Consider the following 72,089-nt stretch of genomic DNA (forward strand, 5'->3'; position numbering starts at 1 on the left):
CTCCACTTGTGTTACATTCTCCTTCCTACATCTTCCCCTTTTTTGGAAATGACACCAGTAATGGCAGTAAAGAGTCGAGTACACCATAAGGCAGATGGATATGCCCAATATGGATGTCTCGTGTACTTGGAGGAGGTTGTAGCTTCATGTTCACTAATGAAGTATGGACCTCGGTAATAAGTGAAGAATTTGGTACCTTTCCCTCTGGGGTGTAATAGCTTGTTAACATACCAGCTGTCCTACATGGTATTCAGGTAACTTAGCATTTCATTACCCCATCCACTGAAGATGTTCTGGGGCCTTTGTATTTGCTCTTTGCACTTCTGTAAGGTTGAGCCAGATAGTAGGGGATTCTATCTTTATTTTATTTCAAAAGGTTTATTTCATTCTCTTGTTATGGTCAAGCATTAGCCAGTAGATCCAGCTGCCTGTAATTTTCTCGTCCCATGGTCTGGCAGCAGCAAGTCACCACCGAGGTGGGCAATCTCAATCACGCACCTCCCTCATGTGCTGATGAGGTAATACCACTTAGGCAAAGCTGACCAAGTCATGCTTCGGAACTTTCCATGGTGCTGCTGTGGTTTTCTCGGCTCCTGGCCAATCAGGGTGGAGGAAATCGCATGGCTGCGCTGGAGGTACCCTGCTGCCCATCAGCTGAAAACGCTCTCTGCCACGCGCCCTGTGGCTGTGAACATCATCTTCTCTTCCCGGTGCTGCGGCACCGAGGACTTTGTTTCTGTAGCTGCCATGGCATTCAGACTTGTCCGAATGGCAGCCACCACTTTTCTTTAACTTCACCTAAGTTTGCTGCAAATTATGTTTTGCCCACCACTACATCTTGGCTCACCCTTGCCTTCCCAGGCCTGACTCATGTTGTCCATTTGAATTCGCATCTGTTGGTTTTTCTGCCAATAAATGGCCTCATTTCAAGAAAAGGTGTCAGAACAATTTCTTTCAACAAATTCGCCCACCGCCTTAGCCCCTCCTAGCAGAGCCGTTCCTGCACACTTCATTCCATACCTTCTGTAAAGCTCTTGTGGAATTCCATACCTATTCTCCATTCCTCCCTACTTTAGCCTTCACTACCTCAAATAGTGAAGGCATTTTCTGGCCATATACTACCTCACAGTGTGACAGACTTGTACTCTCAGAAACCTTAGAAGAGCCTAAGATCTCCATATCAATCATTGCAAATGATTTACTAGCCTCTGTTAATCTTTGCAGTGGAATATGCTGATGGCTTAATTCAACCCACTGTGCACATGATACATGTACAGTCTTACATCTTCTTCAAGTGTCCACTGCCAATATTGTTTTGCTATATGCTGCTCCATGGTTCTTCGACCCCCATGGCTGGCTAACAAATGATCATGTACCTGTCTCAACATTTCCTTCCACAGTGTGGCTGGAATCACAAGATGGGGGTCCTTGTTTTCTTTTCTTACATAACACTCCACCATGCTGAATGAACTGTAGCTGCATAACTTGCAGTCTTCATCGGATCTTGTGCTTTCTATCACTCTGCAGCTGTGTGACCCACTCACCATAATACACAAACCTTGAGACTGAGGCCGTCTGCGTTCCCTTGTGTTCTGTCTGGTCCATGGATTACCTCAAAATTGAACTCGCTAAGCTTCAGTATCCAGTGCATCAATCTGCTTGATGGATCCTTCAAACTTAATATCCGTGTCAACACCACATACCTGTTATTACTTTTAGTATACTACAATGTGAGTAACATCAAAAGTATGTTATGCCACATATGAGGCTTAAGCATTTCCTTTTTTGTTTTAGAGTAAATTCTTTACAATGTATTCAATCAATGTGAGGAATAGGCAACTGCATGCTCTGCTCTGTCCACTTCCTAACTCAATAAACAGCTAAGCAAATTATTGCTTGCATCATATGACAATACAAATTCATAGTTTGAAAAAATCAACACTGTACAAGATCTTAACAATTCTTTTAATTTACTGACTGCATCCCTGCACTCTGATGTACAATGACACGTCATTCCTATTCTCAGTTGGTGAGTAAGTGGCCATGCTACCTCTGCAAATTTCACATTGAACTTTCTATAACAATTCAATAAAACCAAAAACTACTATAGCTCTTCCTCAGAACACAGTGCAGAAAATCTTGCATGGCCCTTACCAACTAGCATCAGTCCAGACCTCTTCATGATTAATCACATGTTTCAATACTCAGTCTTAGATGTGCTGTGCGCAACTGTCAGACACCTTCATTAACAGTAGCACTTGTTCTTCCATATCCTGAGCAAAGTCAGCAACGTCATCCAAATGTACCGTACACTTCCTTGCTTTCAAACCTTGCTAAAATCCATGTGGCAAATGCTGAAATGTGGCTGCCACATTCTTTAATCCAAATGGCATATACCAGTATTGGTAGTTACCCATAGGAACAATAAATGCATTTTTGGCTGGTCTTCCAGTATTGCTTCTAGCTGGTGATAACCACTCTTTAAGTCCATGGTGGAGTCTATCCAAAATTATCCATAGTTTCTGCTACATTTGAGATCAGATAAGCACCTGTAATCATGCGACTACTGAGTTATCTGTAACTAAAACAAAACTGATATGATTTTGAGCTATCCATACACACTCTTTTTTGGGGATGATCACCACAGGTGCTCCACCGGATTGATACTTTCCTCAATAATGCCCGCAACTGCTGATTAATGAATTCTTCAGTAGTTGGGCTAGACCAGTTTCAGGATAGTCTGCATTTTTGCTAGATTTCCCCCTCATCTACATCATCGTTAATGATGCCATGCAACTCTGACAGATTTTGTCCCCTCCCCCATCCTTCTGACATAGATAAACTGCTATAAGTGCAAAATGGTGCGAAAATCAAAAGGTGGTGGGAAACTCAAAAGAGCCAAATTTTGCTACACAGTTTTCCCCCACCCCTTTGACATCACTGTGGAAGTAGGACAGTTCTCCTAAGTGCAAAATAATGGGAAAAAAATATTGTGACTCGTCCATTTGGTTCTGACTGAGACAATTCAAAATGGTTTCACAATAATTTATCGATGTCTTTCAGGAGATGACTTTGTGTTTTAGATTGCTTTTATGCCTGATGTGCTTTGTTGAGTTCTTGCATTCACTTCCAAAGTGCTTCTTTTTTCACTCAATTTTCTTTGATGATCTCCCCAAGGTACTTAAATTTGTGTACTTTGTTATCTTTGTATTTTATACAAATTTGTGGTGCATCACCAATTGTACTGGTCATTACTTAAGATTTCTACAACATATTTTTAAGCTAATATGTTCTATAATTTCTTGTACTTTATCAATTTTGGTCCTAGTAATGTGTATGTCATTTACATTTGTACTCCACTAGGCACCACGCAGTGTGTGACACCATCATTAGCCAACCTAATGTGTATTTCTTTGGATTTGGTTCATTTTGATTTATGTACAGATTTGGGTGTTAGCACAGTGCATTTGTATACAAACTGCATGGCTGGCTCAATAACTTAACATATATGCATGAAGTTCAACAAGACTGGAACAGGAAAGGGAGGTAATGACAGTGGCATGTAAAATGCCCTCCGCCACACACCTTTGGGTGGCTTGCAGAGTATAAATGTAGATGTAGATGTAGATGTAGACATGTAAACTACATGTTTTTGGGGTACTCATCCATTTCACATAAATATTTCTGGTATTTATGATGCTAATATATCATTTATCCCATATCTCTTATATTGTATACCATAGGTTGGTTAGGAACAACAATTTAAAAAAGTTTAGAATATGCAACAATGAAAAATGATTAAGTTAAAAAATAATGTATGAAAAGGGATAAGGAAAAAATATATTATCCATTCTAAAGCTCCTTGGGCTCATTCTGATACCAGAAAACTGCCCATATAAAGTACATAGGACTAACGCTGACAGCCAAACGCTACAATAAGAATTCTTTCTTCTTAATGAGAATGAGGCAAAACAATTTTCATATCTTTGTTCGATTCTATAGAACACACCACAGTAAATCTTAACAAATAGTCCAGACACAATTAGTAAATATTTTGTTTCAAAAAATGAGCAAATCAGTAATAATGGTTAGTGAGTATGGGAAAGATTAGTTTAAGAATACCATACATGGATTATCTTTATTTCAGTCTGAACATGCTAGAAAATTATATCACATGTCATTTTACACTTCATAAAAAATAATCATCACTTCAAGGAATCTAGCAAGATCCAAATTCTTCCATCCAAACTTCATATTTTGCAATGTCTCCTGCTGATACACTTTTTTTACATCTTGTTAATGCTTCATCAAAATCCTGCATAGTTACTGGTAGATCAACATCTTCTTTCTTGATTTTCTTAATTTCTTCTGGACTCCTGCCACATATTTTATGCCTCATTGCCATAAGGGCAGCATCCCTGAGAAGAGCACACAAAACATGAATAATTACACAAAGGTCTAATTTACTGTTTCAGGATCAAGTGGGGTGGTTTTTTTAGTAACATTTCATGCATTTTATACTGAGCTCTGGAATCTATAACACATTAGAATCCATAACTCAGTACCACAACATAGGTGACCTTCTGCCATTTGTGTTTGAATCCTCAGCATCAATTTGCATCTGAGTCAATACTCTAATGTCTGGTACAACTAAACTGAGCAAGCATTATTTTCTCTGATCTTGCCCGCTTCAAGTTTCTATACCATTCTGACAAGAGCAATGATTGTCACTGCAAAGCACAACAGGTAATTAGTACTGGTTCATAAGCATCATGTGTCAGAAATATCAAGTGCTACAGTCTGATGTGACACAAGTTACTGTTTGTTATCACTTATTGTGTTCACTAGAGGCTGTGAGATAGACAGTGATATATTACAACTGTCCAACTGTACCATTTATTGCTATTTCATTGCATGATATACACTGCAATTTTTCACCATTTTAAATCCAATGTTTACTTAACACACAGCTTGTTGAAAAGCTATGATCTCTATCCATTGGCCTGCAATGTCGTCTAAGTTGTAACCCATTGAGAATACTTATTATGTGATGAGGAAAAATTCCTTTCACTGTAGATAGAAACTGAAATTGCCAGAGAAATAGTGGAATGTGTTTTTATTTATTTATTCTGATACACATTCCATTTATCCATTATTGTGTGATCACACATGCTTGTGGAATGACTTGAAACTGTTAACTCATTTTGTATGTTTATGTCAATACAGAGTTTAAAATGTAAATTTCAGATATTACCTAAACACAGCCTTTGATTTATAAAATACAGTAACCATCTTTATAACTTACAGGACACAATGTGATTTATAAGATCTAATTAAAGAAGAAAGAGACAATAAAACAGCAAAACACAGGTAGATATGGAAAATGCTCTTACCTGTGTCTGTTAAAGAATTTGTCTAGAGAACAGAAACTTTTTCAAGATGAAACTGCTCCAGCTTACTTTTAAACATTCAGTTACTGCCTTGTAGGGATTTAATATGACTTGGAGGTGAGTTCAAGATTTTTGTGCTAGTGCATTTTACACATTTTTGCACTAGAGAAAATTCTTCAAGTTTTATTGTATGCCACATTTCCTTCTTGTGTTATGGCGATGGCAGTACTCATTCATTTATTTCATATTGAGAAGTATTGTGACGCATGAATGGCACGATCAAAAAGAGATTTTGAGAGGTAGTAATTAATATCTCTATTTGCTTCAAAAGATTAGGACATGAAATTTTTAGAGGCAGTCCACACACCACTCTGACAATCTTTCTCTGGATGATAAAGACTTTTTTCAGTATCAGTGAACTGCCGCACAAGATGAGCGACTGGAAGTAACCAAAATAAGCAGATTTTGAGACGTTGATGTCTCAGAGTTGGGAGATTATCCTTTTCAAGATTTGAAGGATGTGATGTTCACAGTTAAACCTGTTATTCATTAGTATGCCTAATTATTTCAAACAATATGCCCACTGTATCTGATGGCTCTCAAGTGCAGTGTTAATTTCTTATGGGCTTTCCTGATTAGAATGGAGGTAAATATAATTGGTTTTGATGAGGTTTATTGTCAGGGAATTTACTGTGAACCAGTTCAGAACATCTGCAAGTAATAATATGGCATTAAACTCTACATCTGTGGATGTTTTATAGTGTATCACAATGCTTGTGGATAAGAAATAGCAGGTGACTGAGGACAGAGTCTTGTAGGGCTCCATAATTTACCATTCCCCATTTGGACTCCAGCCCTCTTACCTACATGTTGATCCCATCTGAGATTATTTTCTCTTGTCTGTCATGTAGGTAGGATTTTAGCCTGTGGCTCAATTGTCCTCTGATTCCATACTGGCATCCATAATTCATGCTTCATACTGCGCAGAATTTTTCCTCTTTGAAAGTTAAACAAGGCTGCTTGTTGTCTGTCGGACTTATTAACTCTAATTTGTTATATGATATATGAGAGAATGATGGTTTCATGAAGTAGCTTAAATCATAACAGTGAGCAGTGATTTATTCATATAATGGTCTATTATGTAACAGAGATAAGTGTGACCTGTTGTTATTTATGAAATGAAATTACTGTGTCAACCATTAGCAGTTGGGTCACTGTTACATAAGCTGCCATGCAGCATGACTGACAGTAGTACAGAATATTCAAAGTCTTTCAGTTAATACTATTACTAATATGTTTAACTACTTTATTTAGTATTTTATTAGTGACAGTCTACATTTATAAGCAAGAATATACTGATCATTCATGTAATTTTCTGTGAGTCAACCACTGGCATAAAAACTTGATCATAACAGGGATATTACTAATTGCCTTGTGTAATGCTGAGGTAAACACAGATGGATGCCACTCATAACATGGTATTGTGATCACTGGCCTATTTATTTATGTCTCATGATGTGTGTGTTGTTCAGGTGATCTCCAAGATGCCAGTATGTTCTGGTGCATCATTTAACATAATGAAACAAGAAGCCTGATTTATTAGAGAAGATAACACATTTCTCTTACACTATTTTCTAAGGTGAATCCTGTAATGCTGAATGACATAATATGTATTGGTGTCAATGGATAAATTAGTGCACACACATGGGTGCAGAAAGACATGAGCAATCATGAATCATGAATTGTGTGCTCTCAAGCACTATTATCTCCTCCAGCACTGTTTCATTTTTCAAGCCATGTCACATCTGTGATATTCACTGGAAAATCATGTTTGTCAAGTTGCTTTGGTTATCAGCTTCCCTCATTTAAATGGAAGAAAGATGGTCATAATGTTCTGCCTTATTAGTGTACTTTGATTTTCAACAAATTGTATTTTACTTACCTACATACATTACTTATGTCTGATCCTGTGTAGCCCTTAAGGCTGTCAGCAACTTTGTTAGTATCTAGAGGAGGATCAACATTTACTCCTTCTAGGCATAGTTTCACCAAGGCAGATCTTGTTTCATCTGAAACAACATGAAACATCCTGATATCAGTAATGACAATCTGTGTAAAAAAGGGTCCATTACACAAAGTCTGTGAAAGAGAAATTGGAAAGGAAGAAACTGCCACATACAAATAATATAGGATTTATTCTGTGTAATGAAGGCGAATTAATTCTCATCAGTAACACAGACTGTGTGGATACACCAAACTCTTTACGACATCCACTGTCTCTAAGTCAGTTTACGGAATGTGCTCAAATGATGCAGTGGGTTTAAGATACATAACATAGTCTTCACTTGTCCAGTAGAACAAACTCTGCATATACTCTGTGTAGAGTAATTTGTTTTCAAAATTATTTTATACGCATAACATCCTCAAGATCACTACACAAATCTTGGAAGAGAGCCAACAGGTGGATAATTTACTCCTTCCTGTGCATTGCTAGGTTTGTATAAATGTTAGGAAATGTCATTTTTCACTGTTGTATTATATTTATGAAAGATACTGCTGTTTCTGTTTCAACTGCTATTGATTAATGTCAACAAACTTCCTTTCACTGTCATTTCCTGTTGCATTTTTCACTATGAACGTACTATTTTTTGCTCCATTAAAATTTTTCTTTATTGTGGTAATGGAGGATGTCCGTGAAGAACTGTGAGACATACTCCAACTGCCAGTATTGGTGTGGCGTACACGTGGTATTATTGTACTGAAATACGTGAGTTAGGGGCTTGTGGTTGGTGAAAATTACAAAGGGATGAGCTTCTACTGATAGGCGGCAGAATTTTACTGCCTTGAACAATGCAAGCAACTCACAATCCTTAGCACTCCATGTGTGTTGCCACTCTGAAAGCTTCCATGAGAAGAAACTGAGCATCTGCCAGCTGCTGCCAATGCGCTGTTGAAGCACTGCACCTATAGCTGTCTGGTTAGCATTCATGACCACAGCCAGTTGAGCGTCGTGCACCAGGTGAGAGAGCAGTGTCACTTCTGCAAGGCTTCGTTTGGAGTTAATAGATCCTCTCTCCATTGCATACTACCAGTTAACAAGGGTCTCTCCCTTCAAGGTAGGAAAAAATGGTTCAAATGGCTCTGAGCACTATGGGACTTAACATCTGTGGTCATCAGTCCCCTAGAACTTGGAACTACTTAAACCTAACTAACCTAAGGACATCACATACATCCATGCCCGAGGTAGGATTCGAACCTGCGACCGTAGCGGTCACGCAGTTCCAGACTGAAGTGCCTAGAACCGTACTGCCACACTGGCCGGCTTCAAGGTAGGACCACGTAGCACCACAGTCAGAGGTTCCAGCAATGTGGTGGCATTAGGCAGATGGCACCGATAAAAATTTATCATGTCAAGATAGTGGCTTAAGCCTTTCTGTGTCTGTGGGTGCACCTTGTTCAACATCCCCTGCACCTTACCCAGTAGTGGCTCTGAGTAAATGCCCTTGAAACTCAATTTGTGTGACCCCAAACATAATTTTTGAGGGATTAATGACTATCCCGGCCTCGCTCAGCCACTGAAAGATGGTCGTTATGTGGCAGTGATGGCATTCAGATGACTTTGAATAGATGAGGATATCAGTGAGGTACATAAAATACCACAAATATGCCTCGTAAAATGCCATCCAGTAAATGCTGCTATGTCTGGGCAATATTCTGTAGACCGAATGACAAGTATAAGCTTTCAAAAAGAATGAAGGGCATTATAATTACTGTTTTCTGAATATCTTCAGGTACCACAGGGATCTGCATGAACACCTTCGTGCAGTTAATTTTGCTAAGTATAACAGAGCCCACCAAGGCGTGGCTACAATTCTATAGGCGTGGTTTGAGGTATCGGTCTGGCACCGTTTGTGCATTTAAGGTAGGTAGTCTCCTCATGGGCATGGCACGGCCGACTTCCTTCCCCGTCCTTCCCTAATCCGATGAGACCGATGACCTCGCTGTCTGGTCTCCTTCCCCAAAACCAACCAACCAACCACTCTCCTCATGGGCACCAAAAATTATCTATCTTTGGCACAAATTGCAAGGCAGAGGACCATTGGCTACATGGTGGACGAACAATGCACTGTCACAACACGGCCTCGAACTCAGCCTTTACTACAGCAAGTCACTCGGGTGCAAGTTGATGTGGCCAGCATGAGGTTGGTGGTCCACATGTAGTCATAATGTGGTGGACTGCTGAATGTTCGACATGCCTCAGTGCACAAGGCAGACAAGTGCGCTCTGGAAATTTGTCCAGTATATCTGCATATGGTCTGGGGAACTTCACTAGTTTAACACTGAACGAGGCAGCCAGCTGTTACTGTAACTCTATTTTCAAATTTGTTGTCAAATCAGAAGGGCACTTGTAATGTCAGCTAATATGTTGTTGTGACCAAGGAAATTCGCACCCCGGATTGGTTTGTTGACATCAGCCACAACAAACTTACAAGGAAAGGTGCGACACAGTCCAGGATCCAAATTTCTGTGACAAGTGCTGTACATTTTTATTGTTGAGTTGTTTGCCACCATAAGAGATTGTCTAGGCCTTCCAGCAAGCTCTTAGCATAAATCAAGGGGAAAGAGACAGATTGGAACCCATGCAGATGAAGTACTTCATGCTGCTAGGCCATTCCATTTTGAGGAGATGCCTGGATATTGCACTGCAGCTGGGTGAACCTAGGCCCATTTGCAGCTGGCATTTGGGTGCAAGCAGAGAGGCCGACACTTTGTCGCTTTATAGCTAAAGCAGGAATGATACCAGCAGTGCCCACTCAGCTGATGCTCTAATGTTGTCGGCTTACCACCAGAATGGCTGGTAACACGCTGATGGTGGTGGGAGCCAGATCGGTGGTATCGAAATCTGTGCCACTATGGGGACTGCTGCCCTCTGTTTGTGAGTGTGCCAACTGGTCGACCTGTGTACTGCCACCTTTGCGGCCAGGTCTCGAACTAGGTAGGGCAGGTTGGCATCTGTACTGGTAACTACGGGAGACACATATCACAACAAAGCCAAATTTGCAGGCACGGCAACAGCATTGTAGGCTGCCACGGCGGTGGTATTGGGTGTTGTTGCCGGTGCGTCACACACCCTATCAGCCAAGTTCATGACAGTGTCCAGCTGCATTTCTGTTTGTGCAGCAATGGCTGCTTGCACTTGTGCTGGAAGGCTGCGCATCCAGACAGCACGCAATAGCAAGTCTAGGACCATGTCGGACTGTGCGAGGCTCTGAAAATGGCGCAGGAACTGCGATGGCCTCCTGTCATTGCACATTGAAATAAGCAGTTCTCATAATATGCAAAGATCAGCACATTCCTCAAACTGGGGAACTATCAAGAATGGGGTTCCACAAGGGTCAGTCTTGGGTCTGTTGTTGTTCTTAATATATATTAATAACTTGCCATTCTATATTCATGAAGAGGCAAAGTTAGTTCTCTTTGCTGATGATACAAGTATAGTAATCACACCTGACAAACAAGAATTAACTGATGAAATTGTCAATAATGTCTTTCAGAAAATTACTAAGTGGTTCCTTGTAAACGGACTCTCACTGAATTTTGATAAGACACAGTAGATACACTTCCGTACAGTAAATGGTATGACGCCATTAATAAATATAGACCTTAATCAGAAGCATATAGCTAAGGTAGAATATTGAAAATTTTTAGGTGTGTCCATTGATGTGAAATTAAATTGGAAGAAACACATTGATGATCTGCTGAAACTTTTGAGTTCAGCTACTTATGCAATAAGGGTCATTACAAATTTTGGTGATAAACATCTTAGTAAATTAGCTTACTACGTCTATTTTCACTCATTGCTTGCATATGGCATCATATTTTGAGGTAATTCATCACTGAGGAATAAAATATTTATTGCACAAAAGCGTGTAGTCAGAATAATAGCTGGAGTCCACCCAAGATCATCCTGCAGACATTTATTTAAGGATCTAGAGATATTCACAGTAGCTTCTCAGTATATATACTCTCTTATGAAATTTGTTATTAACAACCAAACCCAATTGAAAAGTAATAGTAGTGTGCATAACTACAATACTAGGAGAAAGGATGATCTTCACTATTCAATATTAAATCTAATTTTGGCACAGAAAGGGGTGAATTATACTGCCACTAAAGTCTTTGGTCACTTACCAAATAGTATCAAAAGTCTGACAGATAACCAACAAGTATTTAAGAAGAAATTAAAAGAATTTCTGAATGACAACTCCTTCTACTCCATAGAGGAATTTTTAGATATAAATTAAGAAAAAAAGAAAAAAACCAAACAAAAAAATTATTAAAAAAATTAAAAAAAAACAAAAAATAAAAAAGTTGTTATATTAACTTAATTATGTTGTTAAATTAACTTAATTATGTCATGTATTGGAAAATTTGACTCGTTCCACATCATTACAAAATATCGTATTCATGATCCATGGAACTAGTATTAATCTAATCTAATCTAATCTAATCTAATCTCTCCTGTTGTCGCAGCAACTGATTCACCTGTTGTTCCCGCAGTGATGCAATTCACCTTATTAACTCCTCTGATAGTCACTTATATGAAGACTATGTCGGCGTGGTGGTGATATCCCACACTTTGGCTGCATAGTCTTGATCTAGCTGGCTCATGACATGTCCAAATTTGGCGAGGTCACAGGTGATGTTGCTCATGAAAACTGCCTCCACTTGGCTGAACCACATGATTGGGCCACGGGGCCAAATGGAGGGCAGCCTAACCAAAACACACATCCTGTGCTTTCTGCCACTCCCGTAAACTTGTTCTCCAGTCTCTGGTTGCGCACTAGTAGCTCAAGTATTGTCTGTTGTACACTGTCTATTGTCTTTTGCAGTTCTTCCAAAGCTGTCACCTTGCTTTAGCGCCTAGTTCACGAAGTTTTGTTCGTGAACTCACTCTTCATACGCGAGGACGAAAGCGTTAGATCACTTGTGGTTCTGCATCACTCACACTGATGAAAGTTCATCACCGCGTATTTAGCGTAGCGATCGTGTTGGGGTCACCAGTGAAGCGGGAACGTGTGGGTATCGCCGCTTACATGTCAGTTGTAGAGTGATCCGACTTTACTGACACCCACGCACTTTGTTCGACGGTGTGGTAACAGGAAATTGATAAGTACACTTTCCGAAAATTATTTTGTCAAATGAGTAAATGAACAAGTGACAAAAATGAAATTGATTCGCAATGTCCATTAACCGTCGATCGCGATAATTGTCTTTGCATAACAGTTCCGCTCGAACACCGACCCCAGACGGTGTACCCTCCTCGGTGACGAGCGTGTCGTCTGGTTGTGTGAGGGCAGGAGAACAGTGGAAGCATGTCCGGAACAAAACGAATCTTTTTCTCGTGATCGTGGGGGTGCTGTGTGTTTCGCAGACATGATGAAGCAAAGGGAGAATGAAAAACAAAGATCCTTATGAGTCTGTGGGGAGCTCGCGTTAAGCTCGACCCTCCTGATCCGCGGACTGAAATTACAGAATCTCGAAATTCGCGTCTGTACTATACGACAGCTCAGTTCGCACTGCCGTTGCTTCTTCTGCTGACTCGCATGTGTGCGTGCCACGTGGGACCGTCGTGACAGCTCTGGTCCTTTCACGCATTTTTGCGGCACCCCTTCCACAGACGCACCTGGAGCGATATTAGTTTGTTTTATTCACAGTGCATAGTTTAATTTTTGTTCCCACGTATTTCTTCGAAAAAGTGAATTGTACCTTTGTATTTTACTTTCTAGACTAGTGTTTACTATCTTAAGGTTTTTTGTATACGTCTTAGTGCATTATCTTTGTGGGAGCCAACATTCTAGTGCAGTTTTGCCCCGTCATAAGCACTACAGTTATGTGATTCAATTTGGATCTCGTGAACACTGGAGACAGTTCTCGTATAGTCAATGTCCGGTAGTCTCAGCAGAGCGATGTGTGTGTAGTGGGGGGGGGGGGGGGGGTTTAAATTCACATTAGGGGGACTTCCGGTAACATGACCTCGATTCTCTGCCATGACATTTGGAGCACTGCAAAATTATCAGTACATCATCTCGCTTTCTTATCGAGTGATTTAATGTCTTCCGTATTTGATTTCGTTTCGCAGTAAACAGAACTGGGTTTCATCGCATTGTGTTCCTGATATATGACTTCCCGTGTGTATTGCACTCTTTGAACTGCACTGTGAATAAGCTGATTGTATTCTGCTCGATTTTTGCTTGCATCTGTATTGATTGTTGGAGTAAATAATTCCATATTTGTTTTGGTTTCATATAAAACAGAAATTGGTTTTGCTGCATAGTGTTCTGTTGACATTTGTTCCTGCCTACGAATACGAATGTGAACTGCCCAGTTTAAGTGCATTTTAAGTATATTTCTCATATCCTACTTTATTTTAGTTCACATCCATTCTTCATCTTTCTCCCATTTCACCCAGTGACTTACTAATATTTTTCCCACAGTTGACCATACATTTACTATTTAAATTTACGAAAATCATCATATGTTGTCTTACAAACTTTCCTCAAAGTTATATATATTTTTGATTACAGTTCTTTATAAATCTATCCTCATTATTTATTGAATTGTTGAGGAATGAAGATAACACTGTTTTAGAAGTTTTTGTTGGTGTGATATACCCGAAAAATGCAGGCATGTTCAACGCCACTAGAGTTTCTCACATTCATATCGTGTATCACTTTTCTTCTTCCTTGCTTTACACACTGCACAACTTCTGGGGGGTGTTTTCTTGATGGGATTGGGGAGAATAAACCAAACAAAACCTGAAAGTGTTTGCTTAAAACTCGTAAAATATCGAGAGAAATCGTGTGTGGTACTCACCACCAAACAGACCGATTTCTCAACTTTCCAATGGTATATTACATTCATGCCATCTAGTAACAGCGAAGAAGAAACACTAAGGAGGCGCTATAGCTGCTCGGTCCGTCTCACAGCTAGCAATGTAATGACGGACTTGAAACCTGTGGCTGGCTGTGACACAGCTGTATAAGCTGTATAATCCAATGGGTTTATGGGGACCTCCATTTAGCAGCTTTTGACAGTAATGTTATTCAACTTTATTACATCTTTTCACGCAATGTGTATGTATTTCTGCATTCAACTGTGTTGCTTCTTGCCACTGACCAGGAAAGTACTTGGGCTCGAACAAACACAAATACACCAAAATAGTGTGAGAAATAATGTAAAGGTCTCTTATTGCACTATTGATACTCCCGCATCTGCAAAACTCTGCAGTCGTCCGTTAGAGGCACTGCGTATGCCATGCCGCATTGCACTCTGACCTGCCGGTACGCCAGTCGGGACCAGTAGGGACGGTGCAGCGTGCCTCTGAAGTTGCGTTTTGTGACATTATTTGTGTATTGAAGCGTCAGATGGCTCGGCGATTGATAATCAATCCTGCTAATGTATTGCGATTGGTTGAGAAGAAGTTACGAAGAACCCTTCTTCGCGAAGATGGTATTGGTGTAGAAGACGAATGATTCGCATGTTTTCTGGTGTCTATTATAGCGCAGAAATATGAGCATAAGTTAGAAACAGATACTGTTTTTACACTAACACATAATGATGATGATAGGGATGATAATGACGAACAACTCATTGCAAACGGTAGTGCTACGGCAAGTGCGGGAAGAGGCGATGGAAGCAGTGACAGTGAATACCAACCGTCTCCTAAGAAGAAGGTTAAAGTTGCAAGTATCATCACGGCGTTTGAGGACAACACACTCGAGAACATGTACGATGATTATTACGTAAGAGGTTTCGACACATACGACAAGCTTCTGAAAAGATATCCTAAACTGAAGTCTAAAAGCAATATTAAAAACATACTGGATTACGTGGCAAAGAAAAGAGAAGGAAATACAGTTTTCAAAGGAAATCGTACACTGCTGTTCAAGACCATCAAGGAGCGTGTAATGGCGAAATTCGATGAAGCGCGAGAATCCGGTTCCACCGTTCATTATTGGCATTTATAACATTGGGCATAGGACGTAGCCAGAAATCTCGGGTGTACAAACTTTACAGCTTCACTAGGATTTATTACTAATTTGAAAAAGGAGTATAGGATAACATCACGCCGTATCACTATGCTCCAAGCACAAAAAGATAAGGATGACGAAGAAGAGCTGATTGAAAGAGCTCAAACGTTTGTTGCTGACGTCAATGAGCATGTCACGAGAGAAAACATCGATATTAGTTCTGTATGGAACTGTGATCAGTCAGTTCAACTATGAACTTTCTTGTGACAGAACACTATCCACGAAAGGGGAGAGAAACACTGTCGCGGTGTTGCAATCAGTTAACTGTGCAACACATACACTGCTGGCCACCGTAAATGCAACACCAAGAAAGACAAGAGGTAGCACAACAAAATTTATTTTGTAGATAACATGTTGACCAAGTATCAAATGATTACGTTTACAGACGTCTGTGACATGTGGTTCCTGCCAGAATCAGTAGCCAGAGTAGCCGCCATTGTTGGAGATCACCGCTGCCACACGTCTCGGCATTGAGTCAAAGAGACGTTGGATGTGTTCCTGGGGTACAGCAGCCCAAGCAGCTTCCACGCGTTGCCAAAGATCATCTGGTGTGGCAGCTAGGGATGTAATCTGGGTCACTCGTTGAGCAACCATGGACCACATGTTTTCTATCGGCGAAAGATCCGGAGAGCGAGCCGGCCAGGGAAGCACTTCAATCTGGTTATTGACGAAGAACCTTTGGACAATGCGTGCCACGTGTGGTCGCGCATTATCCTGTTGAAATACGGCTGTGGCCGAGCCCTGAAGGTAAGGAAGGACAACTGGCTCCAGCACCTCGGATATGTAGCGCCGACTATTTAAAGTACCGGCAATGCGTACTAGAGGCGTGCGAGAGTAATTTCCAATACCGCCCCATACCATAATACCCGGTGCAAGACCAGTGTGGCGGTGCATAATGCAGCTGTCCAGCATCCTCTCTCCACGGTGTCTCCACACTGGAATTCGACCATCGTGGTGCTGCAGACAGAAGCGTGCCTCGTCAGTAAAGACAACGTCATTCCATTCTGCCGTCCACATCCGTCTGTCATCACACCATTGGCGACGGAGACGTCTGTGGTTCTGCGTCAATGGTAGACGAAGCAATGGACGTCTTGCGGACAGACCACTCTGCTGTAAACGGCGTCGAATGGTACACGCAGACACTGGATGATGCGTTACAGACGCAATGTGCTGTACTATGGTTCGGGATGTCACTGAGCAATCCGTCACTGCCATGCGCACAGTTTGCCTATCAGCACGTGCAGTGGTGCACCGAGGTGAATGCGATCGACCACGTCGGTCCGTCGTACCCTCCTGCACCCAACGGTCACATATCCGCATTACAGTTGTTTGGTTTCGTCCAACATGACTAGCGATTTCTCTGTATGATAATCCACAATCTCGGTAAGCCACTATCCTTCATCTGTCGAACTCGGATACTTGATCAAACGATGTTCGCTGTTGTCTACGAGGCATAACTGATCGTCTTGTGAAACAACCACAAGGTAAACACACGTGCCGAACGTACACTCGTCGAAATCGCCAAGCCTTAAATGGCGCTATGAGGTGGCGCCACAGGCGCGCATGATGTGCGTCTGCGCTGAAATTCTAATCAGTTGCATATCTCATCACTGCAATTCCACGGTGTAAATTTCACTTGATTCGGATGCTTCCTTCAGGGTGTTGCATTTACGGTGGCCAGCAGTGTAGTTACACGAGCGATGTTGCTATATCAATGGACGATTCCACGAATCCAGTGGAAAGTTTGGACCCCGCGTGTCAAGGGAAATAGAAACGCGGTGCCCCACAAATGTCGTCGTCGATGCAAGTGTGAATGGGAAGATGACGAAACAACATCTGAAGACGTTTTTTCTGTCAGTTTTGAATCCACATTTGTCGAGAAAGTCATTAGTACTTTGTGACTCCAGGTCTGGACATAAGGATGAACGAGTACTACTGGAAGCACCTGGTGGAAAACATGTAGATTTAAAAATCATTCCGCCTAAAACTACAAAATATGCACAACCTCTGGATGTGTATTTCTTCAGGCAATATAAAATATATGCCGAGAAAATAAAACACTTCATTAAACTACGCTCCAGTAATATGCAGCCGAAATTGCACGACAGGTTCTTTATCATGAATATGCATTCTGTCATTTACAATCAGTTATCTGCGGGAGTGTACAGACCAATGTTTCGTTACGCGTGGCAGAACGCTGGCTACGATATTGGTGAATCATCCAACAACTTCAAAAGTGTCATTGACGTGGCGTTCAACACTGATATAGAATATGCAAATACGCCATGCGATCAACTTGCATTTCTTCACTGTGCGTTTTGCAGTCATTCGTATTGCTCGGAGCATTTTAATGACATTCCGCATTTACATTTATAGTTAAGATTGCTGCATTGCGTATGGCGTCTACAATTACATCTACAGTGATATCTAGAGCATTACTGCAGAGTTTTGCAGAAAAACGACACCCACCAGCACATTCAGAGGAACATAATGGTCCTGTAACCAAACGTTCATACAGATCTGTTTGTTCGAGCCCAAGTACTTTACTGGTTAGTATGTTTTGTAATATTAGTGACAGAGTTCTTAGTTATTGTGCCATATATTATAACTAGAAAAATTATTCTACGTCGAAGTACATATTTGTACATCGGATTGTGTGCTATAGTTTGAAAACACTTTCACTGAACTGAATACTACTGCATCTAGCAAACTCTAGTTATAGAGGATTCACTAGTAGATCCAATTATGAAAGCTTGTGTGCGTGTGTGTGTGTGTGTGTGTTTGTGTGTGTGTGTGTGTGTATGTGTGTGTGTGTGTGTGTGTGTGTGTGTGTGTTTGTGTGTGTGTTATTTCCTATCAAATTTTCACTGGTGTGGAAGGATGATTGTAGTGCATTGTATTGTCAGTAGTCCCTGTTACAGGTGTCCGTTACTACGTCCACAAAGGATACTTAATGGCAAGAAGCAACACTATACAAAGCAGAAATACATACTTACTTCATGACCAGATGTAATAAAGCTGACTACCAATTATGTCAAAAGCTGGTAACATGGAGTATTCCATTAAATGTGAGAAGTATAAAAATGGATGCAATCTAAAGTAAAGCAGAATACTAGCAACAAACTTGTAATACCTTTAAACTGAGCAGTGCACACACAGATTAGTAAGCAGGAACAAATTTACATGAGTACATACTACACTATCCAATGAAACAGTTTCTATTTTAGTCCTACATGAAACAAAAATAAACATGAAATCAAATACTCCACATAATATTATGGATGCATGCAAAAATAAAGAAGAATATGAGCACATATTCACAATGCAATTCAAAGAGTGAAATATACACAAGAAGTATAATCAGGAACACAGTGTGATGAAATCATCCTCTCTGTATTGTCATGTCAGATGATTTTTTTTAGATTTTGCCATATGCTAAGGTACAATCATTAACACGTGTAATGTATCACGAAGCAAATACCGTCCGCACTGGCGGAATGTTACGTGATACCACGTTCTTATACGTTTGTGACTATTACAGCGCCATCTATCACACAGCGAAAAAAGTGGTCCAACTAAAATATTCATATTTATTTATGTACTACACGAATACGTAATAAAAATGGGGGTTCCTATTTTTAAAAAAAAAACGCCGTTGATATCCGTTTGACCTATGGCAGCGCCATCTAGCGGGCCAACCATAGCGCCATCTGGTTTCCGCCTTCAAGCTAGACAAGTTTCGTTCTTTGTAGTTTTTTCGTTTGACGCTTATTTCGTGAGATATTTGGCCCGATCACGATCAATGGACCACCCTGTATATTAAAGGTTCTTTTTTTACCTTAGTATTACTTAGCATCTGGAGCTTCTATTTTTCAGCGCTGAATTGAATGTCTGGCTTTTCTGGGAGCCTGCAATTGAATGTCCAAAGTTTCTACAAGTGCGACATGCCTCTTGGGAAATTTCTTAATATTAAGTTACTCTGTACCTCTCCAGAGTTCTTTTTACACCGTCTACCATCTCATAGCAAAAGTTAAAGGTCTAATGTAACAGCCTAAAGTTGGCGTGAAAGCGAAACAGTAATCTCAAATACAGGGGTTGTTACCGTCAAAGGTAAGCCATCGTCGAATAGAAACCAGAAGACTTGCACTTTCCGATTGTGGAGAAGGTCCGTCAATTACTTAAAAAAAAAAAAAAAAAAAAAAAAAAAGAAAGCTGTACACTATAGTGAAAGAGCTCTTTGAATTGGAGTGCATCAGACTTTGAAGCCAGCGTGTATCATTAAGATTTTGAAACCATTTTTGCCTTCGGATGATTTCAAGGACAGTTCGCTTGATAAGTTCCAACCCTTTTGCTGACTCACTCACTTACAAAACTGCTAATACTACTTACATCTTTCATCATACTGCGAACACTAGGCAAGCTGCAGGCCTCCACGGTAGCTAGGTTTAGTTTATGTTATGCAGAATGCATAAAAGTCGCTAGAAGCAGGAGTTACTTTAATCGAAATTGTACACCACTTAACTTTCAAGACATGTTGGCATCTCCGTCATAACCTTCACATCTCAAATTGTGAACTTGAATGATTTGATCGCTTAATGCAGCACCAGTCAAGTCAATTGCAGACAGGAAGCTTATGAAATCTCCATGCACTGTGCTGTTAGTACATCGAAATACCTGATACATACACTAAATTGTCCTGCACCACTGGTATCCTATTTCGTCGCCAAGGGTAGCATAATATTTCGCTTCGTCGACTTTGGTTCAAATGGATCTGAGCACTATGGGACTCAACTGCTGAGGTCATTAGTCCCCTAGAACTTAGAACTGGTTAAACCTAAGTAACCTAAGGACACCACAAACATCCATGCCTGAGGCAGAATTCGAACCTGCGACCGTAGCGGTCTTGCGGTTCCAGACTGCAGCGCCTTTAACCGCACGGCCACTTCGGCCGGCTTCGTCGACTTTGTTGAGTACCTTTCTTATTATGACAGAATGGTAACAATCAATCATCTAATTATGAGCTTTTTTGCTCAGATATGTAGCATTTTGCAGCGCTGTCTCTAATTTTTTTTTGGAGAGATGAATCAACTGAGTCAACGCGAAATTTTAAAACGGCTTGAGATTTTCCTTGGCCGATTTCATCACTTCATCTCGGCGGCCTCTTAACGGTATATTTTGTCGATAACATAGTATAATAGTATTTACTATAGGAATCAGCCACACTCTCTTTGATTTAATCATTTTCAGTTTCTCTCCGTTTCGATTAAAATATTGGCAGCCTTTTCAGGGTTTTCATATGAACTTTCGAAATGTGTACCAGACAAAGAAACGACGCACCAAGTAGGAGTTATGTAAATTGCTCACAAATTGGTATTCATCAATGTATCGAAGGAAAATGCAAAACTGTAAACTTTGACTGCTGGTGGATGAATGTGTGACACTGCAGCACGGTTTTACTGCGCAGCTGGCAAGGAGAATAAACAGGGGACACGTCAATACTAGGACATAAAATCTTTGCGAGTTTCATTCTGTGGATTCAATTAGACAGCAACTGTACCTCGTAAATGGGCGCGCGAACAGTATACGTAGATATCAGCATTTGAGAAAGGACGTGTAGTTGTTCTGAAAGAAGCTGGTTGGAGTAATCGATGAATTGCTCGACGTTCGGATAGGAGCGATGCTACTATTCGATGATGTTGGCAGGAATGGATTAACCATGGCAGAACACGATGTCAAGAAGGAACAGACGACAGAACATGAGGACCGAGCAATCATCAGAACCACGCATTCATCATTATCATAGAAGCAACGTGCAACTGGTGCTTCATTGACCACAAGGACCATCAATAGGCGGCTCACAGAAAGGGGGCTGAGCTCACGGAGCTCCTTGCACCGACTACCATTAACCTCTGTACACCAACAAGCCTGTCTGCAGTGGTGTCAGCCACTTTCTGCCTGGAGTAGAATTGTCTTCAGTGATGAGTCGCGCTTCAAACTAAGCCTTGATGATCAGCAAAGACGTGTCTGGAAACGCCGCGGACAGAGTGGGATATCAACCTGACTCTCACCCGCCATACAGCCCGACAGTTAGGGGTGATGGTCTTGTGTGCCATTTCATTTCATAGCAGGACCCCTTTGGCAGTCATCGCGGCACCCTTACAGCAAAGCTGTAGGCCGACGATATTCTAGGCCTCGTTTTGTTATCCTTCACGGGAAGCCATGCTGGGCTTACATTTCACCAAGACAATTACCTTCCGCATATAGCGAGAGTTTCAGCTGCTTATCTTCGTGCTTGCTAAACCCTACCTTGACCAGCAAGGTCGCCGGATCTCTCCCTACTTGAGAATGTTTGGAGCATTACGGGCAGGGCCCTCCAAGCACCTCGGGATTTTGACGATCTATCGCGCCAATTAGACAGAATTTGGCATGATATCGCTGAGGAGGACATATATCAACTCTTATCAATCAGTGCTAAGCTGTGTAACTGCTTGCTTAAAGGGCCAAAGGTGGACCAATGCGTTGTTGACTTGCTAAATCTGTGAAGCGCTTTCTCTTGAATAAATCGTCCAAATGTTCTGAAACTGTAATGGTTTGTTTGTCTGTAGATGCACAGAACATCTACCGATTTCTGTCATATTCAGGATTCTTTTTCATTTTATATTAGAGTGTATTTGCAAAGTGGACGAGTGGCTAAAGATCCTAGCGCTACAGAATGCTTTCCCCTACCACCTGGACCAGAAAATAGTACGCAAGACAAACATTATGCACCATTCTGTTTTTGGCTACAGACAGTATTTCTTTAGCCAATCCAATTGAAACTTTCTTTCTTGTCTACTCTGGATATTCATAATTCGAGGTGGTTCTGAAGACTGTGTCAGATGTTAATACTTTTCCTCATCGCTAAGTGCTTTTCCTGTTACATAAGAAATATCGAAACGATTTTCAGGTCAGGTAATGTATGTACTAGCCACTCCCTATAGCACTGGGTCGGGCTCTGTTAACAGCAGCCAACAAACTGATGCTTGTACACGAAGTAGAGAATCGTGCACGATGATTCACATGGTTCAAATGGCTCTGAGCATTATGGGACTTAACTTCTGAGGTCATCAGTGTCCTAGAACTTAGAACTACTTAAACCTAACTAACCTAAGGACATCACACACATCCATGCCCGAGGCAGGATTCGAACCTGTGACCGTAGCGGTCGCGCGGTTCCAGAATGAGGCGCCTAGAAACACTCGGCCACCAGCGGCCTGCGCGCACGATGAAATCAACAACTTACCAACTAAACTAACTCTGCGGAGCTACTCTACAGGGTTATTTAAAAATAGTCAAAATTCCTTTTAATGGGTTAGACTAATACTCAGCAGCTTCGAAATCCCGAAAAAAATCAGCTGCACAAAAGTTACACATCTGATAACCTACTTGACCGAAATGTATGAAATAGCTGGTGCTTTGCGCGATTTCGAAGTAGGTCCGATAGTAAAAGTTGTTCTTATGGATGAGTACTTTAACCTGTAAAAGATTATTTACCGATTTTAGGTAAATAATAGAATATAAAACTATGAAATTCAGAGCAGTTGCAGGCGTGCGAAGAAAGCTAGTTTAAAAAGAATTACAAACCGAAGAAACCCGATGATTTATGTTGTATTACATTATTTACATTAAGTTTCACTTCACGCTGTCCCTTGTAGGGCCAGCAGGGAGGAACGAGTGCTCAGACTCGTGTCCACAGGCAGCCACACCACACCTATCGAAAGATCAACGAAATCAACCGAACAAAAAGTCACAAACCCGACTAATCGCGTTTATATGAATTTCATTTAAAACATACAAAATAATCAGAAGGATGCACCTGATGAACGTTTGTGTTGACAATAAGAAGTAGCTGGCATTGTTTTCGGGTAATATTGGTCCATTTTCGCGCGATTCGGCCTCTTCTTTTGCTGTTAAAAAAAAAAAGGTAAGAAAACCACTCATTGTTTACTGCACACTACTCTCTCATATACCACGCGGGACCCCGTCGCGGGCGGCTCTGCGGCGGTAGCAGTTGGGCGTCGCTGTTGGTGCATCGCCAATGAGTAGCGTGCGAATTAAAGACTCATTATGTAAACAGCTTCTTAAGTAATTTAAAAGTTGATAACATATTATACCTACTTAAAATCGATTACGTTAGGATAAGTAATGAAAATTGTACTAAGAAAGAAGGACAATACGAAGTATTGTATCTGGGTAGACCCAGATGCTTTATTTTGTGGGGGGGGAGGGGGGGGAGGGGGGAACCTTGAGCCACTTAACCCACCCCCTGCATCCGCAACCGTTGCTACACTTTAAAAAAGTTTATTTATTTTACCACGTATGCTGGTTATTACTCCAAATGCATTTCCATGTTTTATACTGTGTGGAATTCTCTTCTAGCAGCAAGCACACGATTCGGACCAGGCGAACTGCAGTGGCCTTCGTTTCCTGGAGCTCAACCTCGTGGACAGAGCCACATATCAGGTCGAGCGTGATCGTATGGTTACTATAGCAACTAAGATGTCACCTTCTTGAGGTTTTCTGTGGAGGCGGCATGCAGTGATGTAGATGGGAATTTTATTCCCGGCTGCTTCTAGCTCAAGGCTGTAAAGCAGAGTTTGTTGTGTGTGTGGAGCACGCATAATGCATTTGGCGGTATATGTATTAAATCTGAACCCCGCTGATGATGCAGTATGTATTTTATTATTTTGTATGGCAATGAGAAAGATTCCCACAGGAAGGATATTATAAATGCTTAACGAGGCTAAGGATATTTTCCCGGCTACTTATAAAGCATTCTCCTTCATTCTGTCCATCTCTTCTACTACGGCATCTACGGAAACACGCTTTCCTTGTCTGAAGCGTATAAAAACGTACACGAAGAATGCAGTTTCAGAAGAAAGACTTTCTTCTTTAGCGAATATTTCAATTCAGAAGGAACTTCTACTGCAGTTAATATAAACACAGCATTCTATGAAGACATCACCGACAAGTTTGCACCCTTTAAGTTCAAAATGGTTCAAATGGCTCTGAGCACTATGCGACTTAACTTCTGAGGTCATCAGTCGCCTAGAACTTAGAACTAATTAAACCTAACTAACCTAAGGACATCACACACATCCATGCCCGAGGCAGGATTCGAACCTGCGACCGTAGCGGCAGCTCGGCTCCAGACTGTAGCGCCTAGAACCGCACGGTCACTCCGGCCGGCCACCCTTAAAGGATCCAAGAATTGATTTGGAGTACAACAAAGAAATAAATTCAATTATTTAGATAAGCTTGTATGAATCTAGGTATAGTTTTCTTTCCTGATAGCTCTTCACCTAACTTCCCAGTCACGAGCCGCCACTGTTGTACAATAGGCCTAGGCTTTAGACTTGTACATGCCGACCAAAGTTGTGAGGGATGGAAAAGTCCAGCCAAAGTTCGACAACCACGTTAGAAAGCTATTACGAAAGCAAAGAGAGTTTGACTGCAAATTTAAAACCAGCAAAAGCCTCACACACAAACAAAAACTAGACGAACCAAAAATCAGCACAGGAGGGCCATGAATGAAGAGTTCAATGAATCTGAAAGTAAAATTCTGTTGACCGATTTGACAGAAAATCCTAAGAAGTTTTGTTCAGATACACTGTGAGCGTAATGAGAATGAAACGGAGGATGACACAGAAAAGGCGGAAATGACTTTTTCTAAAATTGTTTCACAGAGGGAAAGAGCACTGTAGTTCCTTCTTTAAATCGTGGCACAAAATGATAGATGTCGAAATAAGTGACCATGCGATAGAAAGTCTACTGGAATTACTAAACAGAAGAAAGACCAATGGATCTAAAGGAATACCAATTCGATTCTACATAGAGTATGCAAACGAACTTGCCCTCTTCTAGCAGTCTACCGTAGGTCTTTGGAGAAACAAAGCGTTCCTAATGATTGAAATAAAAAAAAAAAAACACAAGTCACTCCCGTTTTCAAGAAAGCTCGTCGAACAAATACACAGAACTATAGGCCTATATCTCTGACGCCGGTCTGTTGTAGAATTTATGCTCGCGTATTATGACATCTCTGGAGACCGACAATCTCCTGTCTGTAGGAATGAAACAGCTATAATGTGAAACCCAGCTCGCTCTGTTCGTCCACGAGACCCAGAAAGTAGTAGATGGAGGCGCACAAGTGATGCCATGTTCCTTGACTTCCTGAAGGCGTTTGACAGAATTCCGTAATGCCGCTTAGTGAACAAAATATGATCATACGGAATATCACAGCAATTGCGTGACTGTAGTGACAAGTTTCTAGGAAACAGAACACATCATGTCATTCTCACTGACGAGAAATCTACAGACACAGAATTCCGTAATGCCGCTTAGTGAACAAAATATGATCATACGGAATATCACAGCAATTGCGTGACTGTAGTGACAAGTTTCTAGGAAACAGAACACATCATGTCATTCTCACTGACGAGAAATCTACAGACATAAAAGTAACTTTGGACGCAACGCAAGGAAGTGTTTTAGGACCATTACTTCTCACAGTATATATAAACGACCTAGAAGATAACGTCGGGAGTTCTGTTAGGTTGATCGTGGATGATGTTGTTATAGACAGAGAAGTCATAAAGCTAGAAAACTGTAGCAAAATTGCAGGAGGAACTGCAGAGGATCGGCGCTAGGCCTCGTACATAAACAAATGTAACATATTGCGAATACATAGAAAGACCCATTATTGTATGATTACACAAATGCAGAACAATCACTGGAAAGCGATATGAGTAGGGAGCAATCTGAAGTAGAACTGCTGCATACAGCTACTCTTGGGTACGGCAGATGCCAGACAGACCCATTAGAGGAATTCTTAGGAAATGTAGTCCATCGATAAAGAAGATGACTTACAAAACACTCGTTTGACCAACACTTGAATTAATCTAAACATCTATATCTGTACTTTGCAAACCACCGCAAAGAACACGCATTGTCATTAGTCTAAGATGTGTGACAAACAGGACTAATAGAGGAAACAGAAAAGATCCAAAGAAAAGCAGATAATTTAGTTACACTTTCATTTAGTAAGCTTGAAAGTGTCAGAGATGCTCAGCCAACAGTCACAGGGACTGCGAGAGAGTAATTTTGGATCACAGTGTAGTTTACTGTTAAAATTCCAAAAGTGCATGTTCCTTGAAGAGTCAACCAATATAGTGCTTCCTCCTACGTTTAGCTCATGAAAAGACCATGAAGATAAAATCAGAAAGATTTGAGCCAACATGGAGGCTAACCAGCAAATGTTCTTCCTACGAACCATTTGTAACTGCAAGAGAAAAAGAGGGAAGTGTCACTGGTACACGAAGAACCCTCCACCAAACATGATGAGGGTGCTTGCAGAATATAGTGTAGATGTCGACAATAACCCCTCAGGTTACTTGGTGCCCTTATGACAGCTGGGTCATTTCATGGCACTCATATACCGTTCCAGTAGCAGGGGTTGATGTATGGTCTGCTGTTCCAGTAGCAGGGGTTGATGTATGGTCTGCTGCTCAGACAGACAGCTCCACATGCAAACACCTTACGGACTACGCGCATCTGTGTTGGCACTTCTGATGCATCGAGCTGGGTCACCTGTCAAACCACCACATGTCTAGCCACACCTGTCTTTCGTGTCTCACTATCCTATCCAAACTGTGAATAACGTAAAAGACAAATGACTTGGATCATCTCCATCTGCTTCCCAGTCTCTCTTAGTTGGTGCTCATATTTCATGTGAATGTCGTAACAATGAGAAAATTGGGATTAAGGAAGCAGGCAGGTGTGTTCTGAGTCTTTCTTCTCTCACTAAATTTACAAATTTGGCGGGACAGGGTCTGAGTAATAACGGTAGAAAATTTTCTTTACCAGGGGATAAAACTCTCATAACACTGACTCATGTAAGATGTTGCCGTGACAGAGCTTGTATAATACAATTCTTCTGTTTTGACTACAAATAATGTTTCAATCACTTCTTACGCATTTCGGCCACTGGGCCGTCCTCAAAGGACAAAGCTATTTAAAAACAATGTTTGATCTCGGGAGCAACAGTTGAAACACTATGTAGTTTAAGTTTTGCACAGAATGGCATTACACCATACGAGAGGCAACATGTATTAAATTTAAGTCTGATAATGTTTCTTGTAATACCTCTATTGCACATGTTTTAGCGCTTAATTTTTTAATTGCCTGCCCAGAGAGAATCTTGGAAATACATTGCATAAAAACACCATGAGATACAGCAGCCATGTTGCTCTTCAACAACATATACTGAGGTGACAAAAGTCATGAGATACTACCTAATATTATACCAGACTTCCTTTGGCCTGGTGTAGTGCAGCAACTTGACATGGGATGGCCTCAACAAGTCATTGGAAGTCCCCTGCAGAAATACTGAGCCATGCTGCCACTACAGCTGTCCATATTTGCGAAAGTGTTGCCAATGCAGGATTTTGTGCACGAACTGATCTCTTGACTGTATCCTATAAAAATTCAATGGGATTCATGTCATCTGGGTGGTCAAATCATTCACCTGAATTGTCCAGAATGCTCTTCAAACCAATCGCAAAAAAATTTGGCCCAGTAACATGGTGCATTGTCACCCACAAAAATTCCATCATTGTTTGGGAATATAAAGTCCATGAATGGCTGCAAATGGTCTCAAACTAGCTACACTTAGGCATTATCAGTCAATGATTGGTTTAGTTGGACCAGAGAACCCAGTCTGTTCCATGCAAGCACAGACCACACCATTATGGAACCATCACCAACTTGCACAGCACTTGACAACTTGGATCCATGGCTTCATGGGGTCTGCACCACATTCAAACGCTACTGTCAGCTCTTGCCGGCTGATATCGGGAATCATCAGACCAGGCCATGGTCTTCCAGACTTCTAGGATCTAATTGGCTGCCATAGCCCACTAATGCCATATTTCACCACACTGTCCCAATGAATATGTTCTTTATACATCATACATTGATTACTGTTGTTATTTCACATAGTGTTGCTCATCTGTTAGCACTGACAACCCTACGCAAACGTCACTGCCCTCAGTCATTAAGTGGATGCCATCGGCCACTGCATTGTCCATGGTGAGAGGGGTTGCCTGAAATTTGGTATTGTCAGCACACTCGTGACACTGTGGATCTCGGAATGTTGGATTATATAACGATTTACAAAATGGAATGTCCAACGCTTCTAGCTCCAACCACCATTCCACGTTAAAAGCCTGTTAATTTCTGTTGTGTGATCATAATCACATCAGAAACATTTTCACATCAATTAGCGTAGTACAAATGACTGCTTAGCCAGTGCACTGCCCTTCTACATCTACATCTACATTTATACTCCGCAAGCCACCCAACGGTGTGTGGCGGAGGGCACTTTACGTGCCACTGTCATTACTTCCCTTTCCTGTTCCAGTCGCATATGGTTCGGGGGAAGAATGACTGTCTGAAAGCCTCCGTGCACGCTATAATCTCTCTAATTTTACATTCGTGATCTCCTCGGGAGGTATAAGTAGGGGGAAGCAATATATTCGATACCTCATCCAGAAACGCACCCTCTCGAAACCTGGACAGCAAGCTACACCGCGATGCAGAGCGCCTCTCTTGCAGAGTCTGCCACTTGAGTTTATTAAACATCTCCGTAACCCTATCAAGGTTACCAAATAACCCTGTGACGAAACGCGCCACTCTTCTTTGGATCTTCTCTATCTCCTCCGTCAGACCGATCTGGTACGGATCCCACACTGATGAGCAATACTCAAGTATAGGTCGAACGAGTGTTTTGTAAGCCACCTCCTTTGTTGATGGACTACATTTTCTAAGCACTCTCCCAATGAATCTCAACCTGGTACCCGCCTTACCAACAATTAATTTTATATGATCATTCCACTTCAAATCGTTCCGCACGCATACTCCCAGATATTTTACAGAAGTAACTGTTACCAGTGTTTGTTCCGCTATCATATAATCATACAATAAAGGATCCTTCTTTCTATGTATTCGCAATACATTACATTTGTCTATGTTAAGGGTCAGTTGCCACTCCCTGCACCAAGTGCCTATCCGCTGCAGATCTTCCTGCATTTCGCTACAATTTTCTAATGCTGCAACTTCTCTGTATACTACAGCATCATCCGCGAAAAGCCGCATGGAACTTCCGACACTATCTACTAGGTCATTTATATATATTGTGAAAAGCAATGGTCCCATAACACTCCCCTGTGGCACGCCAGAGGTTACTTTAACGTCTGTAGACGTCTCTCCATTGATAACAACATGCTGTGTTCTGTTTGCTAAAAACTCTTCAATCCAGCCACACAGCTGGTCTGATATTCCGTAGGCTCTTACTTTGTTTATCAGGCGACAGTGCGGAACTGTATCGAATGCCTTCCGGAAGTCAAGAAAAATAGCATCTACCTGGGAGCCTGTATCTAATATTTTCTGGGTCTCATGAACAAATAAAGCGAGTTGGGTCTCACACGATCGCTGTTTCCGGAATCCATGTTGATTCCTACATAGTAGATTCTGGGTTTCCAAAAACGACATGATACTCGAGCAAAAAACATGTTCTAAAATTCTACAACAGATCGTACTTTGTGTATGCTATACTACTACCCTCTGGACATGTGTACTGCTATCCACTGACTTTTGTCACCTCAGTGTAATAGTCCTATCTTGACAACAATCATTTATGAATAACACATTGTTATGACATAAAATTTCATGAATGGTCACATGATATTGTTGTATGCACTGGACAACACTTAGTTTCAGCAGCGCACAAGCTGGTCAGCTTATGTTCTTGTGTTGTAATTATAGTGTATTTCTTAGTTTCACTGTGCACCAATTTGTCCACTATGACTATCATGTAGAAAACATATTGGGAGGTAGTAGTGAGTATCCAAACTTTCTGGGAAAGGTTACAAAGTGGGTTACAGGTGGCACACTGTATGTAATTTGGCCAAAAAAAATTTTTTAGACAGAAAAACAAACAATGGGACAGGGTCCCATCTGTTGTCATTATGAACACAACTGCTAGGAATTATATATACTTCTAATAGAAACTGCTTTCTAAGGGACAAAGCGTTCATGTCTTTCTTACAACACATTATGAACTACCGGTATGTTTTATTTAGCACATCTGTTCACTTAGCATACCACCAGTTTCATTGTGCTGTATTGTATTGTATTTTTACTGGTCCAGATTTAACAAGCAGTAGGCCCTAAAGGTTGTACAGACAACTGAATAGGTCTGTATAAGATACAGTAAAGTAATACACCAGACTTGAAGTAATTGTGGGGGAAGGCCTGCAAAACAAGTTGAGTAAAGCCAGACAGTATGTTGAAAAATTTGATGCAGTTGTGGACATTCCCACGGAGATGCAAAGCTGCAAATAAGAATGTGTACTATATATATTAGGCGTAAGAAATTCTCTCATCCTGTGTTAAGAACAAACGTTTTTCGTGTTCCACTAATGAGCGAGTACAGGGTTCGAAGTGCAGGCAGCCCAAAAAAGTCGAAAAAAAATTCAGTGTCAGAGGAAACTGCTCAGAAAAATCTATTGACCAAAAAACTGCCAATGGAAACTCATTACCACCATGTACAGTACTATTAGAAGTAAAAATTGTATTAGTGCAACAAATGATGAAATTAAATGCAGTGCAGAAAACCAGACAGTGAATAAGAAAGAAGAAACATACGTACTATCAATGAGTCATGGTAGGGGACTAGCCACAGTCTTATCTGATATTAAGTCAGAATATAAAGTGAATAGAATTTGAAAGCCTGGAGCTCGATTACAAGAAGTGCTCAAAAACCGTGAAACTGCAGTAAAAAGTGATGTAAACTGTGTCATAATCAGAGAAGGAAATGATGTATATAAAAATAAAAGCAGCCTTATTGAAGGAGCACTGATAACACCATACATAATTCTTATAACACACTACCATCATCTGAAAATAATATTGCTCATATAAGTAGAGCATCCCCATAAAATGATCCCATAACTCATTATTGAATGAAAATGTGCAGAAAAAACTAGTTTCTTCATTTTTAAATTACATATGGCAGTAGGAATTGAAACATAGCCGAACTAATGCACTAAAATAATTCCAGGCCACAGTCCTCCAATTAAAGTTGTGATCCAAAACAGTGAACACTTTCTATTTCTTGTACTTCATTGTTTCAGTAGACTATTTCTGTAGCTTGTAGAGTTATATGAGATGTACTGAACTGAATGTACACAACATAGCACAAATATCATTACATTGCATTGCATTTGTGTTAAAACAACTGATGACGTTTTCTAATCTTTCAACAGCTGCCTTTTCACTTAGGAAATTGATATTACCTCTTATTTCTACACTTATATCATCTACAGAAAATAATAAAATTTGTACTTTTTGAAACTGCAAATGAAGGATTGTTTATGTACTGGTAGATCAGAAACAACAGAGGACCCAAACTTGAACCTTACAGTACACCATGTCTGATTGGTTCTAATTCTGAATGCCTATTGTTAAGTGACTGACAGGCAACAGATACACATTGCTTTCTGTCATTCACATAAGATAAAAACCAGGAATACACATTGCTTTCTGTCATTCACATAAGATAAAAACCAGGAACCTGCTGTGTCTACTACTTCATAATATTTAAGCATTTCCTTGGGAATACTATGGTTCCCTTAGCTAAGTCACAAAATTTCCCACTGGTAGTAGCTTCTATTTTACTGATTCTAGTATATTGTATACCAAGGAAAACACTGAACATTATTTTCAGTTAATCCTATGCTGAAATGAGTGCACATCTGCTGAACTCCTTGGCATACATTTCGAGACTAAATTTACTTCAAATAGTCACACGGACGGTATATCTATAATTCTGTCACTTGTTATTTATTTGTTGGGGAAACAATGCACATATGTTTTTAAACAACTATCACTGAGTTCCTATTAAGATATCTTCCACTTTCATTTAAAATAAGGTATTGATTTTAGGGTGATTCTCCCTGAGGAAGAAAAAGAAGAAGAGAGAAAAATTAAGAGGGAGAGAAAGGGGGAGGGGGGGAGCATCTGTTTGAACAAGACCAACAGGTGCACATCTGGAATTTCCATGACTAAAATACCTTATAGGCCTTATTCCACACAGTTAAATATATTAACAGTTTATTTCTCTCCATATGCAGTTACCTCTTGCATATAGAAGTAAATTATAGAAGGAATAGCCTAAGGCAACCTGTACACCAAGATAATTCTTGTCAAACATTAAAAATAGAAATACATACAACTCAACTAAATAAAATAGAGTGTACTTACAAATGTCTAGGCATCCTTTGCATGCAGATGCTTGAAGATGGACAAATAAATAAACAAACAAAAGTGTTTACAACTTATATGATCTTCTAAATTTTTTTTTTTTGAAAATACTAGCAATAATAAGACAGATTGGTAATTTGGAATAGTGTCTTGCCCCCTTTTTTTGTGAAGTTGCAGAAAACAGAACGCTTGTCTCTCTAGGAAAAGATTAGTTGCATAAGTAAGCCAATATATTACTAATTGTAAGCTCAGCTGAACAACATTTCATTATTTTACTTTTGATTTCTTCATAACCACTTGACCATTTATTTGTAAGAGAATTAATAAAATTTGGAAACTTATTTTGGAAATGTAGGAGGATGCTGAATTTTATGTAACTTGTTTTGGAAAGTACTCTATGGAAATATTCAAACCTAATCTATCTGTTATTGGCCAAATAAATTTATGCAGAATTCCTCATTTTTTAAAGAAATTTCTCCATTTTCTGGATTCTTTTCTCCTGTCTCATTTTTTTGGTGGGTTCCAAACAGTTCTTATCTTGTTCTTTAAGGAGCTTATTTTTTATTGATAATACATACCATTTGGCACTCAGATGACTTTACTTGGACTTTTACAGCACAGTTTGAAATGGGCTTTAATCGTATCATCATCCATGTCCCTTGATGACTAGTAGAGTTTTCTCGTAGTTCTGCATGATATTCTGATTACATATGTAACCCAAGGTTCAGATGCATTTAATCTGCTTCCATATTTTAATTTCTTAGGAATGCAGTTTCTATTAGTAGCCTATTACAATGTTACAGAATACATTATGTTTTTCATTAACACCAGGAATGTTGTACATATCTTTCCAGTTTGTATCTGACAATTTCTTGTCCATTTATCACCCTTGTATTTTCCAATTATTTTTATTTATGTGGTGCACTCTGATATTAAACATCAGCAATTGACTATAATATTCTGAGAGGCCATTAACTATGGGAATTTCAATAGCACTTTGTAATCTCAATGCATCTATAAAAATGTGGTCAGTAGCAGTAGTGCTCATTCCCATAATTCTTGTTGCAAATTGCATAAAGGAGCTGGATCACATAAAATGGCAAGGAACTTAAGTAAAGCTCTGGAACAGGTGTTCTCTGAAAAATTATATTTCCACATAATATTACCTTATTTTGCTTGGAAGTCAAGAAGTTTAATAATGCATCAATATTTCATAAATAATTCAAAATTAACAGATGGAGTCCTGTATGCTATTATTATTATTAACTTTCCAAGAAAATCTACTTTTGCAGCATAAGTTTTAAAACACTGATCACTGTAAAGTATATGGGTATCAGTGTTTTTATAGTTTCATGCCTTCTTAATGTAACTGGCATCTCCTCCTTTCTCCATGCTTGACCTGCAGTTATTTCTGCCCATATTCAGCATTCCTGTATCAATGGTCAAAGGATGTTCGGAAAATCATATTACATCTACATGATCTGTGTCAACCTGTTCAAGAGCCTTCATGAGGAATCCTTTCTAATCACTCACAGTCCTGAAACCCTTAGTTAGTTCTGATTTACTGATGGCATATTTATGATTTAGAGACCCAATGAAGACATCCCACTGTCATTCATTCAAAATCTTAACACTGGTCTACCACCTGTTTTATATTGTCCTCCTTGGCCCCTAGAGCCACCTTCACTTCACTGATGGCCACTTTCAGACTATTTAAATTAAACCCATCACTCACCAGAAGTACATCCACTCTGCAGCTGCTACCCGTCTTATATAAAAAACGTCTCACCTCCCTCCCCCATACAGACTGGCAACCAGTGGATACCAAATTTTCAGTGACAAGCAATTCTTTTCCTAGGGTACTGAGGACCGTACTGAAGCATCAGCAGAGTATATCAACCCTTCCAACCCTGACTTAAACAGAACTCCTCTACCCCTATTCAGTTGTCCACCAAAATTATGCAGTATCTTTGTGTGTCCTTATGGCCATCTTGTTTTCAATCCCTTGACCTCTGGGTGACGTTCCTGTATAAGACCCAGATGCAAGACCTGTCCTATACATCTGCCAACCATTCCTAGACCAATTCTATCACTGGCATCACTCATCACAACTAGAGCCACACATGGAAGCAGTCACAGCATATAACTATGTTGAAAGTACTATGCAGCATTCTATGTAGATATGAGCACTAAACTATCCACTCACATGAACAGATATTGTCAAACCGTGACTGAAAGTTAGCATGCTATGCAAGCGGTTGTCCTCAGCATTTGTTTTACAAGCCATGCTACTTGGATTCTTGCCAACAGCCTTAAGTTTTTCTGAATGTTGTGGGTGGGAAATCTCCATTCTACATATCGTTCATTCCAGTTAAGATTTCAATATTTGCTAACTCTTGTGCCACAGTTGTCCTCCTTCTCTTCTCCCTTCATGTCATCAACTAATGTCACCAATTGTTCCCATAACATGCTCTTACTTTTCCTGTTTCCTCTATCTACTACTCTATCCTTACTCATAACTTTGAACCTTTCGATATCTCCTATATGTATCTACGAGTTTGTATTGTTACCCCAGTACTCTCCCATTTTCCTCTCTGTTTTCATCCTGGCACACCTATCCCTAACTTGACCTTGCAAAACAGTTACATGTTCCATCCTAGCACTATCCTTCATAACCCCCCCCCCCACCCCACCTACTGTACCACTCATCCATCTCCTCACTCTACATATATCTCTGTTCGCCCACCACTTATCCCATTTGACATCATTGCTGACCTCATTTAGATAAACAGCATTGCAATACAAGAGCCTGTGCTGAGTTGAGCATGTGCATTGGTAGTCCTAATAAAGGACATTCTCCAAAAATAAAGCATTTTTGTCTTTTATAAGCAATTACCTACTGTTCAGAATTGCTTCTATTTGGCGGGCAGTGTTCTATCCTACATACATACTATCTCTATTCCTGGATTTTCAGTTACTGATATTGCATGTACATGCACAGTTGTACATTATATGTAGATCTGAGTGTATATGTGTATTGATTTTAGGAATATAATAAGGAGAAAGTTAATATCTTTCCATCAAGTGATGCTAGAGTATGTGTAACAATTCTGTGTGTCATAGCTCAATGATTTGGGTTTAAGTACACCCCTGTGAATCAAATACACAGCTGTATGAATACCATTATTATGATGAATTATGAATGCAGATTTACCGTTTGGAAGAGGAATATATATCCCTTTCTCAAATCTTCGGCGAAATGCCTCATCAATGTTCCATGGATGGTTGGTTGCTGCTAGTACCATTATCACCTTGTTATCTGAACTGAAAAATTTTTGAGAGCATTTTTGTTATTTCTGTATGATGGAGGAATTACACACACACACACACACACACACACACACACACACACACACACACACACACCTAAGAAATGCTCATAGACTTGATGCACGTGCAGACACATGAAAAGACAAATGGACAGGTATGATATTTACTGCACTATGGCTATAATGCCCTTTAAGACCTGATTTAAAGATTGTTATGTATCCATATTTGATCTTCAGCTGTACCCTGATCAGAAGATTTATATTTGTTATCATTGGAAGAATTATATGCAAGGTAAAAGTGAAGTTTTTGTGTGCTTGGAGGCTTTATTTAATATATGTGCAATGTAACTTGGCATTTTACATGGGGGATGCAGGAAGCAGGGGAGTAGGTATAATCCTCTCCATTACTCCTAGCACAGTGTAAAAGGTTACAGTGCACATTTTGTAGTGACAATTCTTCTTGTTAGTTTGATCACATGGTCAAAGAGAATTACATGTAGCAAAATATGCTACATTTGCATCACTGTGTAAAAAAGCTTCTTGTGTTCCAATACTGATTTAGAGATGGCTGTAGATCACACTTGAAATCAATAATTGTATAAACACATTCAGTGATTATTGTCTGGTATAATAAAAGACAGAAAAATAACTAATTTTTCCAGTCATTGCCCTACAATTATCTTTTATTTCACAAAAGATGCGCACTGTTTACTTATTGGTTTTAACCTATATTTATTAATACATAATATATTTCCATAGAAACATTGAAATTAAAAAATGAAATCAGTTAATTAACTCAGTTCCTGCAAAATCATTTTTCTATTGTGACAACAGAAAAATTGTAACAGACTAGTACTTGAACCTGGATTTAAATTAGACTCATAAATAATAATACAGTAGTAATTTGATTAATGAATCTGTTTCGTAGTTTTCAATGTTTCCATGGATGTTAACGTCCTTGGGTTGGTGGTACAGGGTACAATGTCCATTACCCCTGTGATGCTGCTACCACGTATGCCTTGGAAGAATCTCTTGTTGTAATGTTCAGAAGAAATACAAGGGGAATAGCAATCATACTGAGGCTTTGGGTCACTCTTGGAGACATAACTGGATAGGCTTGCATAACCACAGTAACCAGATGTGTCTCAAAATTCTGATAAATATTGTCTATTCAACTCTTCTATGGTATAAATGGAATTGTCCAAAAAATATACGTCTACACACACACTCTGCCAACTACTGTGACATGCATGACAGAGGGTACTTCTCACAGTATCACACACTACAGTTTCTTCCCAGTTAATTTGCATATGCAGTGTGGGAAGAATGACTTTGTGTACGTTCCAATTAAACTAATTTTGTATTTGCAGTTGGTATATGAGTGAATCTTTTAGGCATCTGCAATACATTCCTAGATTCCATATATATTAATAGTTCTTGAAACTTTGTGAATAGGTTTTCACAGGATACTTGGTCTCAAATTTAAAGCATCTGCCAATTCAAGTTTTTCAGCATTTTCGATGGTCTCCTTCGAGTCAAACAAACATGTGACCACTTGTATAAGTTCAGTATCCCCAATAAGTCCTGTTTAGTATGGTTTCCACACACTTCAACAATATTGTGCTGTGGAACACACAAGTGTTTTGGAAGCAGTCACCTTTGTAAACTGATAGCATTTTACCTAGGCCTATACATTTTCTGGCCAGTTACATTATCACAACACATTATTACACCCACATAATAGGATGAATGGACTGACTCCAACTGTGACTGCTGCTTATGCCATTGCTGTTTCTGTTGTGTGAATATTTCTTGTTATTTATTTTGTTTGCTTCAGTTGTAAAATTAATACCGTATTTTCAGTACAGGTACTTTGTTGTTAGTGATTTTATCCTTTTTGAAGTGCTAGAAACCTGTTGCTTATTGTAATAATTAAGGAAGAATCATTCGCAATTCTTTTCACAGTTTTAAATGTTTTTTTAGTCGTAATATATTGTTCAGTTCTCGTAAAGGTTTTCTTTGCAGGGAATTGGTTTTTGCATAATTTAGCGCCAATTTTTTTGTCTCTGCATATTTCGCCATCATTTTATAGCTTCTGTCAACGGAGTTCGTCGATTTTACTTCTTAAATCTTTAACTTCATCAATGAGCATACTGATAAAAAATGTAAGTACCATCTTTGTTATTAAAATTTATTCCTAACTCATCTTCCATGCACAACCATATCTTCCATTTCGAATTCACATTTGCACAAGAGAAATGAAGCAGTTTTATATTTGATGCACACAATTCCTTTAAAGGAACGATTTCCACAGTAGCAAAGACCTGAAACTCTTCGACTTAACGTCGCATTTTGTTCGCTTCTGTACTCTCGAATTTCTCTGATTCTACATGCCTCTTTTCCATAATTTTTGATATTACAGTGCAAGCTAGACATGTCCTGTCACTAAATATGTTGATTTTTTTTTTTTTTTTTTTGCATGTTCAACACGTATTTGCTCATAGTTTACTTTTGTTTGGCGAGCAATTCGACTGATTGTTGGTGCTTAACGCCAAGATGGGGAAACGTTCTGCAGCTCAGAATTATCATTTATTACATGCGAAATCTTATGTCTTATAAAGCCCACATTTTTTTCTAAATTTGTAATGCATTCTTTCAATTTGACTGTCATAATCCCCATAAATAGGCTACCTGTTTTTATGGCAGAATTGAAACTTTTAGTCCGTAGCTCGTGGTCGTGCGGTTGCGTTCTTGCTTCCCGCACCCAGGTTCCTGGGTTTGATTCCTGGTGGATCAGGGATTTTCTCTGCCTCGTGATGACTGGGTGTTGTGTGGTGTCCTTTGGTTAGTTAGGTTTAAGTAGTACTAAGTTCTAGGGGACTGATGACCATAGATGTTGAGTCCCACAGGGCTCAGAGCCATGTTTTTTTTTTTTTTTTTTTTTTTTTCCTTGCTTGGTAGAATAGAATAGAAACTTTATTGTCTCATAACATCTAATTGTAAGTGTACAGAATAATTACAGGTATTTTGTCATTTTAAGTACCACAAAATGGTTTAAAATAATCATGTTGAAAATAAAGTAAAATTAAGAATAATTATTTACTTAAAGTACTTTTTTAGCATGAGAGAATAAAATGTAACATCAGGTACAGTTATTTGTAAGTTCTTTAAACCATACAGAGCTTTTGTATGTTTACAAATTTTGCCATTAATTTTACTGCAATAACCAGTAGTCTCCAACTATCTCTTCATAGAGAAATGCACTAAAGACATCCAGTTGATAGATGGAAAAGTTATTCTCATTAAAATTAACCAGAAAAAATTTCAATGAAACCAGTTTTGCTACTGCACTGTATACCTCTAAATAAGACAAGCTTTGTAAATTGTCTAAGACTATTTACAACACATCCGCCAGGAAAGCTTGAAGAGTCACAAGACAAGCTTTGTTGGAAACCTTTGCTACAAGACAAGCTTTGTGAGAAACAACATTACCCTTTTCATCCCTTTTTTTGCCTAAAAACCCATTTTCTGTCAATAACATCACATTCATTTGGCTTACATACATAATACCATGTGATGTTTTCTTCTAGGGCTTGCAGCTCTCTTGGTTGAGCATTTTCCAATCTTTAGCTTCACTGCTAGACATTGCTTCAGCATAGGTGCTGGGGTCTTTGTCAATCACTGCTGTCAACAGCTCTGACACATAATCCTCCAATTGATTTGGGTGTTAAATTTTCCTCCTGGATCTAAGATTGTATGTGTTCTTGTCCTCTGCATCCTCTAAAAAAATTTCTGTTTTCACTGTCTTCACTGATTTCTTGTTCTCCTCTAGGCTGACTTTTATTTTCTTCCACAACATCAGTCCTCATTTCTTCTTTCCATTCCTCTAAATCTGAAGCTTCATCTATGTTCTTTTTATCACAATGAATAGTATCTGACTATTTTACATGAACATCAGATTTCTTCTTCCTTTTGGATACTGCTGGAGGCAAAAAATAATGTCTTGCTGCATCTCAGTTCTCTTTGTGGGAGCTATAAATATTCTGTAGCCCTTCACATCATTATCATAACCCACAAATAAATCTATCTTGTTTTTGGGGCCTAGTTTCAGTCACTTTTCCTTGGGTATGGGGACAGACACATGCGTTTCAAATATTTTCAAATCTGCTAAGGGCAATTCTCTAACATAAAAAGCTTCAAAAGGAGTTTTACTTTCTATAGGGCTTGGACCAGTTTGATTTAATAAATAAGCCACCATGTTAACTGCTTCAGCCCAGAAATGTTTGGGAATTCCTGAAATCATTGAATGAGCAGCTTTAACCAAGGTGTGCAGTTCCCTTTCAGCTTTTCCATTTTTCTGTGGAGTGTACACAACACATCTTTGATGGGCTATGCCATTTTCACTCAAAAATGTACCTAAGTCAGTACTCATAAACTCCAGTCCATTATGACCTCTTAGAACTTTAATTTTCCGACCATTTTCTCTCTCAGTGTTTGCATAAAATACCTAATCAAACATTTTACTTTATTCTCCTGTTTCATAAAAAATACTTTGTGTTAACCACAGTTGTCATCCTTCAAATGCAAAAAATATCTTGCTCCCCCAAGAAGCCGGCCACAGTGGCCAAGCAGTTCTAGGTGCATCAGTCCGGAACCACGTGACTGCTACAGTCGCAGATTTGAATCCTGCCTCGGGCATGGATGTATGTGATGTCGTTAGGTTAGTTATATTTAAGTAGTTCTAAGTTCTAGGGGACTGATGACCTCAGATGTTAAGTTGCATAGTGCTCAGAGCCATTTGAACCAGCTCCTCCAAGCTAATGCATCTCCATGGGTCCACAGACATCTGCACGAATCAGTTCGAGTGAGGCATTAGCTCCAGAGGAACTGACAGGGAAAGCAAGTGATGTTGTTTACATACTAAACATTCTTTACAAATGTTTTCAATGAATCTCACTCCTTTATATGATAAAAACTCTTTCATGTGCGTAATGCTCTGATGTTACAATTATTTGTGCCAGACACTCAAGTTTTCAATATATATAGACAAATTGACATGTTATTACTGTCAACCACAGTGTGTGTTTCATCCACATGCATAAAAGGAACCATTGACAGTTGTGACTGTGTTCCGTTTAGTGAAAACAATGTATGATACATTTTGTTGACATGTTTGAATAATGCACAAACTTCGCCTTTACTCTTCAAGAATTCACATTGTTCCTTGTTTGAAACTAAACACATATCTTTGTGTAACACAGTTCTTACAGAAAACAGATTGAATTTCAGTTCAGGAACAAAAGGCACTCCACTAAGTACTGTTTTGATAAATTTAACTCTGATCCATGCATACAGTTCCACAGTACCATGCTCAGTCACATCAAGAAGTTTACTGTCACCCACAGTAACTTTCATTGAGCTTTGCACACTGTCCAGTTTTGTAAACAGTTCTCAGCACATATGCTCGCTAGCACCTCATCCAATAATTTTCTAGGTCAACTCCTTGATTCATACACATAAAGGCATTTACATTCTGAGCCTTTTTGCCTTCCTTTGATTTCAACAGCCTGCAATCTGACTTCAAATGACATCTTTTCTTACAATAATTGCAACTTCTTAGTTCTATATTTGCTTTACTTTTGCTGTCCTTTGGGTAGTAGCTCGTCTTACCACAAGCATAACAGGTAATTTTTTATTGCCTGCTTAGACTGACTAAAGCTACCTCCGGCTGATTGCACTGATTATTTCTCTCTTCCTCAATGAGCAATCTTGAAATTAAGTCATTAAACATTTCCTTCTCAAAGAATATGGACTCCCAGGCTGAACAGAAATGTTTATATCACCCTTGCAATGACATTACCACTTTTGTTATGATCATTTTATCTGAAAGTGGTTCTCCCACTTGCTTCAATATTGTGTTGATTTTTTTGTATTTTCGACACAACGGTAACCACTGCGTCATCATCAAACTGGAGCAAGAAACACTTTTGCTGAAGTAGGTAAATACTGTGGACTCTTTTTCATACACAGTCTCAGTTTTGTCCACATGCCAGCTGATGAGTGAGTGGTGCTACCTCCATCCAGGTCACAATAAACTCCTGTGTTTTTGTGTCCTTTTCCTGCCATGTTTTTACTTCTGCTTCTCTCTCCTGTGGTGACTGAGTAACAATGCTATTGGCAGTATCTAAAAGGTCTTTTCCTCTTAATATCACATCCATTTGGAATTTCTACACCACCTAATTGTCCCCTGCAGACAATATTAAATGAAACTGATGTGTAGATTGTTCCATTGTGCCACGCCAACACTATGCCGGTGACATTAAAAGTTTTGCTGTTACGCATGACACCAGGAAACAACTCTCTGCCACTACACTGAAAACAGACTTATGCACCTAGAACCATAACCTGTGATCAGGAACAGTAAATGAACCATGAAAATAAGCCCATTTGTACGGAGTTTATTGCAATGTGTAACAGCTTACAACTAATGGCAGACAACAATACAAACACAGAATAAACAGAAAATGCGAAAGCATTTAAAAATGGTAGATAACACAAATCAAAGATAAACAGTGTTGCTTCTTTAAGATATCATTAACATTGTACCATTAACAATTCTTCTGTGGGTCTGACAAATCTGTGACCATTCATACTGTCCTTACACCAAGGACAGCACAAATGGTCACAGATTTATTAGACCCATGGAAGAGCATTATAGAACTACTGCATAGCTTGAGTGTTTTGTAAGCAACCTCCTTTGTAAACAGATTATGTATTCTTAGTGTACTACCAATGAGACAAAGTCTGCCACTTACTTTATCTACAACTATGCTTAGGCAATTTCTCCATGTAATATAACTACAAATTGTTACAACCTTGTATTTGTACAAGTTGACTGATTCGAGTTGTGACTGATTGTTATTGAAGTTGATGGATACGACTTTTATCATTTTGGGAAATGCACAATTTTATATTTCTGAAAATTTAAAGCAAGATGTGAATCCTTACACCACTTTTAAATCTTATTAAGATTTATCTCAGTAACTGTGCAATTTTTTCAGGCAGTTCTTCATTACACATAAACGCATCTGTGAAAAGTTTGAGGTTAAAAGAAATGGCTCTGAGCACTATGGGACTTAACATCTAAGGTCATCAGTCCTCTAGAGTTAGAACTACTTAAACCTAGCCACCCACGGTGGCTGAGCGGTTCTAGGCGCTTCAGTCTGGATCCGTGCGACTGCTACAATCGCAGGTTTGAATCTCCTGCCTTGGGCATGGATGTGTGTGATGTCCTTAGGTTAATTAGGTTTAAGTAGTTCTAAGTTCTAGGGGACTGATGACCTCAGATGTTAAGTCCCATAGTGCTCAGAGCCATTTGAACCATTTGAACTTAAACCTAACTAACCTAAGGACATCACACACATCCATGCACAAGGTAGGATTCGAACCTGTGACTGAAGCAGCTGCGCGCTTCTAGACTGAAGTGCCTTGAACCGCTCGGCCACAATGGTTAGTGTTTGAGGTTATTATGAGTGTTGTCTGATACGTCATTAATATGCAACGTGAACAGCAAGCATCCCAAGAAACCTACCTATGGGTTGCCTGAAGATACTTTTACATTTGTTGATGGCCCTCTAGCCAAGATAACATGCTTCATCCTCTCCACCATGAAATCCTCAGTAAGTCATAAATTTCAATTGATATCCCACAGAATCATACTTTCGATAAGAAGTTTAGGTGAGGTACTGAGTGAAATGCTTTTCAAAATTCAAGAAATAATGCATCTGCTTGACTGCTTTGCTCCATAACTTTCCAGATATCATGTGAGAAAAGTGTGAGTTGGGTTTGCATGAACTATGCTTTTTAATCCATGCTGGTTACCTTGCAAGAGGTGATTTTGTTTGACGTCCTAGTTATGTCTGAACTCAGAATATGTTCTAAGTTTCTATAATGATGCATGTCAATGATATTGGACATTAGTTTTGTAGATAACTTTTGCTATCCTCCTTGTAGATGGGTGAGAGCTGTGCTTTCTGCCAACTACTGGACACAGTTTTTTTTGTTTGATAGATCTATGGTATATAATATTTTTACAAGGGGCACTAACTCAGCCACAAATTCTGTATAGAATCTAATAGGAATTCTATCAGGTCATGGAACTTCATTCAGTCTTAGCGGTTTAAATTTTTTCTTAATAGTAGTGACCCTAATATCTATATAACCAATCTTGGCAGTGGTGCAAGCATTAAATTGGGATAGTACTCCTGGAGTTCAGCATTTCTGCTTTTTAGGAGTGCTATTAACCCTGGTGCTTTGTTGCAAGTGCTTCAGCAATTGATACTGATAACTAGGACTTCTATACTTTTTTGGGTGGATAGGGGGAAGGTGGCAAGGGGAGTGCATTAATTTTGACCTTACACTGATGCTTTTACAGGTGTCATTACTCAGACAGCATGAAGAGTCAGGTAATATAAAAAAAATCTTTTGTGCACCCCACAAACCATCAACTGTCTTGGTAACAGCTTCTGATGTGTAGTGCACACCTGACACATCTAGACAGACCCTAGATTTCTCTACTCTATGGTGCAATTCTAAGAATTTGTAGCCTAACTTGTCGCAGAACCTCCAAAGTCAAAGTGATTCAAGCCACCTTCTCAACTGAGAACCAGGGGAAATGCTGCAGAATGTATGTCTGTGAAAATGGCTATTCTTTTCAGCCTTTCCTTCCAGTCGTGGAAGGATTCAAGTATGATTTTGAAGCTTGCCTGACAAGCACTGTTTGTTCAAATATGCTCCACAATACATAGTTGTCTGTTCCTTCAATGGGTGCTGGAACGGCCTCCTCAGAATATTGAATGGGCATACGTGTGGAGTGCGTGTGGTGATCCTTCCCATCCTTTGCTGAAATTTTTCTAAGGGTACAAGTATTCCTGTATGTTATAAGTGTCAGTGCTTAATAGACCCCATACTCTTTTAAATTTTCTCCCCTTGACATGATACACAGCAGATTCCTAAATAAGTGAAGTGAGTCTTACTGGCTCAGTTTCAGTTTCAGTGAAAGACAGAACCTTGAATTCATTGGTTGGGGGTGGGGTGGGTGGCTGTAAAACCTTGAGTTCTCTCTGGTCCCTGTCTCCTCTGTACAGGGCCCTGAGACCTATCACACCATCCACAATGGCGAGTAGTGATAGATCCTGTACTTGCTGTAGAGGAAACAATGGGAGGATTGTATTCGAGGTATCATTGGTATCTTTGGTACATGTTTCTCTGTAGCCCTCCAAGTACACCTGTTTGGTGCAGCTCCAGTCATCTAACAGTTGTCAGATCTGTTTCCAGCTGTCTACAAACAGTAAGTAACTCATCGGAGGCCTGAGAACAACATTCGCAGTTGAGCGTATTGTGACTCATGGAATGTTTCACAAAAGAGTAAACTTATAACTTTAAATGAAGCTTGCTGATTTGTGTTTAATTTTTGGATTTGTTATGCTACAAGTATTACAAGTGCCCATTAAGAACTGAAACAATTAACACCCAAGGAAGACATTTCTATTATGACAAAAGAAAAACCTGGGATAAAATCTGCTGATTTCCTGAAAGAATTTGTTTTCTGGGGTTACACTCAATAGCAAACTCAGCTAACTAACTAAAAAATAGTGGACACGTGCAGTGCACAGTCTGTTATTTTTCAGAGTGTTTTCAAACTTGTTCTTATTTTGAGTTTTAAACACCAGTGGAGTAGTTTGGCATTTTCTGTGACAGAATGAAGCACTTTTTGTTTCAAGGAAAAAATCTGGTCAGATATTCTTTAATTTATAGAGTAGCAGTTGTAGTGACCAAGAGTGCATAACAGCTGGGACACCCAAAAATCCAATACACTACCTGGGAAAATATAGGTTATATTTAATATCCCTTGTATTTACTAAAAATACATCTACACTCAACAGATTCTTGAGAGTATCGAGAAATCGGCACCCTGAATCATGTCATCTGAGAGTTTATCAGTTAAAAAAAGTCTCAGATGAGGACAGGAATCTATTTAGTGCCAAAACAGTATGCTGAGGAATGACACAATAATAAACAGTTACATTTTCTCTCTCTCTCTCTCTCTCTCTCTCTCTCTCTCTCTCTCTCTCTCTCTCTCTCTCTCTGTGTGTGTGTGTGTGTGTGTGTGTGTGTGTTTCAGAACTGCTTATTGTATTTTATGTGCAAAATTTTCACACTGTCAGCTCATCTGGAATTCACAACAATGGCTTAGGGACTACATATGTTTCACAATCTCTGCATTATTAATCTTCCAATGTGCCTGTACCCTAACCTTTTTCTTTTCTCAGACTCTACTCAAACACTGATTGCAGTGTCAACCAACTTATATCTTCATTCACACAGGCAACACTTGTCCATATAACTTAATTAATGGATGTTTCTTTACCATTTGAAGTAAATATGGTGTTCATACCTGTTAGAATTAAGACCATCCATTTGAATCAACAGTTCTGCCTTAAATCTTCGGGAAGCTTCATGTTCTGAATCTGTACGACGTTGTGAACACAGTGAATCTGTTTCATTTATAAAAATAGTGCTTGGGGCATAAAAGTGAACCTGAAATATAATGCATATTATTAAGGAAATATCTTATTCATTGCAGCAAATTAAAATGTTCAAGTTGAAAAACTGGTATGAGTGAGACCCAGAAAACAAAATCACTTTGAAAAATTAATACAAGTATTCAATCACTATTCCAATCATATTGCCTTTTTTCTACATGTCATTATATTTTGAAATGTATATTGTGTATTTGTAATGTAGCAGTATGAGCTGTTAGCCTAGAATATACAGTATATTATAAGAAATGAGTTGATTGGCATATATTTTAGATAAACTTGTTCTACCAATATTGAAACATGTAGGCAACAAATTAGCTTTATGTGATCATATGAACTGAATTATTTGTTATAAAGTACAGGCCACAGCATATGCAGTGGATCTCCTGAAACACTGCTTTACAGAGACACTTTAATGGAGCATTATGATGTGGAGATGCTTGTGTCAAAGTTACTCTCAACTATTTTTAAATAATTAAAATTTTTGATATTTATATCCAGTCTGACAGGACAGTGGCACTGAGCATTTTCCTAACTATGGGTATCAGAGTCTAGGTGTACAATGAATATCCTCTTTAGTTTCTTAATATTCAATCTGGAGTTGCCAAACTTGATTATCTATATTTCTAGTTTCACACTATGCTCCACTTTTTTCTGAGTTGTTGGCTACCCTCTCCACCACTTTCGTCTTCTAGTTTTTAAATCTTATCCATTGGTTTCATTATTTATTTATTTCTTATCCTGTGACAATATGACTTTTTTGACTTGGGAACCTGGTTGGGTCTCCTGCATATCTCTTAAATTGCCCCTTTTCTTTCAGCCCTATCTTCTATTTTACTCAATAAAGGAACATCTGATTCCAAAGTCTACTATCTTTATCATCTGCTGTTCTTGTGTTTTTCTACTGGAACCTCATAAGTGTCAATTTTCCATTTCAGTTTAGAATTATTAATATTAGTTGAACTGAGAACAAAGAGTATCAACTTAGTTTACAAATTCCAAGGATTTTAGAAAAGGGAAGGGAAGGGAGGAAAATGCATTGAAACCTGTAAAATAAAGTGTGAGAAGGATGATGCACTGAAAGAATCAGCTCAGAGGACATTAAAAAAATCAGAGTGTAGCAACAAGCATATCAATTCTGAAGAAATTAATGAAATGCTATTAAAAACAAAATAGTGTACAATGTAAATGCCTTGAAGTTGTTCTCAGAATGAAACATTAAACCTGAAGTAAACTTTAAGCAACAATAAAAATTCCCAATGGGTTAAAGCTTTATGTCAGACTGAGACCTGAGTATAGATCTTTGCTTGCCTTCCACATAAGTCACATAATTTTAACCTTTCAGGAATATTTCTCTGCAATAAATGTTATACTACAGAGTAATAATTTAGTTTTGCCAGCACTGTGGTCTAGATTGTTCCAGCTTGAATGCAAATGGAGTAGAGAGTATTAAAATGTACTACTAGAATCTGCACAGTTTCAGTTTTTTAACTCAACTGTCCTGTTCTTGAGATTAATAGCAAATTATACCAAACCAACTCCAAAAAGACATACTGTGCTGCATGGTTTGTTTGTAGAAATATGCTCTATAATCTCCTCAGGCTCTGTAACACTAACAGTGCTGTCTTCCCTACTAGATGTGTTGAAGACAGGATTCTTCATTATAATGTCAAATGTAAATATATGTAGTGTTAATGACAGTCTACTTTTATGACAGTGATAGAACTGATTTGTTCTTTATATAATTAGGACAACTGCAAATGAGTATTTACCCATATACAAAAGAGGGCACTACTTTTTAAAAAATCTGCTTACTTCTAAAAAATAAATTATTATCCATGAACTGGAAAAAAGGAAAGTTACTTTATTTAGACCATTATGGTCTATGGTATGCATATTCCTATTGCTCTCTGAAAAACCCTCAAGTTTTGTACAGATTCTGCATTATCTCACTAACATAAGCATAACTGATAAATACACAAACTGCAAGCTTTACTTTTCATACACGTCAGATGCTTACTTTCGAAATTTAGTGTACCAAAGCAACCCAGGCCACTTTTGTTCCTATATTATTTTTTCTTATGCTGCATACACTGCCATTGTCTTCAAATGTCTGAAATACAGCTTTTCAACTGGTTCTATAACTTCATTGTTAATTTGTACAATTTTTTTCCTGTGTACTGATTACAAATCATTTGCAGGCAAACAACACAATGTCATCAGCAAAATGAAGATTGTTCTGTTACATTCCATTAACAAATATTTTTCACCATATGTACCTGAAAACATCACCTAGGGCTGCTGTGAATAGCATCGGTGATACAAAACTCCGTACATGCTTCTTTTCTCAATTTTAAAATTCCCGTTATCCTGGTTAAATCTAATGATAGTTATTGCAGTGGTTTATGAATTCATCAGCATAATAACATAGGTTGAATCAATGTATTGTCTGTCAAGGACTGTCAGAAGAGAATTTACTGACATTAAATTTAAAGCTTACTCAAAATCTCTGAATCGTAGGCAAAGTGCAACTACTTTCATGACTTATAAATGGTTGATTGTGCTATACTGACTTCTAAAACCAGATTGCTACTTTGACTGATTAAAAGTGATTTTTATGCAGTTAGTGAAAACTTAAGTGAATTTCCATTATTGTATAAGCGTACCATTTCAAATAATAGTCGCACAAGCTTTTCTGAGTCTCCACGGTATTTTGAGGTAAGTGTTGCTGAAGAAATATTGAAGAATGTTGAACCACACTCAGTTGCAACTGCCTTAGCCAACATAGTCTTTCCTGTTCCTGGAGGTCCCACCATAAGAATTCCTTTCCATGGTCTTCTTATTCCACAGAAGAAATCAGGCATCAGCATTGGGAGTACCATGGCTTCCTGAAACATAGAGTGCTTTTTCAGCCTGTGTAAATGTCAATATGCCATTCACTGGTCAGTAATTGATGATTATATAGAACATTCATTCTGGAAGTTCTCCATTTATCAGAAAGAAATGAGTTTGTAAATTAATAATAAAGTAGATTTAATGGCAATGTATGTTCCGGAAATAGAAATAATTTCACTAGACTGATGCATGTTCTTTGAGGATCTTGGAAAGAATATTTGTAACATTCTCATAGTGGATTTTTTGGCTTCAAAATTAAATTAGTTACGCCAACTTTCTCACTGTATGTCCTACTCAGTTAAGTAACTAAAAATATGACTCAATTAAAATAAAGTAAGTAAAACAGATTTCTTAATAGCACAGGTTTACAGAGCCAGTTTTTCTACAACAGAATATTTGCATCTGTATGAGGTCAGATATATATGCTGATGGGAAACTGATTGCTACCACATTGGAGTAATAGCACTTTTGTTGTTTCACTGAATTGAGTGTTTCAGTATGGTACATGACTGAAATGTAGTCAGACCATGCACTGGCTGTACACAGAACAGCTGCACACAGAAAGGCAAGATGTTTGACTGACAAGTGACACAAGTCAGATGCGAGGGACAGCTTCATCCCTGAAGCTATACAGGTACTGGAGCTTTCATTGGCCACAATTTCCTGTATATACAGTGGCTATGTTGATCCAGGTAATACTGCAACTACAGTTATCAAAATTTAGCTGGTAGGGATTTCCATCACTGGGCTGAGAATTTAACCTTAGATAGACAAACCACAGCCCTCCAGATCACTTGCTATTTTTGTACACAATATTTGGGAAACAATACCATCAAGACCTATCGCATCACAATAAGGTACAAAAACCGCCATCACACAATAAACAATTTGCAAACCACACCTCGCAGACCAGAGCAATTAGCATAAGGGCAAAAACACTGCAAATGGATGCTCAACAAAAGGAAAAGGTCACTAAGGCAGATGAGTTCCAGTACAGAATTGCATATTTCTAAATGTGTGTGTAATCCTATAACGATCAAGATGCAGTCTAATAAGTGGTAGTCTCTTCATGTGATTAAATTCATATGAGACTGAACGTGACCTCTGGTGCATGTACTCCTATCATTCGTAGGCTAAGGATTCAGGTAGTGGCTGGCAGATCATGTGTTTATATTTGTGATTTATAGGGTCCTACTGGAGATATGTATTTTCAGCATGATAATAATACACCCATCAAAAAAAGTTTTGCATCACCTCGGTTCCAAGAGTTCCAGAACCTGTACAGAAAATTGGAATAGAGATCAACATAAACATAATTTCTGCCCTTTTTATTGCTCTTAAAGACCACATATTGCATGTTGTACCATCACACAGCGAGACCTTCAGAGGTGGTGGTCCAGATTTCTGTACACATCGGTAGCTCTAATACCAAGTAGCATGTCATGTTGCATTGATGCATGCCTGTATTTGTCATGGCATACTAGCCACAAGTTCATCAAGGCACTGTTGGTCCAGATTGTCCCACTCCTCAATGGCGATTTGGTGTAGATCACTCAGAGTGGTTGATGGGTCTCGTTGTCCATAAACAGCCCTTTTCAATCTATCCCAGGCATGTTCAGTAGGGTTCATGTCTGGATAACATGCTAGTCACTCTAGTTGAGCAAAGTCATTATCATGAAGGAAGTCATTCACAAGATGTGCACAATTGGGGTGCGAATTGTCGTCCATGGAGACAAATGCCTCGCCAATATGCTGCCGATATGGTTACACTATCAGTTGGAGGATGGCATACACGTATCGTACAGCTATTACAGCACCTTCCATGACCTCCAATGGTGTATGTCAGCCCCACATAATGCCATGCTAAAACATCAGGGAATCTCTGCCTTGCTGTACTTGATGGACAGAGTGCATTCAACCTGACTGGGTTGCCTCCATACAGGTCTCCGACGATTGTCTGGTTGAAGGCATATGCGACACTCATTGGTGAAGAGAACATGATGCCAATCCTGAGCAGTCCATTCAGCATGTTTTTGGGCCCCTCTGTACCACATTTCATGGTGTCATGGTTGCAAAGATGGACCTCGCCATGGACGTTGGGAGTGAAGATGCGCATCATGCAGCCTATTGCGTGCAGTTTGAGCCGTAACACGACGTCCTGTAGCTGCATGAAAAGCATTATTGCACATGGTGGCGTTGCTGTCAGGGTTCCTCTGAGCCATAATCTATAGGTAGCAGTCATCCACTGCAGTAGTAGCCCTTGGGTGGCCTGAGCGATGCATGTCATGAACAGTTCCTTTTCTCCCTGTAACTCCTCCATGTCCAAACGACATTGCTTTGGGTCACTCTGAGACTCCTGGACACTTTCCTTGTTGAGAACCCTTCCTGGCTGAAAGTAACAATGTGGACATGATCAAACTGTGGCATTGACCATCTAGGCTTGGTTGAACTACAGACAACATGAGCCGTGTACCTCCTTCCTGGTGGAATGACTGGAACTGATCGGCAGTCGGACCCCCTCCATCTAATAGTCACTGCTCGTGCGTGGTTGTTTAAATCTTCAGGCAGGTTTAGTGACATCTCTGAACAGACAAAGGGACTGTGTCTGTGATACAATATCCACAGTCAATGACTATCTTCAGGAGTTCTGGGAACTGGGTTGACACAAAACTTTTTATGATGTGTGTAAATACCCACATCATCACATCACTCTTGAATGTTGTCAGTGTGGTGCTCTATGGATATTAGAGTATGGTCTAATTTCAGTCCTATTGAGCAAGCCTGGGATTCTACACATCATTAGACTAGTTTCCACTAGATGTGAATCATCAATCAGTAAGAGTCCATGTGGCAACTAGTCTTTTGCAAACCCCATTCCATTACAAGTGTCCACCATCATCATGGTACTGTATGTTACTAAGGAAATGTGTATCATTCCATTACTCTTCAGTGTCTATTGCATTGATGTATACATCTTCATAAACAATAAATAATGCACAGTATGTGAATGTCTAAGTACCTCCACACTTGTTCTCCTATATCTTAGTTCTTCATCGTGATCATAGATGTTAACCTCGAAACTTTATTATTAGGATTTTTGCTGTATTGTGCTTATATGCAAAGTTAACCATCTGAAATGTTAGCCTGTCATCTGAAACACCAGGAACTTTATGCCATACTTTCTAAAATGAAAGCAGCTTCTTGTACCTTTACTTATTTTCTTCAAGTGCTACTAAACACACTTAAGAGCCAAAGAAACCAATTCACCTGTCTAATATCATGTAGGCCCCCCAAAAGCATGCAGAAGTGCCACAACACAATGTGGCATGGACTTGACTAATGTCTGAAGTAGTGCTGGAAGGAATTGACACCATGAATTCTGCAGGGCTGTCCATAAATCTGTAAGAGTACAAGGGGGTGGAGATCTCTTCTGAACAGCATACCAGATATGCTCAATAATGTTCATGTCTGGGGAGTTTTGTGGCCAGCAGAAGTGTTTGAACTCAGATATGTTCCTGGAGCTACTCTGTATCAATTCTGGATGTGTTGGGTGTTGTTGGAATGCACAATGGACATGAATGGATGCAGGTGATCAGACAGGATGCCTACGTACATGTCACCTGTCAGAGTTGTATCTACACATATCAGGGGTCCCATATCACTCCAACTGTACATGCCCCATACCATTACAGAGCCACCACCAGCTTGAGCAGTCCCCTGCTGACACGCAAGGTCCACGGATTTTTGAGGTTGTCTCCATACCCATAGGCGTCCATCTGCTTGATATAATTTGAAATGAGACTCCTCTGACCAGGCAACATATTTCCAATCATCAACAGTCCAATGTCGGTACTGACTGTCCTAAAGCTTTGTGTTGTGATGTTTCATTGAATGGTTCACACCGACACTTGTTGATGGCCCAGCATTGAAATCTGCAGCAATGTGCAGAAGGATTGCACTTCTATCACACTGAACAATTCTCTTCAGTCATTGTTGGTCCTGTTCTTGAAGGATCTTTTTATGGCCGCAGCAATGTTGGAGATTTGATGTTCTACCGGATTCCTGATATTCACAGTACACTCGTGAAATGGTCATACAGTAAAATCCTCACTTCATCACTACCTTGGAGATGCTGTGTCCCATTGCTCATCTGCTGACTACAACACCACATTCAAAGTCACTTAAATCTTGATAACCTGCCATTGTTGCAGCAGTAACCTATCTAACAACTGCGCCAGACACTTGTTGTCTTATATAAGTGTTTCCAACTAGAGCACTGTATTCTGCCTATTTGCATATCTCTGTACCTGAGCATGCACACTTTTACCATATTCTTTGGTGCTTCAGTGTATATTCTGTTAATTTAATAACTGAGGTTGCACACCAGGGTTGATATTTTGAACAGCAAAAGATTTTAAAATTTCTGATTTTTTTTACACATTTGTAAATGTATTACTGCATATTTTTCTTTTAACCACTATGCCAGACATAAACATTGTGTTTATAACTCGATGTCTACTGACACATGTTATGCAAGGATGTTGTTCGTTGGGCAGGTGAACTGACAATCTCCCATGATATTCTTACCATTATTTTACTTTATCTTACAAATCTTATATTATGCAATTGAAATCAGTTAAAAATGTTACAGCTACTGGTTAGAAATAGATGTCAATGGGAATACAATAAATGAAACTCTATGTAAAAGTCTAAGCATTCAGATGGATAATAAACTGAGTTGAACCAGCATAAAGGGTAAGTTCTCCAAAAAGCTCCTATCTGTCTGCTTGGCATTTGAAAATCCCTACCACTGTGTAATCTGCAGATTGTGTTTACATACTTTCATTCATGGTGCAGTGACATAATTTCCTGGGACAGTGCAGGAAAGGTTAAAAAAGTATTTTTTCTAAGGGCACATGCAGTTAAAATATTTTGTAAAGTTTCTAACCAAGCATTTTGCAGAATCCTCTTCATAGACTCTGGGATTTTTATACTGGTGCACCAATAAATTTACTTCCTAACATTATTTGTGGTTAATAATAAGTGCAAATTTAGACTACGCATACCTGGCTAGGGTTCAAAATGTATGTGTCAGCCATGAATGTTAGCAGTAATATTGACACAGTTCATAGTAGTTATGTTACTTTCTGAAATGACCATAGGTCTCACAGAGGTCTAGGTAAGCTTTTACATAATATCCACCACAATCAATTTATGCTACATGGTGCATGTGTCATGAAGAAATTACCATGAAAGACAGTTTTCCCTAACATGTATGAATCTGGCAGTGTAAGACGATAGATAATGTTTAAATAAACAGCAATCCTGTTACAAATATGTTAATGTAGGATATGATGTCCTTTGATTTTTCTGATACACCAAGCTGCTCACTTGGTAGGTATAGGAACTTTACCTACATATTGCTGTAAACACTGATAAATGTTTAGTCACTGCCAAAGAGTTTCAGAGGACTGTCATCTGCAACAATAATTTCACACTAAATGTTTAATTTTTTTCTCTGTTGCTATTGCCATATTGTTGAAAAACACTAAAATTTAATTTATGCTGACTAGTCTAAGCTATATGACATATCATGTTTTTACATGTCACCTAGAAAGCAAGAGCAGCTTTCTATATTCATTATCGAATGAGTTATCAAGAATGAAGTATGGATCACATCAACATTATATTCAGTTGATAAAAAGTTAGTTTCAGTATAAATTTTGTAGTCTGATCAGCCTGAAGTAATTACATGCAGAACTGTGAGTAGTATAAAATGTCTATTTTCCCTAGCTTACTATTATTCCGTGAAGAAATGAGATCTATCTGTTTGTTGAGAACGGAGAAGGTCACTCTTCCAGGTGAAGCACCATACATTAGTATTTGTGATTATGGGGCAACTATTCACAAGTCTGAGCTGCAAGAGATGGCTGTCATGTATGTGTGAGGTGTGCTTGCTTGTGTGAATGAATGTGTGTGTGTTTTCTTATTAAAAAAGGCTTTGGCCAAAATCTAAATGTGTAATAATATTTTCATTGTGTCTGTCTCCAGCTCAACATGTCATCTTTATGGTGAGTAGCAATCTATCCTTTTCTTATACAGCTGATATTTCAACCTGGTGTTTCCATTGTTTTATACATGAGTGATTTCAGTTCAATAACCTATTCTTCATTATGAATTATGGGAATATTCTGCATTTAAGAAAAAATAAGGATTTTTTAAACCAGTATGCTTAGAATACTATCAGAAATTCCTATGCGTCTTATGTGTGATTAACATATATGTATTCCCGAAGAAAAAAATTAATGTTTAAATTGATATGATTCCTAAAGTAGCAAGATTATGAAACTGTGAGACTCCAACGTGTTCAGAACCCATACCATCTGTAACTTCCAACTAAAGGACAGATCTTTTACACAGATGCAAAATGTTCTACATAAATGGATAATGTCCATATAGAACACCCAACATTCCTACATTATCCTTTGTCTGAACTTCAACAATATTATGTAATCTGCCTAGCTCCTTCTGCTTTCACACCACTGACTCTGTCACACTGTTCTTCTTTTTTCTTCCTATTACTATTCCAGTCCTCCCTAACATTGGTTCTATAGACTGATATTTTTCTGAATACCTCTAAATTTTATGTGTGTAACTCACTTTTTACATTAGTATTTATTTAATTTGATATTTATTTAAATATTATGTTTTTATTTTGTTCCAGTATCCAAAGCAATATATCAGCAACCTCAAAATTATGTTTATCTTCCTGATAACCTTTTTGTTTGAGGAAACGATGTCTTACCGCTCAGCAAGTGGAAATCTCCATTTTTTTGTGTGCCTTACTGTCACTCAGTACTATTTTTAAAGGCAAATTGTGGCTGTCTCTACATAATTGCACATCATCATGAGAAACATTCATTGTCTTGCTAGTTAGTGATGATTACATGAAGTAGTAGTGGAAGGCTAACTATGTTATGTACTTAATTATGGAGACAGGAAATGGCGTATCCCATTTCAATGAAATACTACTGATAAAATTCAGCATATACAGGAGATTAAAAATGAGTATGGCTCTGGCAAAGCTGCATTGGCAAAGCATATACATGAAATTCAGAGATGAATACTGTAACTCCCAATAGCATGTATGGTCCAAGTTAAAGTCTTTCAGAAGATTTATAACATAGAATGTTAAATTTTGGATGTTCTTTCTGTGGAAAGTTGTTAAGGAAACTTTTGAACACCGGTGTGTTATGGAATTTGGTTTTACTTTGTTGTTTTTGTACCTGTAAGGGAAAATCCACATGAGCAAGATAAGAAGCAGTAGGACACACATAGGTCTCATCATGCTTCCTCTACATATAGAACACAGGAGGAAGAAAATGGTGGTCGTGTTAAGCAGTACCTGACAGCCACTAACCAGTGGCATGAAGAGTGCAGATGTCAATCAATATCCAGGGCACCTGAGGTGAGGGTATTTGCTCTCATGTCTGATGCAATGATTTAGTATTAAACTGTTCTTTTTATTAAGCAGGAGATATAAAACATAATTTCTGATACCACACATCCAAAGTGTATTTTAAATACAAAAAGTTATTCAAGCAGTAGAGAAACATTTCTCATGTACACCTTCTTCTGGTTTTTTAATACTTTCATCATATTTTGCTGAAATTTTTGATTATTCTTGAGTTGTGTTAGTAATAACATGTAACTCAACAAAATATTACTGTCTAAAATAAGTGTGTAACTGAATATTGTTCATCACCTGAAGTATTGCTTTTGCTTCGCTCAGCCCAGCAACACGGTTCCACTGCACATTAGGATTTCTATGAATGATATCCTTTTCAAGTGTCTCTACAAGATGCTGTTCATACTGGGCAGCCTGGAACACTTTTGGTGGGGTTTCATGAGAATCACTATCTTGTGAAGGTATTGCAGATGGTAATGAAGGCGGTCCCTCATTGCTCCGTCTTACAGGTTCTTGTGTTTTCACGCTCACTGCTGCTCCAGGATGTGACCGCTTTGTCAGGCATGGAGTGCGGTCCATTGAATGAGACTTCCTGGATCGGCTACAATGAAAGAAGTCAAAAGTCTTAATGAAAAATTTACTTGGTGAAATTGTAATGACTTATTGTTAAATGTGTAATGAATTTAGATATTCACTAATATAATACTATGACAACTAGCTCGAAACTGAAGTTATGGTATGCATTTTTGTTTATAAGAATTAATTATGAAGCACATTTATGATTCAAACTTTCAGAAAATATTGATGGTACTTCTTTCCTATCTTTCCACATTTTCAGTCATTGCAAAATTTGTGGTAATCAAAATTCAGACACATCTTAACCACATTTTCATTAATGAATAGCTTTCTAAACCATCTTAGAAGAGGTGATATACTGTGTGAGGGTCAATTTAAACATAGGACAATGTAACAAACTCTTAGTCAATGAAGAACCATCAAACACAGTGAAAACATGAAAGCATGTGACAGTATGGCTTCATGAACTGCCAGTAATGGAGGAGATGCATTGCAGTTTAAGAATCACTAAGTAAGAAATGGTGCTGTCCCTTAACTAAAAGTGGCTCATGTCAAAAGTGTGGCTGTGGTGGTATGCTCCTTCAGAACTACTTTTAGTAAAAAAAAAAAAAAAAAATCCAAACTTAGCGACATTAAAACTATATTATAAACTGTACCATACAGATATGAGTTACTGAATATTAATGACAGGATATAACCCTCTATGGTTGTGCTTAACAAGTTTGTAAGCTTCCAATACATTGTAAAATAGTGCTGTGACAATTTGTTGAATCACTTGAGCAATTGCATCTTGGGAATGTGGAAACATTTGTTTCAGCTCTTCATACTTATTATGAATGATCTTACAAAGGGTAAGCTGTGAACTTTTAAGAAATTCTACAAAAAGTGGATAATTTTGAGAAATATCTGGATAAAAAATTACTATGATAGATATTATTCCAAAACATTGTGACTATTTTCTTTAAGAATTACAAATTTGTTAACTTAGGCATTCACAAGAAAAGTTGTTTTTATATAAAATCAGCCCTACAGAATTTTATGCAAAGAAGAGTAGTGTATTTGCTTGTGTGGCACACAGAGCAGATGGAGAGGGTGGCAACAGTTACTTGAGTGGCTCCTTTAATTATACTGCAGCTGTTTTGTGCTAACAAATAGGTGAGCTACAAGAAACATTTCTGAAAATGGTAAGGTTTTGGCTTTTATCTCCATATTTGCTCTGCAGCGTTATTTAAAATTGTTTCTGCGATACTAATTTTCTGTATACCTTTTATGTAGCTCTCAGAGATAAGTTGTCCATCAAGACAATGTTAGACAATAAGGAACTGTTTTCTGGACTTCCACAAAAGATAATGGTTATACAGGTCACAAGTATCTCATTATTGTGTATTTCCATGTGTCAGAAAAATGTATATACACTGCCTGACAAAAATAGTGAAGCACCCAGTTGGGGAGGAGGGAACAAAACGAAACTTCATGGGTTGAGAGGGTATGTGATATTATTTCAGTGATTACAAGATTGGGGCAAATTTACAAAGAAGTTGACAGTAAAGTGGACCACCTATCAGTAAGACATTGCACTCTCTTTTGCCTGGCTTTATTTACTGATACAATTGTCAAGGGTGTCATAAAGCCATTGTACCCTCTCCAATGGCAAGTCATTCCTTGGTATCCTGGATACTGGCACTTTGACAGAGTTGATGTCTCAGCTGGTCCTCAGCATTTTCTATCAACAACAAATCTTGATGTTGCTAGAACAGGAATACCTCAACATCACAGAGAGACTTCACAGAGGCACTTTCCATGCATGGATGAGAATTGTTCCGTTGAAAAGTAGCACCACAATACTGTAGTACGAGTGGTAGTATGCGAGAATGCAGGATGTCTGTTATGTACCATTTTGCCATCACAGTTCTGTAACCAGTACCAGCTACGATGTAAAGTCATACCCGATGGCTCTACACACCATGATGCCAAGACTAATACCACTATGCCTCTTCAAAACATTGGAAGAATGGGACATCTTCCCACGTCACTACCATGCTTGTCGACGATGATCATCTAGCCTAGCGCATAATCCTGATTCATTGCAGAATACAATGTGACATCTTTCATCAGCAGTCTAGGTTCCATGTTCATGGCACGTCTCCGAACACTGCTGTTTGTGTTGTGGCGTTAATGGGAGCCTACATATGGGAAAGTAGTTCCCTAGTCTGGCTGCTGCTAATCTCTACTGAATGATGCAGGATGATACAGAACATTGCAGGGAATCCATTACTTGTTCTTGTATGGCAGGCACAGATGTGGAGGGGTTACAGTGTGCTTCATGCACTAATGAACTACGGTGGCTGTTCTACCTGTCACAGAGAATTGCAACTATAATCTTTTACACAAACACTGGTGTTTTATATGTTTGACAGCCGACCATGTCTTCTGGGTGCTTCACTGTTTTGTCAGACAGTATATATAACTACTAAGAAGCCAACATTTAATTCATCTGTAAAATCATTTCTGTAAAAAATAAATAACACTGCATAATATATTATAAAAAACTTGACCAATATGTCTTTTTATCAAATATCAAAATATCTTATATCATACCCTTGTATATTACAAATAGAGCACATATAATATTTTGATTTTATTGATCAATAATTCTGTCCACAAAGAGTTCAGCTCATGGGGAAAGATATCAGCTATCCTCATAAAAGAGCCCTATTGTCACTTTGGAATTCTGTAGATGACATAGAACTAGTAGCAGGCATTCATGTGACCATCCACCATTGACAAATCATTTCAGGCAAGTGATGTCAGTTGTACGAATCACTGCAGTAAGCTAGGTTGAGAAGGAGATGTGACAGAATGGAAAAGGAGATATTGTATTTGGATGTGCATATAACCACACTGTGACTGATGTTGCCCAGTTTGTTAGTGTATCAATGAGGAATGTCGAATGTGTTTACAGGGAATAGTGTACTATTCACAGCCAAGTAACAGCATTTTAACTATGGTCATGATAAGGTCTTAACTAACAGGGATGTCAATGATGATCAGTTTCAAACTTGCCAGGAAATGGCATCAGTGAATGCAGTTTCATCTCAATAAGTTGTGAAGGGAGTGCAATGGACATTTAGCGTAGGGTGGTACCTCACAAAAGGCCATTACTCACAAATGCACATAAATCTACTTAATGAGCCAAACAACACAGAGGAATGGAGGCACATAGTGTGGCCTGATGAGTCATAGTTTTTCCTCTTTTCAAATGATACAAGGTGCTGAGTGCATTGGTGGCTCAATGAGGCATTTAAACTATAATGCACTGAGGGTGTAAGTCAGGATGGAGGTGGTCCTGTGATCTTCGAGGGATGATTTTTTTGTACCATGGCTTGAGCCCATTCATTCAGGCTACGGATGTATATTTCAGCATTCTTGCCAAACAGTTATCTTCCTTTCTTCTATATATTCATGGTGATATGTCATGGACACTACCATCTTTCATGATGGCAGCAGCTATGTTCACAGGTCTGCAAGCATATGTTCCTGGTTTGATGAACATTCAGGGACCCTATCAAACCTCAGCTTATAACAGACCAGAAAAGTTCAAACAAAAACTACCATATCACACAAGTATACCACACTGATTGAAAGAAACCGGAAAATTAATAGGTACATCTTTCTACCAAATTCTGTGACAAGGATCATTTTTCCACACAAGTGACAATATGTCATTTGCCACCCCCCCCCCCCCCCCACTCCCATTTTTCCACACAAGAAACATTTCGTGCCCCCTTTCCCTTCTACTTCCCTTGCACGTACATTACCTGCCAAGCTGCAATTCCTTGGGCTCTTCATGAGACCTGTCAAAATAAACCTAAATCTACTGAACATGGAAATGGATTGGTTTTGCTACTAATTATGATACACTCTGTGTCAAATTTTACACAAGAGGCACCTCTAGTGTGCCTCAGCCTGGTGCTTCAAGTGGCCCTTGGAACGTAAACAGGGCCCTCCTGTGGCAACGTAGAGATTATGACTCAGAAACATCCAGACGTGACAGAAATCTATGTAATGGGGAGAGTAAATGATTTTGAATAAACTTACAAAGTTTGTGGAAGTGACCTGGTATGATAAGATATCAGTAGTATGAAAAAGGCAACACCAAGTACTAGTACTGAACTAAGTGTTATTAGTGTTCTATGCCCCACAGAAAATTGGATATAGGTAGATGAGTTAGTTTCAATTTCTACATGAGGCTACATACTGTCAGATTATTTGTGTAAAAGCAGTTATGAGACTAAAAAAGAGTAGAAATGCAAAGCTATTATAAAATTCTTTATACACAGAGATATATGCAAATACAGTTGTTGCTTACATCTACAGCTATGCAAGAAATCAACACTTCTATGTGGGAAATTCAACACTGATTTATATTGGAACTAGCAGTAATGGAGTAAGGTGGAACTATTGACTTGTTCTTATACCAATCCTGATAGTAATATACACATAGGGGACAATTTCACAAAATAGTTAATTTTGCATTCAGGTTGTATTTTATCAGAATTAATTGTTCAAAATATTGTTGCAGAAGAAGCTGAGTAGTGCAGCCGCTGTAGTGTAGTGGTTATGATACTAGACTGTTGCATGGAGGGTCGTGAGTTCAAAACTCACCTGAACTGAAACATTGCTATTCTAGAAGTATCCACAAACGGCAAGAATCATTGTACCGGAATGTTCTGTAACAGTATATATACTGTATGTGTTCTGGCTGGAGGCAGTTCACTCCGCGCTCTTGTATGTGCAAGTGCTGAATAAACCTTCGATAAGTAAAGTTAGTGTTCGTCATTCATCTCCTAACACCTTCCTCTGCGTGACATTACTCTGGTGGAGGCGCTGGGTATTGGAACTTGTGATACCACACATTGTCGACGACACAGTGGCTCCCATCAGGCCATTTACGTGGCGAGAAACCCGAGTTTGAGGCATATTCTATAGATCCCAATCTATTAGAGACAGAAGAAGAAGATGACGTCACGATAACAGCAACTGTGTGCCATCACATGAGACATCCTTCCGGGTTCTCTGGTGACGATGGTCAAGATCCAAACAAGTGGCTGAAGGTATACGAGCTTATAGTAAAATTTAACAAATGGGATGACACCGTGTGTTTGGCTAACATATTTTTCTACTTGGAGGGCACTGCCAAGCAATGGTATGAGAACAACGAGGAGAAGTTCACAAGCTGGGAAGTATTCCAGGCGGAACTGCGCGAGTATTTTGGCGACACACAACGACAGAAGTGCAAGGCTGAAGATAAATTAAAGTGCAGGGCACAGCGTCCAGGAGAAACTACAGCATCCTACATTCAAGACGTCTTGGAGCTGTGTAAAATAGTGGATCCTCAAATGAAGGAGGAAGATAAGGTTGCACATCTCATGAAGGGTGTCGCTGAGGACATGTATCAAGCCCTACTCCTGAAGGAGGTTTCGACAGCAGACGACTTCATAAAATGGTGCTAGTATATCGAGACAATGCATCAAAAAAGAATTACACGCAAGAAGTTTGAACGGCTTCCAAGCGTCGTATCGATGTCTGTGATGGAGGAAGAAACTGATTTCACAAGTGTTCGTTGTCGGATAGTGAGAGAGGAAGTTCATAAGGCACTTGGATTGCACGTCGAGCAAAAAACCGAGACGGTTCAAGAGGTCATAAGGGAGGAAGTGGAACGGACATTGAACCCAATCTCTCGTCCTTCATTTCTCTTTAAAACAATAAAAAAGTCGAGACCCAGGCGAAGTTACGTTTCTACAATGCCGCATGAGGAACCTGTTTAGGTACCAAGGAAGACTGATGTCTGGAGGACCCAGGGTAACCGACCAGTATGTTTCCACTGCGGACGACCGGGACATGTGATGCGTTATTGTCGAGAAAGGATATTTGATGGAGCCCACACCAAAAGACAGCAGAACGATCTTAGTCGTCGCCAACTCCGGGACGACGAAGATGAACAAGAAGAGGTGGGCGCCAGACGACGTAGGTCACCATCGCCGCTGGAGAGGACGCTCCCCAACACGCCGATCAAGGTCCACATCGCCGTTTAGAAGCTACAGCCGATCACCTAGCCGCCGCCACCTGGAAAACTAAAGAGTGCGACCTTCCTTGGAGGTGAGACTGTCGAAGAGAAAAATCCTCCGCCGTCGATCACTACGAAAATGATAGGAAACTACGTCGATGTCCTCATGGATGGCCAACCAGCCCAAGCTCTTGTGGACTCTGGAGCATCATAATCAGTCATTTCGGAGAAGTACAATCGCCAGTTGCAGAAAACCGTATTCGTCGACAGCAAAACATCTCTGCTGAAGGAGGCTAATGGGAAATATGTAAAACCTACAGGAAGATGTGTTATTCATGTGGGTACAAGTGGCCATACACAGCTGTTAGAATTCATCGTCTTCCAAGAGTGTAATCATGACGTCATTCTCAGATGGGACTTTTTGATAGCTTCTCAAGCAATTATAGATTGTGGTCGCTCAAAGATTATGGTAGATGAGATGAGGTACTCTGGACAGGAAGATGCGCATCCTAGTGTGTGGAGACTATGTGTGCTGGATGAAGTGATCATTCCTACAGTCAGCACTAGAAAGGTAGCTGTCATGTGTCATGCCATGCATCAACCAATGGATCTTGAGTGGAATGTAAGAGAAGCAAACCACTGGAGAATAACTTGGTCATCCCAGCCTCTGGCATCTCGTTTAAGAACGGATTCGGTGAATTGTGGATAGTTAAGTGTCGCCGAGAACCGCAGATCCTTCCAAGATGCATGTGCGTAGTAAATGCTGAGCTGTTAATTGCAGAACAGCTGAGCGTCATAGAAACTTCCCAGGCCGGGTCTGTGGGCGAAATTAGCGCTACTTTCGCGCTACCACTACGAGACAAAATCTTCTAGCTCGACTATCACCAGATCTCACTAAGGAACAACAGAAGAAGCTAACTACCATTCTTCAAGAGTTCTCTGAATGCTTCAATCCACAGGTGAAGAGCAAATTAGGCAAATCGTCAGTGAAGCACTGGATTAGCACTGGAGACCATCAACCAATAAGCCAGAGAGCATAACGTGTGTCAGCAACGGAACGTCGAATAATTTGCGACGAAGTAGAGAAAATGATGAAGAATGACATCATTCAGCCTTCGGAGAGCCTATGGTCGTGACCAGTGGTTCCTGTCAGGAAGACAGATAGCAGTTGGCGCTTTTGTGTTCATTACAGGAAGCTTAATAAAATAACTACAAAGGACCTTTACCCTCTTCCATGAATTGATGATACACCAGATTGTCTGAAAGGGGCTAAGTTTTTCTCAACCATGGACATGTACTCGGGATACTAGCAAATCGAAGTAGATGAGGCTGATCGTGAGAAAACTGCATTCATCACCCCTGAGGGCCTGTATGAATTTAAGGTAATACCGTTTGGTCTGTGTAATGCACCAGCAACTTTGGAACGAATGATGGATAATCTTCTAAGGCACCTGACGTGGACGATGTGTCTTTGTGAATTAGGTGACATTATAGTGTTCTCAGAGACATTTGATGAATTCATAAAAAGACTGAGGGCCGTTCTTAAGTGCCTCCAACAAGCCAGACCGTACCAACAAGCCGAACTGAAACTTAATGCAAGAGAGTGTCCCTTGGAGCAAAAGAAATCTAAATGGTTGGACACCTTGTGTCAAACGAAGGTGTACGGCCAGACCCAGAAAAGGTGAGAGCTATGACGGAATTTCCTATCCCTAAAAGTATTAGAAATGTGAGAAGCTTCCTCAGATTGTGTTCTTATTACCGTCGTTTTATCAAAGACTTTTGTATCAAAGTAAGGCCACACCAAGACTTGTTAAAAGCCGATGCTAAATTTATCTGGGGTAGTGCTCAACAAGATTCTTTCGATTTGCTGCAAAAAGCTCTGACGACTGACCCTGTACTTGATCTGTATGATGAGAGAGTACCTACAAAACTACACACAGATGCCAGTGGGTATGGGATCCGTGCTGTTGTAGTGCAGATTTCGGATGGAAAAGAGAAGGTTATAGCCTATGCGTCTAGGACACTTAAAAAAGCCGAGAGAAACTACTCAACTACAGAAAGAGAATATCTTGCTGTGATTTGGGCCATGTGCAAATTTCGACAGTATCTCTACGGAAGGCCATTCACAATTGTTACAGACCATCATTCACTTTGTTGGTTGACAGATCTTAAGGATCCAACAGGACGACTCGCCAGGTGGGCACTACGACTTCAAGAATATGACATTACCATAATGTGCAAAAGTGGGATAAAACACCAATATGCCGACTGTCTCTCAAGAAGCCCTGTGCCAGACCATCAAGACTTTGATGAAGATAATGACTGTCTCGCTGCACTCTAGGATCTCTCTGCTGAGCAGAAGAAGGACGCCAAGATATCTCAAATTATGCTTCCTTAAATCGGTCAGAGGATGTGAAAGGACAATTTAAGGTAGTTAAAGGATTACTTTGCAAGAAAAACTTTGATCCGTTTTTGAAAGAGGTGGCTACCAGTGATTCCTAAACACATGCGCTTAGATGTTCTACGAAATTCCATGACACACTTGAGGCCGGACATTTAGGATTTATTAAGACATACGATAGGATCCGCAAGAGACTTTTCTGGCCGGGTTTATTTAGGAGTGTCCGTCACTATGTGTCGCACTGTAGCGAGTGCCAGAGGAGAAAGGCAGTTCCTCAGAAACCACCTGGCCGACTCACGCCAATTGCACCAGCCGAAACGCCTTTCCATCGTATTGGGCTTGACCTCCTCGGACGGACGCCAGGAGTGGCCGAGCGGTTCTAGGCGCTACAGTCTGGAGCCGCGCGACCGCTGCGGTCGCAGGTTCGAATCCTGCCTCGGGCATGGATGTGTGTGTTGTCCTTAGGTTAGTTAGGTTTAAGTAGTTCTAAGTTCTAGGGGACTGATGACCTCAGCAGTTAAGTCCCATAGTGCTCAGAGCCATTTGAACCTCCTCGGACGATTTCCAACGTCTGCTTGTGACAGTAGATGGATTGTTGTTTGCACTGATTGTCTGACGCACTATGCCATTACAAAAGCCGTGAAAACAGCCGAAGCATTCAAGGTAGCCAAATTCATCGTAGAAGACATTGTATTGAAACACCGTGCCCCAAGGTCGTTAATTACGTATCGAGGGAAAGTTTTTCAATCGAATCTTGTGACAGAGATAAACTGTCGGTGCATTACTCATCACATGACGACTGCCTACCATCCGCAAACTAACGGGATTACTGAACGCCTTAATAAGACCTTGGCCAACATGCTATCAATGTTCGTCAATGTTGAGCAGAGCAACTGGGATTAGGTGCTACTTTTCGTGACGTTTACCTACAACACCGCCAAACAAGACACCACAGGATTTACGCCATTTTTCCTGGTGCATGGGCGTGAGGCGACTACGACGATCGACACTGTGTTTCCGTTACATCCTGATGACGTGGAAGACGTCTACATCGGCCAGATAATAAACAGAGCTGAGGAAGCTCGGCAGTTAGCTAGACTCCGTACGTTGCAGGCTCAAGAAAACGATCGCCGTATGTATGACACAAGCCACCGCCCTGTTGTCTACCAGTCTGGTGACCTCGTCTGGATCTTCACTCCTGTTCGGAAGGTTGGTCACTCTGAGAAACTCCTCAGGCGCTACTTTGGCCCTTATAAGGTTGTAAGACTGTTGTCTGATGTTACGAAGTTGAAGACTTCGAACCTGACACAAGACGACGAAAGATCAGAGATACGGTCCACGCCCTTCGAATGAAGCCCTATAAGGCTCCTGCAACCCAGGGTACAGTCGAAGCTCCAGCGACAGGCAACAAGTGGAAAGGTAACAAAGATCGTAGCGGCAAGGGAAGTTATAAGAAGATCACCACCAGGGTGAACATCAGTCATCGGGAGTCAGAGTATGCAAGACCGATGACTCATTCCTGGACTAGGAGGATGTAACAGCGAGACGCTGTTCTCTTAAGGAGGGAGCAATCTCGCAGAAGAAGCCGAGTAGCGCAGTCGCTGTAGTGCAGTGGTTATGATACTAGATTGTTGCATGGAGGGTCGTGAGTTCAAAACTCACCTGAACTGAAACATTGCCATTCTAGAAGTATCCACAAATGGCAAGAATCATTATACTGGAATGTTCTGTAGCTGTATATATACCGTAAGTGTTCTGGCCAGAGGCACATCGCTCTGCGTTCTTGTATGTGCAAGTGCTGAATAAACTTTCGTTAAGTAAAGCTGGTGTTCGTCATTCATCTACTTACACCTTCCTTCAAGTGACAATATGGTTTCTAAATCACTAACAATGATACTTATATTAAATAACCTGGAAATAAAATTTCAAGAACTTGTAGAGATGGAACTTGTAAAGTGAACTAATAACTGATTTTGACTGACAGATTATTATTCAGTTTAATGCTTTCACCCTCCCCTTTTTAGAGAACATCTTTATTTCTTCTAAAATACCATATTTCCCCAAATATTTGTAATTAAAATTCTTATTTGATTTCTGATTTTTAATCAGTGGCTGTTTTCAAAATTCAGTTCCACAATTTTGTAGCTCTGATTTGTCTGAGTTCAAAAATGCCCCTCTCACTAGCAAAACTTGTTAATTTACTATTTATTCTATCTACAAAATTTGAAATTTTAGCCATTTTTTTCCCAGGATTTGCAGATCCCGATGAGTATATGTATGGTATTTACAACATAATTCTCATAATATTGTCATTTTCCTTGATAAAAAACACATAGTTAATGACACTTCTTTGTCTGATCGTAATTTTGTGTCCACAAATTTTGCTAGTTTCCCTCTATAAAGTAAAATATAACAATAAATTTTGAATTTTATTAATACACACTTCTGTAACTCACTGTGCAGAACAGTGTTCCAGTTACTCCTTGTCTAACCACCAGACACTTACATGTAAATATCTTTGTGAACTTATTTTAGCTGACCAGTCCAGGTTAACATCTTATGGTCAAGCTCAATTAAAATATACTATTGGTCAACTAAATGATTCCATCCAAATGTACTCTTATGATGTGATTCACTCTGTAGTTAATTATTATTTTACAAACATAATATAAACTGTTCATATGAACACCTACTGTGTGCAGTTTTTGTATGACAGGATATCAAATTTTCAAATTCCTCCATACGCGAACAAGCAGTTTGTCATCCTTTGCTAGCTTTTTAAATAATTTACTATGTGTGGCTTTGTCTGATGCATTTGTCAAACATTTAGAGTGTTTGATGTGTTTGAGAGAAGTTTTGATATTTGGTGTTGATGTTTCATTGTGCAGATTTAGCAAAAAAGAGATTATTACAATACATCTCACTATCATGAGTTTTTGCAACTGTGGAAACTATGATCAAGGATAAAGACAAAACAGTACCGGCAATTACCAAAAGGGTAGACGTCTTGCCTCTTTCCCAGCCATATATGGTATTATGCTGGAAGAGTTAAAAAAAAAAGCAATATTTTATGCACAACACACAAGAAGGAGTGCAATAAAATTAAAAAAAATATCAAAATTCACATCTTCTTCCAAACACCATGTATATGTTTCCACAGTGTGATATTTTAATAAACTGTTGTTAGGCAACAAACTAGATGAAAATAAATTTTTGCATACTTGTGTCTTCTTTTTCAGTGTGAGGGCCAAGTAAAAAAAAGAAAAAAAATTCCTTTAGTAAAATTTCATAGCTATATGTCTCTCAGTTTTAACTATTTCCTGGACTAGCATCTCGTTTTCTTTTTCTTTTTTATACACAGTGTTAAAGCCAATGCAAGGAATGCTTTGTTTGCATTGGTTGCCATTCCCTCTAGAGTCAAAATACTTTGTAACATGCTATGCAACACACCTGCATCCATCATTGCCAAAGCAGTATGCACACATGCTCTTAGTTTGTATCCATCCATTGGTGGAATACTATAAACTTGTTCCTTTAGGTGTCCCCACAAATAAAAAGCTAGTGGAATAAGGTCCGGGGAACATGGAGGTCAGAATATTTGACCTCAGTGACAAATCTATTTCCATGAAAACGTTTAATTTAAATAGTTACACACATTCATTGTGAACCGTGGCTGTGCACCATCACGTTGAGACCATAGCTTTCGCCGAACACTAAGTGGGATGTTTTCCAATGAGCCAGGCAAAGTGCTGTAAAGAAACATACAATACAGGAGCACATTCAAATTTTCCAGTAATATGTAGGGGCCCAAAAGCACTCCTTCCATGATTCCAGGCCACAGATTTATGGCAAAGCGTGCCTACAAGTCATGCTTACGTGTGACATGTCGGTTGTGTTGTGACCAATAATGTCTGTTGTGGAGGTTAAAAATACCTTTGCGAGTGAAGCTAGATTTGTCTGTCCATATCACACTCTTCATAAAATGTTCATTATCTTCCACTTTTTGCAAAAGCCATTCACAAAACTGCATTCGTTGAATGAGGTCTTCTGGCCACTGGTGTTGAGTAAATGTGTAATGATACAGGTGGAATTCTTCACTAAGCAACGCTTTAACAACCAATTTTTGAAATATCTGAACTGCCTTGCAATATCATGGGTATTTCACTGAGGTGAATGGTGAATGGTATCAAGAATTGCATCCTGTGTTTGTGGAGCATGTCTAGTCCTTGAATGACACCTGTCCATTACTTGTGGACAAAGACTACTGCTTCCCTGATGACATTGCTCCAGGAGACAAAAACATTCTTATCAGGATGTCACCTTTGAGGGTACTGTGCAGTATATGTACGAGCAGCAATAGCAGCTTGGTTATCGAATTCACCCAGTATCAAAAGCATAGTGATGTATTCATTGTTTGTCTACTCCATCTGGAAGTCACCCTACATGAACTGGACAGGACTAGTTATGGTTGTGCACAGCCCAGTTAGTGGACACATAGAACAATGTCCTGATTATTAATGATAAGAAATGATAAAGAGTAGGGAAGAAACATCTAAAAAATAAAAACGTAAACTGATGAGGATTAGAACCATAAATGTGGTTTTGATGTCCCTTCAGTCCACTCAGTGACTTCCAATGTCTGGTACAGTAGTGCAGGGTGATACACGTTCCTCTGCACATTCCAATGAACTGCGTGCCAAGGAAGAACAAACTGCATGTAGGGGTATATGTGGTTCCCGAGAATAGATGGATAACTGTGTTAATCCACTGTGTCTTCCGACATGACAAGAACACCCAGGGAAGCCATGAAGACATTCCCCAGACCGTCACATTCCCCTCTCTATCCTGGACCCACCTGACGATTGTTGCAGGGTGTTTGCTTTCAGAAGTTTGACATAATGGAGCGTAAAACTGATTTATCTGAAAAGACCTTCTGTCACCACTTAGTGGATGTCCAGTGGTGCTATTGGCAAGCAAATTCCAGCCTTCGTCGCTGATGAACAGCAGTCCACATGGGTGCACCTACATCTGCATCTACATGGTTATGGTTCAAATAACACTTAAGGTTGTGGCAGAAGATTAATCAAACAAAGTGCACTCTAATTCTCTATTACTCCACTCTAGAACAGCACGCATAAAAAATGAACACCTATGCATGAACCATGCACCTTCTGCAGAGACCCATACATGCACTAAATGGCCATGAGGAGATACTGTTAATAGTCCCTTGGTTCATCTTGTCAATTGCTCAACAGTTTTACATCTATTTGTCTGTACACATCTCTGCAGGCATCGTTCAGCCCTGTCATCTATAGTGCATGATGCACCACAGTTGCACCACAGATTTATAACCACTTAGCATCAGTTTTGGATATTGCAATTTTGCCATGCATGGTATGCTTTAACCATGGTGACACGTGAACAGTTTACAAACATAGCCATTTCGGAAATGCTTCCACTCTTTTAAAAGTTTAGAAAGCATTTTTGACTGGAGCACAGTGATTGGTATAAAATGTTAAAAATCAGTAGAAAACAGTCTCGATCACATTTTCAGACTTTTTATTTCTTGACAACCCCTTTTAGCCCTTTCCTCGGACCATCAGGCTCAAATCCCTGTAATACAGTAATGATACATATTCAGTATAGGGGGATGAAAATATGGCTAACGACGTCTAAAATATAAGCTACTAAGTATGATGTTATGCCCAGTACGTGTGGCGGCAGACAGAATGAGATACTTTGAAGTACAGTTGTTACTACTGAATAAGGCCTGAAAGCAAATGATCGGGCCCTTTTAGACATTAGATAAATCACACCATTTCTGCACTGACAAAGATTGCGCTGTTCCTGCATACCCCGACACACATTATACTCTACACTGCTAATGCTGCCACCTGCTGTCTGTAAGTG

General features: G+C 39.4%; 1 protein-coding gene across 1 annotated transcript; it reads right to left on the reverse strand.

Moving 5' to 3' along the window:
• Positions 1 to 4,219: 4,219 nt before the first annotated feature.
• On the reverse strand, positions 4,220 to 57,731 carry LOC126471611 (katanin p60 ATPase-containing subunit A-like 1). The gene is made up of 6 exons (XM_050099851.1): positions 57,433 to 57,731; positions 49,439 to 49,660; positions 46,628 to 46,770; positions 36,057 to 36,166; positions 7,333 to 7,459; positions 4,220 to 4,418 (listed from the first exon to the last, which is right to left on the reverse strand). Exons 1-6 carry the CDS (start codon positions 57,712 to 57,714, stop codon positions 4,220 to 4,222), a joined length of 1,083 nt encoding a protein of 360 aa, XP_049955808.1. The 5' UTR covers positions 57,715 to 57,731.
• Between the last annotated feature and the right edge of the window lie 14,358 nt (positions 57,732 to 72,089).

Source organism: Schistocerca serialis, chromosome 3 (genome assembly GCF_023864345.2).
Source record: "Schistocerca serialis cubense isolate TAMUIC-IGC-003099 chromosome 3, iqSchSeri2.2, whole genome shotgun sequence".
NCBI lineage: Eukaryota > Metazoa > Arthropoda > Insecta > Orthoptera > Acrididae > Schistocerca > Schistocerca serialis.

Coding starts and splice junctions, on each gene's coding strand:
- LOC126471611 (XM_050099851.1), bottom strand. CDS start 57,714: ATGGACCGCACTCCATGCCTGACAAAGCGGTCACATCCTGGAGCAGCA. Junction 49,661..57,432: donor AAGCAAAAGCAATACTTCAG/GTGATGAACAAT, acceptor TCTATGTTTCAG/GAAGCCATGGTACTCCCAAT. Junction 4,419..7,332: donor GACATAAGTAATGTATGTAG/GTAAGTAAAATA, acceptor TGCTCTTCTCAG/GGATGCTGCCCTTATGGCAA.